Source organism: Corylus avellana, chromosome ca3 (assembly GCF_901000735.1).
Source record: "Corylus avellana chromosome ca3, CavTom2PMs-1.0".
NCBI lineage: Eukaryota > Viridiplantae > Streptophyta > Magnoliopsida > Fagales > Betulaceae > Corylus > Corylus avellana.
The window spans coordinates 34,010,991-34,061,532 of record NC_081543.1 but is presented as its reverse complement, the minus strand read 5'-3'; the positions used below and the strand labels follow the sequence as shown (position 1 = coordinate 34,061,532).

The following is a 50,542-nucleotide window of genomic DNA, read 5'->3' as shown; positions in this document are numbered from 1 at the left end:
CTTCCAGAGTGGTATCTCACTGAAGGCTCGGCCCCCCTCCCCCCGGAAGGAGGCCTTCTTTGCCCTCCACCTAAGCTGCGCAGGAAAGGCCCAAAGCCAATCCCAGGGAACAGTGAAGCTTCATAGGGTTTTTTTGTCCAGGTGCAGGTAGTCCGCATCTTCACAGACATGTCTATTTCACCGAGTCTCTCTCCGAGACAGTGCCCAAATCATTACGCCTTTCGTGCGGGTCGGGTAACTTCGATTTGCTTTATAAAAAGAAGATATCAATGAACTTCTATGAAATGGTTTCGCGAGATTCGGCCAATTGTCTTGATCGTGGGATATCATTGAGAAATAGGAATACGTGTTATCAAAAGATTTCTTGTGATTATTTCTGAATTGTTTCAAAACCGACCCTAATTGAATTGACCCCCATCATAACGAAATGAATTTGATTGATACATGGACTTACCAATTCAACGTAATTTTCCGTCTCCCCATTTGCGTCATCACCTTCATCATCTTAAAATCTCTTCTTCTTCTTCTTCATTTTTTTTTTTTTTAATAAAAAAAATAAAATTGTTGGGGCCATGGCCCCCCACCGGTCTCCGTGTGGCTCTGCCACTCAGGGTGATAATTTTTCTCCCAAGAAAACCCAAGGGATGCCAGAGATGAAGGAGGTCACATATGGCAACAAAGTCCTCCAAAAAATGAAGATAAAATCATATCTTAGAAGCAAGGATAAGATGTGTGTGTGCATATTTATGTAAAGCATAAGATTCTCATATGCATTTAAAAAAAAAAAAAAAAAAAATCTAATTTGAAATAATTTTATCCATCTAAAATTAAGGTGTTGCATTTTAATTAGTACTTAGGCTGAAAAAGATAAGCCTAGTTCTTACACGACCTACCTCTTAACTTTCTCTCACATCACTACCTAATTTCATTACTAATATCTTTATTTGGGCATAACATATGCTAAATAAAATACCTAGAAAAGTTAGAATTGATGAATATGGAAAGAAAAGTCATGAGATAGAATTGTGAGTACTTCAGAAAAGTACAGTTATATAAAAATACATCCATAAAAATATGAATTTTATTCATTAATTTCTCCCAAGTACATCCAACTATTGGGGACTAAAAGAAAATAAGAGAAAATCTTGAGATAGATTTGTCATTTGTAGAGGCCATAGTACAAAAATTGATATTTTCTTAAAGGCTTTCAAAATTCTTGGGGTTGCCTTGGACCCCCCAACACAAGGGGTAGGTCCGCCAACCATTGGAAAATCCAGCCATAGATAACAGTACAGAAGACAGGTAAGGGTATGCACCAAAAAATAATTCTTTAACCCCCCTTAGATCACCTACTATCTCTTATTCTCGTTATTGACTTTAGCATTGGAGGTGGTATTGCCACGCCTCATTACTGATCCCTTCGCTATTTTGCTTAGTCTCAGATTGCCGGCCGCTACGCATGACAACAACATTCACATATGTATCAAATTATATGTCCATATGATTGTTACTACAAGTATAAACTTTGTAAAAAATATCAAATATATAAGAATGCACATTGAAGAGAGAATGTCATCTCTCTCTCTCTCTCTCTCTCTCTCGCTATACCATCAAATGCACAAGGGTTTGCGTTTAAAGAAAGAAATCAGGAATATTCTCTCAATCTTTTGAAAAGTAGGACTAAAATATAAATATATGAAACCCTCTTGATATGTTAATTTTTATCCAAAATATTACTTACACGTAACAACACAACTGATGGACCCATCTTGATCTTAGACATTCTCAATTGTGTAGATATATATATATATATATATATATATATATATATATATATATATATATATAAGTCTTATAATGAGTTATACTGAGAAAGTGATAACTTATGTACAAAAAAATCATTTTCCACCAAAGAAAGCCAGAGGCTAGATATAGACAAAAACATCCGTCAATTTCTTCTTGTTGATGGTCTAGGCGACTGGTTAATGGATTGAAATTTTTTCTATTCTTTTATTTGAATTTCTCTAAGTTATGAGGTGTCTGAACAGATAAACCCTGCACCTCAAGTTGTCCGGATATCTCGGAACTTTAGATTTTATCTTTCATTCTCTGCCGGATAAGAATTTCTAGAGAATCTCATCATTGGTTAGCGGATTTAATTAATTGATTTATTTTTTGGCCAATGGGTTTGGTCTCAAGATATCATTTTCAAAGATAGATTATGGGTATCTCTTCCCTTTTTTTATTTTTTTAAAAGGCTTAAACTTGGGGACAAAAAAAAAAAATCTATTCACCAAAACTTGGTATTCTTCTTCTCTTGATTTTATAGAAAAGTTAATGATAGTCATAAGAATAATTACTTAGTTTTGTTTATCCATACAAGGATATATATATATATAGCAATTTGTTTTGACTTGAATGGGGGATCTTTTTTGTTTCCCTAGCATATAATTGATGTATCTTGGGAAAAGAGAGATCAAGATTAAACACTCACTAGCTAATAAATCAAGCTCATCCAAGCACAATTTTAGCATTAATTCCAAATTAAAAAGAAATCTCTTGAGAACATTTGAAATACACAAAAAGAACCACTTCATATCTTTTTTTTTTTCCTAATCAAATTGGGAAGGGTTATAGTCTATAGAGAATAAAAGACCAAGAAATGGTGGGCTCTTCGTAGATATCCAAACTAAAAATACAATACGATTCGCTCCTCTGTATCTTGGACAAAACTAAAAAGTGAGCCACAAAATGCGGTAACAGAAACAAAAGAAGCACCAAAAGGAGCACGAACCTCGAAAGGCTCCTCAACCCCACTTGAATCCCGCTTGAACATAACAACAATTGAAAGCTGTTGAACAAAAGACTAGACAAAAACATCCCTCACTTTCTTCTTCATGTTCTAAGTGATTGGTTAATGGATTGGAATATATTTTTTCCCCCTTTTTTTTTTTTGGAATCTCTCAAAGTTCTGAAATGTCTGGACAGGTAAGTCTTGCACTTCGAACTTTCCAGATATCTCGAAACCCTTGATTGTCTCTGTGATTATCTGTCTGAATGCTTTAAAACTCAGACAAAAAATATTAGGAAATTTCCATCGTCGGTTAATAGGTTTGCTTCTCTTTTTTGTAAAGCCTTACACTTAACAACTTGACATAGTGTTTCATGGAGGCGATGTAACTTTAAAATTATCATTTAATCTAATGGCATTTTTAAAAGTCACATCATCTTCAGAAGAAGATAGAGACAAAAATCTTCTTTCTAGGGTTCTACCATTACTCTTTCATCTATGCTGTCCTACTTATACTTGTCTCGAACACACATGACATATTAATTTTTTATTTTTATTTTTTTGCAAATAACTTTCATTAATAATCAAAGTACAACAAGAATAGAAACCCTACTATAACATGAAACAAAAACTAATAATACTGGTAAGAAAATACAGTATAAATAGAAATGAACAAAAGCCCAATTCAATAGAAAGATGGGAGGAGAATCCGATAGTATAAAATATCTCTCTTGTTTTGACTCAAGTAATTTACCTCAAAAGTCAAAAGCATTTTCTTCCAATTAAGTTTTCAAGAAAATGAAGCGTGGATGTTAAGAAAGGTTTTACATTATCTATCGGAGAAAAAACAATATTATAATTAACATTTTCAGTAAACTAAGAGAAATATATATATATTTCCAGACGTCACACACAATTGTTTGAAAGCTTTTACTTTTTGAGTCGTAGAATCACTCGTGAGATTCCCCAATTTCAAAGAACATAATTTTTTTACTTTTAGAGCATGTTTGAGATTGCGTTGAGACATAAAATTTTTAAAGTTAAAAAAAATTTTTAGAAAAAAACTTTAATTTTAAGTTTTTTTTCAAAAGTGCGTTTTGGCCAAACATGCCAACTTTTTGTTTGACACGCCCTTTTAAGAATTAAAAATATTTTTTATCATCCCTAACACAATTCCAAATAGACTCTTACCCGTATAATCGGATTCTGGTAGAAAATAAACCGTCATAAGGAAACACAATAATATAATAAAATGGGAAAGGTTCACATACCTCCCTCAAATTATCATCTAATTGACAATGTCTCTCCAAACTTTTAACTGCGATAATGTCTCTCCTAAACTACCAAAAAATTGATAATGTCCCCCAAGGCCAGCAAAAAGAAAAAAATGACCCTAAAACATTTTAATAAGACAAAAAAAAAAAAAATCAATAAATTTGAAAAAAAGAACCAAAAAATATATATATATGAAAAATTTTAAATTCCATAACCTGATTTTTTTTTTAAATAAAATAAAATAATAATTTTAGTCTTTTTTATTATTATGTTAAGGGAATAAGTGGCAGAAGTTAATTATGGGTGCAATCAATTGTCAATGGGGCTCTTATGAAGGGATCCAGAATTTCAAAAGTTTGGTATATGAGGGACAGAATTCTAGAATAGGTTGAATAACTTTTGATTGAAGGGAGAAAAAGGAGCATGGTCCTAATTATGAGAAAATGGGACAGAGCTATCAAATTGATTGCCCCTACAAGCTTTTCTATGCATTTTTCCTCTTCCAATGTTTGTCACCGTCAGCTTTTTCATGTTATATTTGTTTTTTTGCTTTCAAGTCAATAATGTCCATGAATCCTTTGAGCGTGTTTAAAATTACGTTTAAGAAATAAGGTTTTTAAGTTATAAAGTGTTTTTTTAGTAAAACTTTTATTTTTAAGCTTTTGTCAAAAGTGCGTTTTGGCTATTTTTGGACCCTTAAAATAAAAGCGCTTTTAATTTTTTTACCAAACTGGTTTTTTTTTCTTTAAACGCACTTTTAAGCCATTCAAACGCATATTCAACCAAACCTTTTGTAGGCTTACTTATTATGCAAAAATAGTAGAATCTGTGGTAGGCAGTGTTCACTAAAGTCAAATAATGTGACCTAAATTTGAGTATATGAACTTGGATCGCACCGAGTAACCTTCAAGTAAATGATTTTAAACTACGAGTAATGCTATAAGTTTATTTTGTATTCCTTTAAGAATAATGTAATAATTTTAAAACACGCTTTATTTTTGAAGAAGGGACACAAGAGGAACCTTTATAGTTACTCTTAAACAACTTCCCCGGACCTCATATAGAGAGTATAGGATTCCAAGGAAGGACCATTAGCCAATTAATTTGATCAAAATGTGATTTTTTTTTTTTTTTTTTTTTAAATAGTTCAATCTCATTAATTGATAAACGAGCATAAAACTCAAACAATACAGAGTAAAACTCCGAAGCAACCATAACCGAAGTTACGAAGTTACAAGCGTAAAAAATGACGTATTACATCTCAGATTCATACAAAATTTGTTAACCTATGACTAATTTTTAAATTAAACAGCAGATGCACTAGAAAAATTGACCCATATAATATGATATTTTTAGCAATCGATTGGACATTTGCTCCTATCATTTAATTAAGTGATTAGTGATTACATTCTTCTAGGTAATTATTAATTTAGATAAAAATATGGTTGTTGAGCTTTCAACTTCATATATGGAATTCTACCCATGAAACCATCCTGGTACTGCTAATTTTTTATAAAATAATATCCATTATTTCCTCATTCTTTTAAAGATTTGGTTCCTGATTCGTTTTTCCTCTGTTTGAAGAAGTCTTATTTTTGTTTGTTTTACTTGATTTAACAGCATGTCACTTTCCGAATCTCAACTTTGTGACAAGGAGCCACGTGATAATGAAACAAAAGACAACAAAATCAAAGGACAGAAATTTTCCTCCATTACTATTAGGGGTGGGTACTGGTTAAAAGCCGTCTGGTTTTGGCTCTTATCGGTTATCAACCGATAATTTTCGGTTAAACGGTTTCTTAACCGATAAGAATTTTAACCGAAATTATCGGTTATAACGGTACACGGTTAAACGGTTCGGTTAAATCAGTTAACAGATTATAAATCTCACCTTCTTCAGTGTTCTCTACTTCTCTAACCCCCAAACACCAAAAGGCAAAAACTCTTACCTGAATTAAATCTTTGATGCTAAAAGAGAGGTATGTGAGAGCAGATGTGGGCGGATGTTGCAAGAACTAGAAAGAGAAAAAAAAAAATGGGGAAGAAACCCATTCTCCTGCAATAGTGAGAAGGAAAAGAAAGAAAAACAATGAGGAAGAAAGAGTCTGCTGCGTCGGAGGAGAAGAAAAAAAAAAAAAAAAAAAAAAAAAAGAAATATGTGGCGTGGGAATTGGGAAGAGAAAGAAAATAAAGAAAAACAATGAGGAAGAAAGAGTCTGCTGCGTGGGAGGAGGAAAAAAAAGAAAAAAAGAAAGAAAGAAAGAAAAGAAAAGAAATATGTGCCGTGGGAATTGGAAAAAGAAATTGTGAGACGGAAAATAAAGAAAAACAGAAGAAGAAATAGTCTATAGGGACTTGAACCCATAACCACAAGGATCTAAGCCTTATGCTCTAGTTCACTACCAACTGAACTAGACTAGTTTTGTTACTAGTCTTCCTCCATACCAGTTATTATCGGTTAAAACGGTTAACCGATAACAAATGGTTAACCGAACCGATAAGAATATCGATTAAATGGTTACGGTTATTATTGGTTTGGTTGAAGCCGATAGACGGCCGGTTAAACGGTAACTGTTAATTTGCCCAACCCTAATTACTATGTCCTTGGTGTTGATGTCGGTAGGGTTGGGGTCTGCCTCCATCCTTTCTGAGGGAGCACTTGGTTTTTCACCATCTAAATCTCTTTTAAGGGTACTGCTATTGTGGGCCTGCTGCGGCCCCTTAGGAGTTCAGCCCGGCCCACCTTCGTCGAAGAAATCTTTTGAGCCCCAAAACCCATTTAGCGATCGAAGATTCATATTGGGCTTTAAGCCCAACGTAATAGCAAGTTTATGATTGAGGACTGCCACATCGGCAGCTCGGTGGTCCTAGAACTTGACAAGAAACTGATCACTTGTTTCCCTTTTCATGATCATCGTGCACTTATTCCTTTTAGACGGAAGTCAACAGGCGATACCCTATATAATTGATTAATGCGGCTTGAGTCCCTAAACTTCAAACAAATTGAGACGTCATGTCATGTTGAGTTATCCTCGTAATCCGCGTATAACCTTACATATGGAGTACGGAGAATGCTCTCCTAATGACACGTCACCACTCGGTGTTGCATGTAGGTATACCTCATGCTTCAACTCTCGAGATACACAAAAATAAAGGAAGGAACTCTCAAATAAGGGATTTGATCACCAATTTTTCTCTTAGTATTATGTGTTTTTGTTCACGTATAGGATTTGGGTCATGCTGAAGTATTAAGAATAATATTATATGTTAACCTTAACTCGACCCAATTGATCAATCGAATATCAGATTAAAGTTATATCAATATATAAGTATACGATTATATATGATATATCATGTTCACGATTAGCGTAAAAACTTATCGGGCCTACCAAATCGCCAAGACTAAAGAGTGCTTCCATAACTCATATCGGAATAAATCTCCCCCACGTGCAGTATAACCTCAACTCGCACGTGTTAGCAGGCCGTTCGTAGGTACGAAGATATTTTTGTAAACTTCATAAAGACGAGCATTGACCTTGCTTGAGGGAATGGTGCACGCGGTAGTAGTGGCTCTATATTAACTCGCCCATCGCCATTTTTCGATCTCAACCTCTTCTCGTTTCTTCACGACCCAAAATTCCAAAGTAAAGAAATCGAAGTTGACGTTTGAACCTCTCTCTTTCTCTCAAGAGTTGCCTGTTGATCAGCGTTCCATTGAAGGTTTTGATTCAGAAAGCTTTCTCTATACAAGGTATGCTTGGTGCTCTATGTTGGGTTTTTAATATTGTTAGGAAAAGGCCGTGTCTTGGTCTTGTGTTTTCTTTGCTTTTCGGGTTTTGAATTATGATGGTTTTTCTTTGTTTTTGTCGGATTTCTGTTTGTTTGACACGTTGTTATTCTTTGGATCTTGATTGTATGTGTATGTTGGGAAAATTTATCCGTTGAAACAAGCAGAGCCTGAAAGATTTACACCGGATTAGAGTGATATTCTTGTTTTGGACAATATTTTTCTCTCGTTGTCACTAGGCTGACGTGAAATTGAGGGATAGAAAATAAGATAAAATGTTGCCCACGATGACATGTTAGGCTCAATGAAGTGGAAACATTGAGGTATCAGCTTTTCAATTTCTCTCTTTGGTTTTTGAAATTTTCTTAGCAGAAAAACAGGGCATTACGTTTTCTCTAATTTCTTTTGCTGTTTGACTAGATGGTGTGTTGAATATAGGGCCATAATAGTTTGAATCTGTAATTTTCTTAGCTGAAATGTATTTGCTTTCATTTCAATTTCAAATAATCTGTTTGATTCACCTTTCTCTGGCCTTTGATCTGGTATATAAAATCACATAAATTCATATATTGAGGATTTTTGTGATGTTTTAGAAAACCAGCACAACTTTTTAAGGAAAGCAACTTTTGTAATTGTTCACTAGCAGATTTTCCTGGATATTTAACAAAATTACAGATTTTCATAAAACTCAAAGTGATCCTCTGATGTTAGGGGGTTCTGGATAGGAAAGGAATTGAGGATTTCAGGCACACCGGCTGATTCGCTAGGCTAATTAGGCGGCCGCGTAAGGTCCTAGTTACCGGATCCGGTTTACATGTTGTTATTTTAATAACAGCATGTATATTGTAGTTTAATCAACGGTCAAGATTAAATTTTTCAAAATCTCTCTTTATTTTCTCTTTCACATTAAAAGCTTCTAAAAGTAAGTCAACTTTAAGATTCAATCTTGACTAAAATAACAGCATGTAAGCCGAATCCCCAATTACTAATAGTATAACTAAGTGTTGTTTAACAAAGAAAAAACTTTAAAGCCCCAATTATGATAAAATGGTTAGTCAATGCTTTTTAGTTAAGGCTCAATTATGGTAAAAAAAACAAAAAATTACAAAAAAGTTGAATCCCAAGATATTGAGACTTTAGAGGAAAAGAAAGGGAAAAATGGAAAGTTACATTTTCTGGCACCCTAAAGTATAAGTAATTTTGTCTGAATGTAAACTAACATTTTGACTAAGTTCGTACACTAAAATATTGTTTAGAATCATGTAAATTTCGTTTTGCGATACATAAAAGATTATATAGCTCAATACAAAATATGTCTTTCGTTAAAACTAAATGTCTTGCATCGGAGATGAATTCTACATGTTGTTTGAAAAATGAATTTAAAATTATATATATAATTTAATTAATTAATATTTAAATATAAAAATACATTACTTAAATTTATCGCGTTGGACCTTAAAATTTATTGAGCCGGCGCCCTGTTTTCATGGCCCCAACTTTAATTAAGCAGCCGGCCCTGTTCTTTCTCTCTTATTTTGTGATGATGATAGGTAGGACCCATGGCTTATATTCTTAATCAACGGTTGGTGGGTTGTGGAAACTTGCTTTATGTTCATACTTTGATTTGTTTGGAGCCAGTCTGCCTATTTGACATTCTTTTCTCTTGTCCCCTGTGGTTAATGTTCCTAATTTAACTTCCTAGATTAATTTAATCGTTGGCACCTTATGTTTAAAACTCTGTTTTAGGAGGCTTATTGGTTGAGCTTCAGGTTTATTCATTGCAGACATTTTCTTAGATGTCATTACTCATACAACGCCAATTCTGGCTCTGTAGTGAATACTTTGCTTTTTCTTTTTCAATATATTGGTGAAATCTTTCTCTCTCTCTCTCTCTCTCTCTCTCTCTCTCTCTCTCTCTTACACGCACAGAGCATAGTTCAGTTTCTATTGATGTTCTTCTATTTATTATCCTATTAAGACCTTACTTTTGTAACAGAGCAGATAGCTATGGAACATAATTTCTTTGAGCCTGAGTTACACTTTGAATCTGCTGGAGATGTTTCTATCCGGCAGAAATGGAAAGCCATTTCAGCCCCAAGAGACAATGAGGGTGGCTGCTTTGATTGTAACATATGCTTAGAATCAGCACATGAACCTGTGGTCACCATCTGTGGCCACTTGTACTGCTGGCCTTGCATTTACAAGTGGCTGCATATACAAATCTCTGAAGATGAATCGAACCTGGAGGAGCAGACGTGCCCTGTTTGTAAAGCTAACATCTCGCAGGCTTCCTTGGTTCCGCTCTACGGCCGGGGCACATCCCCTTCGGATTCGAATGACAAGAAACCCAATTTGGGTCTTGTCATACCCAATAGACCATCTCCTTGTGGGTTGAACACTCTAATTTCTACTACAACCTCTGCTTCCCATTCCAGTCAGCAGCTTCATCCAAATTATTTTCAGTCACAGGCTGAGTCTCAGTCATTTCATCACCAGCAATACTTTCCTCACCCATATGAAGGTCAGGCTGCAAATGCATCAACTTATCTTGGGGATACCGCAATGGCTAGTTACTTTAGTCCAACAATTGGGATGTTTGGAGAGATGGTCTATGCGAGGATGTTTAGGAGCTCATATACAAGTTTGTATCCTTTTCCAGCTTCCAACCCCCCCACAGGGATTAGCAGTCCTAGATTGAGAAGGCAGGAATTGCAGCTTGACAAGTCTCTTAATAGACTTTCCATTTTTCTTTTTTGTTGCATAATCTTGTGTCTTCTCGTTTTCTGATCATGTTCCTTTCTGTCTTCTCTTTTGTATAGTTGTGAGAAGATATGAGACTGTGTGCAGTCTCATATAGATTTTGCACAATTCCTCTTGAGAACCTTTTTTGTGTATACATAATGTTAAATTTGTTGGTTTGATTTATGATCATTTCTTCATATTGACGTGATCCTTGGTTAAAGAATTACTCCTACACTGTTACAGCTACATTTCACCTTTTTATTTTTTATTTTTTGGGTCATGGAAAGAAAACACATGCTGCTGGGAAGAAAAATCTAGTTCCATGATGCACGCTAGAACTAAATTACCTATCTGATATAGAATACCGTTCCCTGTGGTGGGGCGGCCTTCCATCCAAGGCTGACAATTTTAATTTTTGATATAATCTGTGAACCTCACGACTCTAATATAAAATTAGTGGTTCATAATCTATTATGTTTGTTGACTAGAAGATATTTTTAAGATTATTAAGGACTTATTGGGAGTTCCTTGAGACTTTAGTGCTGGGAATTGGGAATAAAATGTTTATAAATTTTTTTTTTTTTTTAAAAAAAAAAAAAAAAAAATTCGGGGTGGCTAGGCCATTTGACCATTTTTGCATTCTCAAAATTTATTTTTTGGGATAAAAAATAAAAAATTAGGGGCAATATGGGAATTTTGGGATAAAATTAGTCGAATTGAAAAAATTTAGAAGTTTGAGGGGTTGCATTGCAAAAATTGAAACATTGTAGGTCGAATTGAAAATCGCCTCGAACTTTAAAGGGTGGTCGAATTGAAAATCGCCCTAAATTTTAAGGGAGTAAATTGTAATTTTTTCTAATAAAAAATAAAAATAAGGTTGGGGGGACCCGATTCAAAGGAATAGGAACATCTTCAATCCAAAATGGATTAGAAAATATACAGTTCATGGCTAGAATTTATTCTTAGAAATCCTAAAGCCACAAATAGGACACTTGTCCACTAACTAAAAATAAAAATAAAATATTATTTTAAATTTAAATAAAAAATAAAAATAAAATATTATTTTAAATTTAAATAAAAATAAAAAATAAAATAATAAAATATTTAGGGGTGGCTGGCCACCCTAATTTGGGGCTGGGGTGGCCCAAATCTAAAAAAAAAAAAAAATTATGTTTGGCCCTTGGGGGTGGCCGAAGCCACCCTAGGCCCAACGGGATGGTCCAACCACCCCAAGGGCCAAACAAATTTTTTTAAAAAAAAGATTTGAAGCCACCCCAGACCGATGATTTGGGGTGGCTGAAGCTAACCCAGCCCCAAACTGGGATGGGCTGGCCACCCCTTAATATTTTATTTTTATTTAAATCTAAAATAATATATTTTTATTATTTTTAGTTAGTGAATATGTGTCATATTTGTGGCTTTAGAATTTCTTAACCATAAAATGAATATTCTCCGATCCATTTTAGACTGGAGAGGATTCTATTCCCGATTCAAAGAAGCATCTATTTGAAACAATGGCATTGTTTGCCAATGGCCTGGGCTGGTACTGTGCCAAGCCCTCCCTCAATCCAAAAAAAAAAAAAAAAAAATCTTTTCACCTCAAAATTAATCCCAACATCTCTACTTTTTATATCACATCAATAATTTTTTTTTATTATTCAAATAAAAAAATCACTACAAAACAAATTTTTACATTTTTTCATATAAAATATTTTTTTTTTTTCACTTTTCCTAACAAAACATTTTTACTAAAACTAATCAAACACATATTTCTAAAAAAATGCTACAGTACCAGTCCAAGGCCATTGGCAAACAGGGCCAGTGGTTCAATACAATCTGGAGGAAAGAAATGTGGGCCCGAGCCCATCAATCATGCATATATTTTTTTAAAAAAATTTGTTGAGTGATTGTCATGTGTATTTGGTAGTTTGATTCCATTTTGCCGGACTTTGAGGATAAGATCATTTTCAAGGGAAGAGAAATGATCATGATAAGATCATGATTAGAGATATTTAGTTAAACTAAAATTTATTAGGATTAAATAATTTTAAATTAGGATTATGATTATTTAGTAGTCTTGTCAATTTAAGAGTAATTTTTTTTAAAAAAAATCTATTTAAAGAACAGTTATAATTAATGCAAATGAGAGAAAATACTGTGGTATCTTTCCACTCTAAAAGTGGCTATTGAAAGAAGCGTGCAAAAATTATTCATTTACATTTTAATTAGAGATAAACAAACAATTTATAAATTCTCTATGTTCTTCCTAAATTTCTTTAAACTTTTCATTAGTGTAATTGTGTAAAGAACTTGAAGTTATTGAATAAGAATTTATATGTAAAATATTTTTATTAAACAAATTAAAATCAGCTCTTTTTCTGATTTTAATGAAGTAGAAGTAATTCAGTCAACTGAGACCACGCCTAATGAAACGAGAGGTCACTAATTCGAACTTCTTTCCTCCCTCTCGTACCAACATGTTAAAAAAAAAAAAAAAAAAAACTCTTTATCAATTATTCCCATAAAAAAATATTATCATATTGCAGAGAAAATACTCTTAACGTGGTACAGGGCGATTTCGAAAAAAATTGAAAAATGAAAACGCGTTTTGCCACGTCCTATTAAGTACGGAAAGAAGATATAATTAAAACAAAACAAAGTACGGAAAGAAATTGTGTGTTGTTTGAGGAATGAGGATGACAATTTGGCAAACAAGGACAGAGCAAAAGCACGTGATGGCTTGTGCGATCTCTTCAAAGTCACCTGTCGGTGATATCGACGCATTTGCCCCCTTTCTGTCGGTCTCACAGAAGGATATAAAGTACACCCCAACGAACACACTGAACTTCCATGCATTTTCCTTGTTATTATAAGGTTTGGGATATTAAATGTGAATTTTGTTATTCATTTGTAGTTCTAATTGGATCTCTCTCCTCTTTACATTAGATATTCTGTTTTATTTGTTTGTTTACACGAGGTGATATACGTACGTGTAGTATATAGGAGCAAATTTGGGATATTATAAGTACAAGAATCATGACAAAGGAAAAAGAAAAATTCAAGTATACCGATGAAAGTGTCATGATTTGTGGGAATATGAGCATGCCTTTGAGGATCTTAGTTAATGGGTACATGACAACTTTTGATTAAGTTCTCTCATAATTGGGTGGTAAAATAGTTTTAACTTGTAGTTTATTGTGTACGTAGCAGATCATTTGTAATTGTTTGTTTTGGTTCTGGTTTTCATTTGTTTGTTATAAAGAAATGAGCTCTAGTGTGTTTTGTTATTCTGTTTGTGTTGGAATGAAAATCTTATTTATTAAAAAAAAAAAAAAAAAAAATTTAAAAAGGTGGGAGGATGTCTCGTTTGAAAACGCTTTTTGAAATTTTTGTTATTTTTATTTTTTAATAAGAAAACAAATAACTTCAAGCATATTCTTATTTTCACCTTTATGTGAATGTCTAAAAGTATTATAATCAAATGAACCCAGAGAATTGGGAGTGGAGTTTGGTATTATTAGTTTGATACATTAATTAGATTATATATTGTAATAAATTTAAGTAAATTTTAGCTTCAATGGTCTAATATCGACATCTTAAATAAAAATACATCTGAAATCCTAAATGTACAATTCCTCTCATATCTCCCCGTATATCAATGAACTTTTTTCTCCATTTAACCCCACAGATGGAGAAAAAGCATGACTCTCTCGAAGATCAGATATTAACTCCAATCAAAGTAGCTTGCTTTTATTTTATTTTTTTGTTCATAGTAATAAAAAAAAAAAAACACTATTGATATCACAACCGTTGCGAATGAATTTCATAGTTACACTTGGAAGTTCATGAGGCAACATAGCTAGATTCTAACATGTTACACCATTATAAGTCGACATGATATTATGGTTCGTTTGACAACGTGCGCTTTTTAAGGTATCCAAAACTATTTTTATTTTTATAAAAAGCGTTGTCAAACAACACCATGCTTTTTCTTTTTTGTACATACTTTTTATTTTTTGTACACGAATATTATCTTACTGCATGGTAAGAAAAGAAGCAGGCCGGCTACTGAATGTGGTATTAATTCCTTTCAATTGACCTTCAAATCACCGACGGGCGGGATGGCTTCAAAGTTCAAACACATGACAAACCATCACATGCACTTGCTTTCTCGTTGTCGTCTCAGATCAACGCATGCACTTGCTATCAAGAATAACGCGTTCTTTTGAAAAATCTGGTTTTACTTATTTTAAACTAATTTTCTTCTAGATAGGCCCTATTATAATCACCGGCATGCGCCTTCTTTCTCTCTATAAATGGAGGCTCTTTCTTCAAGAATTCTAAGTGTCTGTTTGTTTGTTTATTTGAAGAGCAAATGGGGTCTGTTTCTCTGTGCCATTTTTTCTTATTCCTTGCCTGTGTCGTTTTGGATGGCATCAACGGTCAAGTTAACGGCTGGCTTAACGGCCACGCAACCTTTTATGGAGCCAACCAAAACCCCACCACTCTTGGTAAGAAGTGATCACATGATCATGGTTTTGCTTTGTGTGTTGATATTTGGAATCTTGGATGTCATTATGATCACTTTATATTATATTTGTTTCAAACTTTTAACTTGATATATATTCTTATGAACTTGCATGAATCATGAGTGTTGGTGGGGGCAACTTGATTTGCAATTTTGTGGTGGGTATGTACTTGTTAGGGTAGTTGATTTTTTATACGATTCGCAAACAATACAAAATTAATGGGTTAGATTTAATGGGTTTGACCCATTAATTGAATAGGTCGAATTATGATTGACTTATATAGTTTTAATTATAAGATATTTAGGATTGATAATTTTTTATACAACCCATGAACTTGATATGAACTCAACACAAAATTAGCTAGTTATGATTTAGGAGTCTGATCCGTTTAATTAAATGAGTTTATAATTTAGTGTTAAACTATATATATAATCTTATACTTATATATTGATACAACTCAAATCTGATACATGAACACAAATTACCGCCCCTAGTATTTCCCTCTCATGAAATTAACAAGTTATAACTAATATTGCATTGGTTTTATCAGGTGGAGCTTGTGGTTATGATAGCACTGTCCATGCCGGATTTGGCGTGAACACAGCAGCTGTTAGCAGTGCGCTTTTCAGAGAGGGGGAGGCGTGCGGCGGTTGCTACCAAGTGATGTGCAACTACCGGCTTGACCCAAAGTGGTGCCTCCCCCGCCGTGTTATAACCATTACTGCCACCAATTTCTGCCCTCCTAACAATATTGGAGGGTGGTGCGATCCCCCTCACCAGCACTTTGACATGTCTCAGCCTGCTTTCTTACGCGTTGCACGGCAAGGCAATGAAGGCATTGTTCCTGTCCTCTATAGAAGGTAAAATAAAGAACAACAGCTAATTAAAGCTTCAAATGCCCTCTTTTTAGCCATGCACAGCTAAAGCTCATTGAAAAGGCATAATATATTTTGCTCAAATATTTTATCCATCTATAAATATTTTCAGTATTTTTTTAATTCCTTTTTTAAAGTACTACGAGAGAGAAGAGATTGTAGCAAAAAGAAAGAATACATAAGCTATAGCGATTGCTTAAAAATAGCTAATCAAAAATCAAAATGTATGTTTCAAAAAAGGAAAATACAAGTTGTTGGACATGATTTTTCCCCAATATTAGCTAAATATACGCAATATAATAGTTACTTGTCATGGTGACACTATTTACTTTCGTCTTTTCTTCTAGAACTTCACATGGATCTCTAGCTTCATTATTTTCTTTTGAAACTTCACATGGATGTACACGTTCACTATTTACTTTCTTTTTTTCTCTGAAACTTCGCATGGATCTACAACATAGATCTGCAAGTTTACTATTTACTTTAATCCTTTCTTCTGAAACTTCAAATTGAATTTGCAACTTTACAACTTAGAACTAAAAATTCGGATTTGGCCAAGATCATATAGTTCTTGGAAATCCTGATAAATTAACATAAAATTAACAAAGAGATTGGTCTGACTATGACTCATATATATATATATATATATATATATATATATATATGTGATATTCATTACTATGTTTATGGATTGAAGGGTCTCATGCAAAAGGAGAGGAGGAGTCCGTTTCACATTGAAGGGGCAATCAAATTTCAACATGGTGATGATCTCTAACGTTGGTGGTAGCGGTGACGCGAAGGCCGTATGGATAAGAGGCTCCAGGACAAGAACGTGGATTCCCATGCATAGGAATTGGGGCGCAAACTGGCAGAGCAGCGTCGACGTTCGAGGACAAAGGCTGTCTTTTAAGATCACCTTGGTTGATGGAAAAACCACTGAGTTTTTCAATGTTGTTCCTTCCACGTGGAGCTTTGGCCAGACTTTTTCTTCCCAAAATCAGTTCTCTAATAATTAGCTGCACCCTGCTGATATTACTAATTAACATGTCCAAGAACAAACTGGTTTTTGATAGTTCAAGGACATTTTTATTACATTCTTTTGGTGAAAATTAGGACAAAATATATGAAAATTATATTAAGTTGCTTCAAATATTTCACTTTTAATTTACAGCTCCAAAATTAGGAGCTAGTGATGCCTGTAATTTCATTTGCATTATAAGTTTAAGAATAATACTTTATTAAATATTTCACATGTGTATAGCCATTGCAATTTCGTGCTCTATTTTTTTTTCCCCTATTTAAATGGGGTGGGGGAATGGTACTCCTATATATGTAATAGGCCAAATTTAGAACTCCACTACCACTATCATCAATGATGGTGGTTCAATGGCCCAATAAAATTTTTAAGTGGTTAGGTAAGTATTAGGGTATGGGTTCGAATCTCCATGCCTGATTAGTATAAACCATTTTAGTTCCTATTAATGCCCTGGTGGGGCGGACGGTTAAGCTATAGCTCGGCTAGTCTTGAAAGTGCGTCTGCCGCCTGTGGTTTTCATTGTTTAGGTCCCTCCTGAACAGTCTCCCGTGGGTTGGTGTTACTATGGTTATACCCAATTAGAATAGACACAATTGATCTCTCCTTCCAACCTTTTTAATTAGGAAAAAAAAAAAAAAAAAAGGTTCACAATAGCTGCCAAAAGTTCTTGTCGACCATCATTGGAGTTGCCAAAAATTCATGACAACCGCCATGAAGTTGCTAAAAGTTCATTGCAGTCACCACAAAGATGTTAGAAGTTCATAGCGATTGTCGCGAGATCATAAAAAATTTATAATGGTCATCCTGAGGCTATATTTTCTAATCCAAAATCAAATGCTTCATCTCTTAATAATCTAGAACTCAAAACAACTCTCAAGGACTTTTCTTTATCCGAACAAATTCCTTTTAACACCACTTGATCCTTCAGAGTGGGATTAAAAGCCTAAAGTAAAACCCTCTACATTTGTCTCAATCAATCCTATAAATCGTCCAAAATCCTCAATCAACTAAATTAAAGCTTATAAATAAAATATACCAGTCATAAATCATCACAACCTTCCCATAATATTTCCTTAAAATTAAAATTTCTTAGTCTAGGGCTTAAAATTCGGGGTGTTACTTCGTACTCCATTTAGCAGGCAACACCTGACCAAGGTCTAAGTCTTGCACACAGATTAGACCCCACAGTCTCAACCAAAGCCACGTCCCATCGCCTGATAACACCTAGCCAACCCTGTACGCGGTTCACAGGCCCTCCACACAAGGAGAGACACACAACTCATGCAGGTAAGATTACCATACTTCATCTTTGTTGATAAAACTCTTCTGGCAATCACTCTCTCAAGTTAGATTAAGCATCGAAATCTTTCCTTTATCAATACTAGTCTCTTTGTAGGTGTTCATTGACCAAAATCGACAGTGATCTACTATACTATCAATTTGACTTACATACCCGTATGAGTAATGTTATATAGACTTGCTAAACGTGAGGCAGCTATTAAAATCACTAATAGATCAAAATTTAATAATGATAATCTCAAATTCAATGGTAATTTTAAAAACCACATTATATTTGAATAGACTTTAAAAAGTCTTTAATCTTCTTTATAACATTACTCTACCCAAAGTGGTGGGATGAAAGTCCAAAAGTTTAAATAAGATTGAAGAGGAAACCCGCTATGATGGTCCATGGTTCACCTTTGGGCCTGTCTGGCTCTACAACCCAAGCCCAAGCCCATCTAATCAGAAACCACTATAAATAGCTCTCCACCACTGTTCTTCACATTTCCAATCCCTCGCTCCTCTCAACGCCAAAAACGAAAATGGGCAGAGATCGAAACGTTGCGGTCGCAAGAAAATCAGTAGATGAAGAAGAAGGAGAAGTAGAACAAACCGAAGCTCCGTCTAATAAGAGAAACCATTCCGATTCCGGTTCCGGTTCCGGAGAAGACAGGAGTAAGTCTCGAAGGAAAGCGCGGGAAAGTTCCGAGTCGGAAGAGGAAGAGGATGGGAAAAGGCAGCACCGGAAAAGCGAGAGGAGAAAAAGGAAATCGCGAAGGCGGTACAGTAGCGAAGAGGACTCGGATTCCGAGTCCGAGTACTCTGATTCGGAATCGGAGGAGAGCGGCTCGGATTCGGATTCGGAGTCGGAGAGTGAGAGCGAGGGAGAGAGGAGGAGGAGGAGGAGGAGGAAGAGAAAGGAGAGCAAGCGGAGAGATAGTGGGGAGGAGGAGAGGGATAGGAAGAGGAGGAGGAAGGAGAAGGAGAGGAAGAGGAAGAGGAAAGAGAGACACGAAGAAGAGAGAAAGAGGAAAGAGAAGCTGAAAAAGAAGAAGAAGAAGGAGAAGAAAGAGAAAGGGAAGAAAGGAGCGGTCACGAATTCGTGGGGAAAGTATGGGATTATCAGAGAAACCGATATGTGGCAAGTGCTTTTTTTTTTTCCTTTTCCTTTTTCTTTTGGTTAGGGTTTTTGTTTGGTTCCTGAGAAAATCTAGAAATAGAATGTGCTCTGTTTCCTGTTGAGCAAGATGAGAATCTATTATTATTCACTTCAATTTGTTAATTTCTTGTGAATAAGTGTCTCTCTTTTTTAACCCTTCACTTATACGATACTTTATACTTTGTAGGAATAAACGGCCAGAGTTCACTGCATGGTTGGCAGAAGTAAAACAGGTGATCCATTTCTCACCATTTCACAATCCTATGGCATGTTGAAGACGTTTTTTTTTTCCTTAGCAGTATTGCCATTGTTGTTGTTCTTATTATTTTCTGTTTAGAATGTGGACATGCAGACTAGACTGACTAGTGACAATTTTTTGTAGGCTGTATTCCTTTAGATGGGTACCATTGGTAGGATGCAGAACTTAATTTCCTTGATGCATACATAAATACACAGACATATATGTGTGTGTGTGTGTGTGTGTTGATACAATTTAAAATTTAATGCTATAATCCTGAATTGTAAGAGCTGACTGCTACTTAATAAATTAGATTTTCAGTAATATGTGTGTAATGCGCATTATTATTTTCATATTAATGTAGCTTAAAGGAACAACTTTACTTCTATCGTTTTCAAATTGCACTTATGGCATGGAGAATTTTTCAATGCAATAATTGTTTGATACTTCTTTGCAGGTGAACATGGAAAGTTTGCCTAATTGGGAAGAGAAGCAGATGTTTAAACAGTAATTGCACAAACTTGTTGATTAGATGTAGTTGACCTTCATAGAAACCTTTTCTTCAATATAATGCAAAATTAATTGTCTTTTTTCTATGTTCCCTTTCTTATGAATTGTGTCAAAACTTTTTGAGTCCTATCAAAATGCGTAATTCTCATTTTTACAGATTCATGGAGGACCACAATACAGCTACGTTTCCTTCCAAAAAGTAAGTTTCTTTGCCTTTAGTTATATAGGTTTCTTGTCTTCCATTGTTTTCATTAGATTATGCTTCTTTATTTAAATAGGCACATAAAACTGGCCCAACAGAGTGGTGAATAACTTGATGAAGTCATTTCTTTATCTAAAACAAACAATGCATACAAAGCTGATGAAGAAAGACTAAATTTAATTTTATGGTAAGAATGAGACAATGAAGATTCAAAGATTTAATTTCCTTTATTTAGTTGATGTTATAAGTCCTTAGTATATTTGACACTCATCTTGGTAGCATTATCATACAATGCATAGAAAGTTTGCAGTATAGATTACTTAATTACTTAATTGTTTGTGCTGCAGGTATTATAACCTGGATGCTTATTACAGACGTCAAATGGAAAAAGACCTGAAAAAAGGTTTCAAGAAGATCGTGCAAAAAGAACGTACTGTATTCAATGATGAAGAACAGCGTCGGTATGTTTCAGTGCATTCTGCATTGTTAGTATTTATCATGAAGATGAAAATAACTTGGCAGCTCTAGTAGTGTTATGATTTGCATTGAAAACTGTTTTTTTCATTTGAATTGATGAAGAAAGGAACAGTTTTTTTCACCATTTCTCAGTTTCCTTGTTGATTGATACAGTTCTTTTCATTGATGTACATCTGTTTTTAGAGCGACTTGTTACTCTGTAGGATCCTTTAAGATTGTAGGATCCTTTGATCAGTTTGGCGCATATCATAGAATCCTTAGATTTGGATGATTGTTTTGGGCCTATTGTCTTTGTTTGTGAGTTTTGGTAGCATTTTAGTTTGTTTTATGCCTGTCATTGTTGGTGTGGGTGTTTTTTGGGCCAATGATGGGGCGTGGTGGTGTGTGTTTGAGGAAATTGACAGGTTTAAGATGTTCTAGGTTGTGGTTCGGTGGTGATTGGTGCTGGGGGATTGGGAGAATGGTGTTAAACGACTTTGTTTTGTGGATGTTCAAGGTCTTAACTGAAATAGTTCGAAACTCAGGGTTCAATTTGTTACCAACCTCAAACTCTGGGGGAATATGTAATTTCCCCAAACTATTTTATGCTTTGAGGCTTACATGGTTACATTATACCTGTTTAAGGACAATAACATATGTAATACTATATATATAGTTATATTTAATCCCCAGTTATATATCTCAACTAGTTGATGATGCCGAAGTCCCTCGTATTGGATATATACATACAAGAATTCGTTGTGTGCATATGGAAAATGTTTGTTGTCCCATGTAAGGATAGTTTTGAGTGAATCAAGACTTTACTATTCAAATTCACATTTTTATTTGCTTGTTTCGCCTCCACTTTTACCTATCTTGAATTTGCCAAGATTTGGAACCTTGTATTGATAGTCTTAAGTGGCAACTGTGGCTAATAAGACTAATGCGCAGATTAGTTAGCTTTAAGATAGAAGATCTTTCTAGAATCTTTTTTACTTACCAAAAAAGGATAGAAGATCTGCTATTCCTAATGAATGCCATTAATCTCACTATATCAGGAACCATTGGTGTCGCTAATTATTAGAAACTTTGCATGTTTGACGACCACCAGGGGGGAATTCTCTTGATATTTGTGAAAGGAGCCACACTTGTTAAACCATTTACAAAGTTTACTCGGGTGATTCAAACTAAGAGAAGTTTAAATTATAAGTTATAGACTTCATTCATTATCTGATTGCAGCCATTTGGATATTTCAGTTCCCATAATATAATTTTTGGGATTTGGACATTTAGCTATTTTGCTTGAAGTGTGTGTGTATATATATATATATACATATAGATAACGCCGCTGGTGCTTGGATTGGTTTTTTTAAATTGCAAGTGAAGATTAGTTGGTTGACCAGACTATTGTTACCAGCATGTTCTTGGTTTTACTCCCTAATTTGTTCTGCTTTTCAGGCAAGAACTTCTGCGTGAACGTGAAAAGCAAAAGGAAGAAGAAGTGGAAACTTTAAAACGGTCTATGCAGAGTGGAATGGTTAGTTTCCACTTAATCACCCAAATTTCAATTTATTCATTGAATATTGAACCCATCAATTTATGGCAATGTTTTCCAACTTCCATGTCCATTTGAATTCCCAGGCACAAGCAATGAAAGAGCAAGCACAGCTCAGGGAGGAGATGGCCTACCAGTACAAAATTGGAAACTTTGAGGTGAGTACAGTGAACTTGATTTGTCCCTGCTCTGTAATTTCCAATAATTTTGAATCAATCTATTCACTTACCTCCATTATATTATAGGCTGCAGCTGCTATTCAGAGAAGATTGGACCCGGATGTTGCGATGTAAAGATGGTTGGCTATGTTTCGAGAATTAAGTCGTTCGCATCTCATGCTTTTTGTGTTGCATTATTTAAGTTGCAGAGGGATCCATCCCCCTTAAATCTTTACCAAGTTTCCCTGTATCGAAAACTATCTGCATTCCCATGTTCGTTGTTGTAAAATTTTGTGCGTAGTTCTCCTCCCAAGCTTGCAGATATATTGGAACTTTTATTGCTGTTGTTTTCCTTTCCTTTTTCTTTTATCAGTTTCACTTACTCCTACGTGCTTGTGCGTTAGACTTCATTGATGCCGCGACAATGGGCCCGGCTGCAAAGCTTTGGAAACATGAGCATAAATGGCCAATTATGTAGAACATGATGCATCATCTTTGAGATAAGGCAGAAATTGGAGCAGATCTCGATTCAAAGCCGTTGTCTTCAAGAGAGCATAAACTCAAAGGCAAATCAATTTAACATGCAATCTTTTACGTTGGGAGCTTGAGGCAAAACTGGGGAAGTGGAAACTGAGAAGCATTAGTGCTTATGAGTTGATCTTGATGTTATATTTTGAAAGATCTGAAAATAATTTTTGACCATTTTGTAGCTTTTGGTTTCAGTCCCAAGGTACGAGGTAAGCGCTTTTATAATTTTGTTTAATTTTCCGATGGGATTTTCTAACACGTCAGTGAAGACAATTAGCCAACTTAAAGTTGGTGGGTTATAAAGGGCTAAGTTTCGCATTTGTTTCTTATTAGGTAAAACTAAAATTTGACTAGTCCAAATAGTTCTGATGGAGGAAAACATTACAAAATGGGAAAATATTACAAATTTATTGGTAGTTAGAGCATTCCCGATGAACTCTTTAAAATATATGTAAATCCAAGTTCATATATATATATATATATAACTACCGTTTCTTGCATATACGAAATTACTTTGAATACCCATCAAAATCACAATTGGTCAACACGAGAGAAATCAAAACTTTCAATTGAGGCAGAACAAAAATATGCGAACAAATAGCAGAAATTCCATCCAAGACAGAAATTTTCAATAGTCCCAAGTTCAATTGTGTTGTCTCATAAAACTAACAAAAGAAAAGGATAGGAAAATCAATTTTTTTTCTTGGAATTAGCAAACAAAATAGCCATGCATTTCTCGTAGTGCTCGAGATTTACGTGATATAGCGATGAGAACAAAGCACTATTCACTTCTGTGACTGAAATCAAATGCAAAAGGAAAATGAAAAAGAAAGTCACAAAGGAATTTGCGAGGAGATTTACCTGAGGTTTCTCTGTCTGGCTGTGCGATGAAAAAAAAGGGATATGGGTAAGGAGAAAAGAAAAATAGATATGGGAAAGGAGAACACAGTAAAACGGGAGGGGGAGTGAAACTTCTGGAGGGAACAAAATAAGGAAACGAGAAACAACGAAATATAATAACGTCAATGAGTTAAGAGGATATTATTAAAAAAACTAATAGCTTTTACTTTTAGCGGCTTTATATTTGGAGATGAGGTCCGACAATTGCTTAATTTAACTTTGAATAAAGAAGTTGATAAATGGTTTTTTTTTTTGGTGTGAATTTTATCAAAAATAGAGAGCTTGATTCATATAACGTTCCGAAATGTTTTTAATATTAGAGGACTGTGATTACCGCCCATTCGAACAGGCCCAACATGCTTTCCACACAACGGTTGATAACATTTTCCCGGGAAAACATCAAACGGAAATTCAAACTCAAATTCCAAACCCAAGCCAGAAAGGATCGCTCTCATCATCCCATTTCACTTAAAGCCCTATCTTCTCTTGCCAACATTCTTAATTCTCATAGCCCAAAGAACCCAAACTCTGGAACTTTCACCAAACGATCCCAATTTCATTTCCCAGGAAGAACCGAAACAACTCGATTTCTGCACTCAGTTGCGGATTCTCATGAACCCACCGAGTTTCGACAAGACCCAGATGACCAATCAGCTATTTATGTTCAAAACCTCCTCAAGTTTCGAAGGGACAAGCCGGCGGAAGCGATTGAGCGAGCTCTCGATCTATGCGGGCTCAGGCTGACCGAGGACTTGGTGCTGAGTGTGCTTCAGCGGCATCGTTCGGATTGGAGACCAGCTTATGTATTTTTCAACTGGGTTTGTAGAAAAGGAGAAGGAAGTGGATACTCACCTGGGTCTGGTGTTTACAATGAGATTCTTGATGTTCTTGGGAAATTGCAGCGTTTCGAGGAGATGATCCAAGTGCTCGATAAAATGTCAAAGAGAAAGGGACTTGTCAATAACGAGACATATGAGATTTTACTTAATAGATTTGCGGCTGCTCATAAGGTGGAGGAAGCAATTGATATATTCAATAAGAGGAAACAGTTTGGATTAGAGAGTGATTTGGTTGCGCTTCAGAGGCTTTTGATGTGGTTATGTAGGTATAAGCATGTGGAAGTTGCGGAAACTATATTTCATTCAAAGCGAAATGAGTTTGGTTGCGATGTCAAGACTTGGAATATCATTCTCAACGGTTGGTGCATATTGGGGAATGTATTTGAGGCAAAAAGGTTTTGGAAAGAAATAATTGCGTCTAAATGTAAGACGGACATGTTTACATATGGAACTTTTATAAACGCTCTGACAAAGAAGGGGAAATTGGGAACGGCGGTCAAGTTGTTCCGAGCCATGCAGGAGAATGATTTAAAGCCGGATGTGGTGATCTGCAATTGTATCATTGATGCGCTTTGTTTCAAGAAGAGGATTCCTGAAGCTTTGGAAGTTTTTAAGGAAATGAAGGAGCGAGGTTATCCCCCAAATGCAACAACTTACAACTCGCTAATCAAGCACCTCTGCAAGATCCGGAGAATGGAAAAGGTTTACGAGCTTTTAGATGAAATGGAACAGAAGAAGGGAAGTTGCTTGCCAAATGATATAACTTGTAACTACCTGCTCAAGACCTTGAAGAAACCAGAGGAAGTTCCCGTGCTATTGGAGAGGATGCAGAGAAATGGGTGCAAGATGACTTCTGACACACACAATTTGATCTTGAAGTTGTATATGGATTGGGGTGATCAGGAAAGAGTAAGATATACATGGGAGGAGATGGAGAGAAATGGGTTGGGGCATGACCGGCGATCTTATACCATTATGATTCATGGGTTTTATGACAACGGAAGAATACAAGATGCTTTGCGCTATTTCAGTGAGATGACATCGAAGGGTATGGTGCCAGAGCCAAGAACCAAGATATTAGTGATTGACATGAACATGAAGTTGAAGGAAAGCAGGCGAACAAGGGGAAAAAATGAAGAGAGCAGGTAATGCTTCCTCCAACTTTGAAAGGTCACCTGGTGAACTCTTTCTTTGTGAAACATTCTTGAGTGGCTAATGCTTAAGAAATGACACAGATCATATTATTACTTGAAAAGCTTCATTGTCAATTGATCATGTATTTGCATTTGGAAGCTATGCAGGAATTTTACTCTCTTGGCATTTTATTTAATATATATTTATTGAAGATTCTAAATGATGTTGAAACTATGACTACAATTAAGAGAGAGTGCCAGAATGATATCCATAATCTTTAATCAGGTTGGCCCAAGTGATTAGGTGCCTATTGTATTCCCTTTAAGTAATTATCAATAATGCAACCAGTCCTGCACTTCAGACTGTTTTACCAAACACACCCTTATAATAAATGTGGTTTCCAGGTAGAAGTTCATTTGGCCAGCCTTAGGTAGGCAACTATTATTATCCAACCTGACCACTTTCCGACCATTTTTTACAATGAAACTTGCTCACTATTTCGAAAATAGTACTCCCTCTTTTTATATGAATGATCATAAATTAGAACCCATTGTTACATGAGAGGAGGAAATATTGCTCATACAACCTATACCCATTGTTGGAGGAGAAAATATTATTCATTTGATAGCTTATCATTACTTTGTGGAAACACATTTTGGGGGATTTTACTCTTTTTTTTTTTAAGCTTAAAAGTGTTATGATGTGACATAAAAGTAAAAAAAGTTTTGAATATTTTTGTGTTTTGGGTTATTTGTTAATATTTTTATTTTGATATTAGAAAACAAAAGAGATTAAAAAAAAAAAAAAAACCAAAACCAAAATGATGTCGTTTATATGGTAATATGATAATACCATACTACATACGACATCATTTCTAAATTTTCATATATATATATTTAAACACAAAAGCGATATCGTTTCATGTATTTTTTTATATATAAATAGGGATAAATGCAAAATTGGTCCATGTGGTTAACCTAAATTACAAATCATTCCATGTGGTATAAAAAATAATTTATAGGTTCCTATAGATGGCCTAAATTATAAATCATTCCATGTGGTATAAAAAATAATTGATAAGTCCTCAGGGTGGGCTAAAATAACAGTTTACTCCCTAACATCAATTTCCGTTAAGTAACTTAACAAAATCCGTTGCTTTGTCACGTCATACTACTACAGTAAATTAACTTAATCTCTTCTATCCCTGAAATTTTACTCAGTGCATAACCCTCACTCATTTTCATCTTCCTCGTCACGATTTGAGAGTATTTTGCGAGAATTTGACGGTCGCATTTTGTGAAGTAGCTGAAGAAGATAAAGATGAGAGAGGGTTACGCATGGGGTAAAATTTTGGGGATATAAGAGATTAGGTTAATTTATTGTAGCAATATTATGTTAATTTATTGTAGCAGTATGGCGTGGAGTGAGGACTAATGTGTAATCTTAGCTGGCGTCATAAAATGATGTGAAAAATCCTAATTGTTATTTTTGAAAGTAAAAAATTAATAATAATACGTGTCGTGTTTTTATTGGGTATGACGTGGCAAAGTGACAAACATTATTTCAAGTAAACAATGAGATTTCGCCTTTTTTGTAGATATGGAGGGTAGGGAAATATTTTATCTCCCTTCACCTCTGTGCAAGAAACATTATTTCAAGTATATCAAGCTATGGACTACAGTGACCAAATGGTGATGCTTTGCATGGAAGTGAGTTTTATGCAACTTTGGGTAATGGAAGATTATGACACAAAAATATGGATCAAAAGACAGAATATAAGCATTAAAGCCATTCAAGAAGTAGAACGCTTTCTCTCCTGATTTTTGACGGTTATGATATTGTACTCATGAAGGGCTTTTGCAGCATAATTTTGCATGTACTACGTTAAAAGTTGAAGCTCCAATGTATGCAAGGTGGGGGTCGACCTCAATCGAAGTAACGAAAATTTTTCCCTTCCTATCTGACTCAAAGCCAATTCAAATTTGAAGAGTAATTGGAATAAGGAACAGTTATCCAGAGTTCTTTGATTGTTTGGTTTGTTTGTCTACTATTGTTATATAATATTGTTTGTAATTGTTAGAGATTTTCCTTTTTAATATTGTTCTGTGTAAGTCTATTTTCAAGTTTAATTTGAATTGTAACTTTAATATATATATATATATATATATATATATATATTCTAACAGATTTTATTACTGTCACTTATCCATATTCAACAATGAATTTCATATACTAGTTGACAATACTAATAGCAACCAGCAAGTAAATTGAAAGCATGTAAGCACAGTTAACCATCAAAGCAACAAAATTTTCCAAACAAATCAATGACTCGATCGCTTCATCCTCATTGCCTCAACTCATTGCCTCTAGTTGAAGTTTGTGTTTCAATGCTTCTACAGCATTCAGTCAAACTACTTTTAATTTCCAGCTTATTTTTAGATGGCAATTGCTGCTAGGAAGAATAATTTGTAATTCATAAAAACAATATTATTTAGCATGTCAAGTTGGTATGCCAAAAAAGATATGAAAAAACTATGATTACATGTCTAGCATTGGCTGCTGTTTCCTTTCACTAAGGAGTGTAGGGCTTTGGTAGTCAAACTTCTAATTGAAGAATATAACAAAAATGAACCAAAAGCAAAAGGTTTCTCATACCCCAACAAAAAGAGCATTAAAGTTTACTTTGTTAACGTAAATTTTATTTAGTTTTATATTTAACTTGAATTGTCGTCCAACAATCTTCTTTGCTGCAGTCAAAGTTGTCAACTCTTCCAGACTAGCAGTTTCATCACAGTACCCTCCTTCAACTAGATCCCAGAAGTCTTGAAAGAGCAGTAACTAGTGCTTGTAGCTTTAGCCAAGATTTACCAGAAGAAAGGATTCCAAGAGTTCTTCTAGTTTTTTTTTTTTTTTTTTTTTTGCCTTCCAAGCCTGAGAAATCAATGTACAAATTGTTACAAGAATAGTAGTAGTCAGATTGACCCAGAGAAACTTGATTCAAGCAGGTAGATCTATCATATTAATCAATCTGCAAAAAGTGCATGAAAACAGGAAGATGGAAGTTTCACTCACTTCACTTCACTTTCTTCAAACAGGACATGACGCTTTACACAAGGATCATATTTCATTAGCAGAAGCTTATCGATAATCCTCCTGCTCTTCTTCTTGGCATAGAAAAACCCGGTGCCAGCAGCTGAGACAAGCCTGACAATTCTATAGGAATTCTTCTTCCTCCCCTTCCCCCTCCCCCTACTCTTCCTCTTCGATTTACCACCCTTTTTTCTACTTACTTCCTTCCTGCTTACTTTCTGCTCCTGCAGTTGAAATCATTTGAGATTAAACCATGTTTTATTGTTTTTGCTTTCCGGGAAACCAAATGCACAATGAGAACTTGAAAAACTCATGCAAAACTTCATGATTTCATATTACCCAAATCAGTGAAGATGATGATGATGATGATAATTACTTCCTATACACTATTTCCTTATTTCGTATAGAGTTAAACAAACTACATACTGACAACATGGGACATCCAACTAAAAAATAAACAAATGCGATGAAAACCAAAGGAGTAAACTCAAAAAATATGTGAAAATCAATTTGCCAAAGTGGTACCTTTTTCTTATCAGTGCTTGAAGCACGTTTCTTCGCCATGCAGACAACAGAATGACGATTTGGCCTCTGCAGAGTGCTCATTGACAGACAGCCTAAAATTTGACAAACCAGGTACTCAAGATTCACTAAAGCATTCGGCTATGTTTGATCGCTGGGAAAAGGTAGAAATACAATACTTTTCATTGACCCATAACCCAAATAAAAAATTATAACAGGTCCACACTGCTTACTTTCTGCTTTGGTTCTTGAGAAATACAAGAAAAAAAGGGGGGGGAGGGGAGAGAAGGTATACAAAAAGATTGTAGGTCCTCTTTTCTTTTCAAGTTTCTCAACAGCCAAACACAAATGTTTACCATATATATAATAACATATGGTAAAGGCAAGGGAAGGTGCGATGTTGAGAGAGAGAGAGAAAGAGAGAAATGGGTTAGTGGGTTTACATTACCTTTGGAGAGGTTACTAGAGAAGCTGAGGGTCCTGAAAGTGGCGAAATTTGACTGAGAAGAAAAAGAACAAGGGCCTCTGACAAATGGATTTCTTTGCTCCCAAGGAAGAACCAAGCATGAAGAAAGCACGTCAATCATTGAGATTCCCATCTCTCTCTCTCTCTCTCTCTCTCAAATTGTCTCTTTCTTTAGGATTCTTGATGAAATTCTGTTTAGTTCGAGAGAGGAGAGGAAAAGTTTTCAGAAAATCTCAACCTTGTCTTTTTATGCCCCTCTGTCTCTCTGTCCGCAAGTAATTTAATACAAAACATAATTACAGCACAAGAGAGCATGTAAATGTTTTTAATAAATGCCCAATATTCTTAAAAATCATTATAAGAAGTTCTAGAAAATGGGTCTAAAATAGTTAAAAACTAAGAAGGAAAGAAAAATAAATGCAAAAATTTTACTAAAAGTTTCACATAAAATTTAGTTTAAATTTAAAACTTTCTTGGCTTTAATATGAAAGGATTGGCTTTTATAGGTCATGAGAAATGGACAGACTTTCTATCCAAACTAGTTCCTCCAACCTAATATATAATAATGACATGTGTCTCTTAACATATGAGAAACACAATTTTTTAATAGTAGAAACAAACTTGAAATAAAATAAAAAAACCATGTGTTTCTCACATGTTAATAGACACGTATCATTATTATAGATTAGGTTAGAAAAAATTCTTCTAACCCAATTTAATGGAGGTGAAGGAATTCATGAGTTCCTTCTGCCAATCGTGTTCAGAAATTACATTCACAAGTTAATACAAAGCATTATATAATTTGAACATAGATACTTTATACTTTTATAATACAAATTAAGCTTCAAAAGTTTCAATTTTATGGAAAGTTACAACCAAAGCAAATTCAATGCTGCCTAGAACTTTGCTTGCTTGGCAACTTTGAACTAGAATGCTGCGAAGAGGATGCACTTGCTGATTCATTTGCATGCGAGGTGCGATAAATAAACCCTAATCAGCAAGATTAAGCAATATACCTTTTTAAGCTCAACTAAGCAATGATGTTCTAGATTACAAGAAGATATCAGCTTTAGTAACAAAAGCATTAAGGTAGAACTGTAACTAATCTACATCGAGTTCTCAGAATCCTTAAAATTATGAATGATGGGTTCATAGAACTCTTCATTAAGGAACTTCAACACAAGATTACATAAATTTTCACATGGGTGCAGAGGGTGTTCTACGCTGCATTTACAGCAGGTGCTGGGATTGGAGAATACCAGCCATGGTGAATCTCCACAGTCTTCTTTCTCCGGGCAAGCCGAGACTTCCTGCGTGCTCCGGTGTTCCTGTGCAGTGTTCCCACTTTCACCGCCTTGTCTATAACTGAATATGCCTCTGCAATTAGTTTCTCAATTTGAAGCACTTCTTCAGCTTGTGCATCAGGTTTCTTCTTGAGCACATCCAGAGCTTCCAAAACCTGGAAAAGTTCAAATATATTTCATAACCATCAGGAACATCTAAGAAACAATTTATCACCTTTATCACAAGTTTTTGATAGATCATTATGAGAACATCATCCAAATTTCTGCCTTTCTCTGGTCGATTAGACCTTATTATCATAGTAGAAGATACATTTTATAAAACAGGCAGGCAACAACATTATAGTTTTATTCCAAAAAGATAACATCCAATATATGGAAAACAAAACAAAACTTCCATTTTTTCTTTAATTTTGTTATTGAATAAAATACTGAAACTGACCCTATCAAAAATTAAGAGGGCAAGAAGGAAGAGAGATCCCTTCATGGCCATATTTGAGCGCCGATAACCAACCAATGACAATGATCTCATACACAATTTTTTTATGAATAATTTATTAGAAGAAGAGGCAAAGCCCTCATGCGCTAAAAGTATACAAGAGAAGTAACCACCAATTGATGTCCAAAATCTAAAAAATTAAGAAGATCTACAGGATTAGAGGAAGACAAATTAGGAACATAAGCTACAGCCCTATCTAAAAGAGATATCAGAAAGGAGGATTTTAGTCGTAGCACATTAGACTTGCCATCCTCAAAAAGGCGCCGATTTCTCTCTCTAAATGATCCACATTAGTAATGCGGGGATAACTTTCTTATGGCATCTTTGGAATGTTCCCACCCTTGAGTGTGGTGGAGGCCTTGGTCTTGGGGTTTGTTCCCTTCAAGGTCCAAGGTTCAACACATCATGGGTGTAAACAATTCCTTGAAGCCACACCCTCTGGTGAAAAGCCAGCGATTTAACCAGTTCCGTGTAGGGAAACTTCCAAGGGTGCAGTGCACAGGACCGAGGTTTAATCTGCAAGGGTGGGTCCAAAGGGCCCTGCCTAAGAGAGGTTCCCCAACATAAAAAAAAAAAATTAAAAAAAAAAAAATTAAAAAAAATGAAGCATCTCAAAGATATTCCTAAGCATGACTCATGAAACTCCAAATAAGACGAGAACCAAGTGCCAGATCTCGCTAGTAAACTCACAATGGATGAGAAGGTGATTTAAGGAGACCAATTCACAAGGGTAAGACACCGCCTCCTAAGGTTATCAATCGTGAGGATTTTGCCCAAAGCTGCCCGTCCTAGTGAAGAAAGCAATTTGAGGTGGAGCCTTCACCTTCCATACGCTCTTCCAAGGAAATAAACAAGACTCTCTAGAATGTAATGATTTCTCTTCACTTCAAAGCCATTATTACATTATAGGGTTCCACAACATTTTATCTGTCTCTCCTGAATGGGGTTTTGAAGAGTACAATATATCGAGGAAAGCAACAAGGGACTCTAGCTCCCAATTCAGGACTGCGCTAAAGAAACTCAGATTCCAATGGACATAAGTGTTAGAGGAGTCCATATAATCCAACACTAATGCCTCCTTTTCACGAGCTTATGATTACAGAAACTCTAATACTTTTGGGCAAGTAAGTTTCCCCTAAATAATTTTTTTTTGATAAGTAAGTTTCCCCTAAATAATTATATCACAACTGTAGCAATAAGCCTTTACTGGACACAAAAACCATCCTAAAACCAGACAAACTGAGAAATCCTACAATATAAATAGAACCAAACATTATTTCCTTTAATCCGGATCATTTTTACTTATCAAAAAATAAATAAATAGAACCAAACATAGTTTCTTCACAAAGTTTCACACCCTACAACAGTACAACATCTTGATAGCATTCAATACAACACCATGAAAAAAAAAGTTAGACAAAAGAATAGAAATTAGACCAAAAACCTATGAATTTATACACAACATTTCACCTTCTTCATCCGGGTCTTGATTTCAGATTTCCGGGCTTTGTTGTAGATGCGCCTTTTCTCAGCTTGACGCGTCCTCTTTGCAGCGGAATCCGCTTTTTTCGTAGGAGCCGCCTCACACACAACAAAATGGCGACTTGGCCTTTGCGTCGTGCTCATGGATAAATGCCCTGAAATTCTCAAAACCCAAAATCCAAAATCTTCTTACATTTCATTCCGCCAAGATGGGGCTTTGAGAAAAGGCATGAATAAGGAATTGCAGTTCTTTGAGGAAAAAAAAAACTGTAGTCAACTATGCTTGATTCAACCGGGTTTTTTTTTTTTCGATTATCGAAAGTAACAACATTTAACGTAAAATTCTAATTCTTTTTTCTGGACTTTCGGTATTGTGGATTTCTTTCTTATTTTTCTCAGCAACCAAACGGGGGAGTTCATTAAGGGAAGAAAAAAATCGCACAGTAAAAAAGAAAATGGATAAAATGCAATTTCAGAGAGAGAAAGAAAAAAGTTTGAATACTTCATTTACCTTTGGAGAACACATTGTGTGAGAGGCTAGTGGAGAAGCTGAGTGACCTCGACTGAGTTGAAGAAGAAGAAGAACAAGAAGAACAAGAAACTGAAGAAGAAGAAGAAGAAGAAGAAGAAGGGACACCAAGGGAAAGAGAATTTCTCAGCTTTGAAGGGAGGGCCAAACAAGATAATGATAGGCTTGCCATCTCTCTCTCTCTCTCTCTCTCCAAGATTCAGCTCTTCCTTTCTCTCTTCGGCTCTTTATCCACAGCCACAGGGAAGGAGACTCGGTGAAAGTGGACCGAAATTCCCCTTTCGCCCTTTGGGCTTTTTTTGTTGGGTAAGCACCTCAAGAGTGGGCTCCCTCCTAGGAATTTCCTTTTCTTATGACTACAATAAAAAAAAAATAATGTTACACATATTTTTAAAGTATTTTTTAACTAATTACGGAACATGTACTTTTATTTATTATTTCATCTATTATATAAGGAGCCGTCGAATACATTAGCTACATTGATTTTCACTATCAAGTAAAAAATGAGCATTTTTTTTTTTTTTTTAAATCAAATGCGGGAAAATGTTACGAGGACAGATCATTCTCACTCTTAATTTGAATGGAAGAGAAAATGAAAGATCTTTTGGGAATACTTACAAATACAATGTTAAGAAGCAGCCCTCTTAGCAAACCAATATGCCCTAAAATTGGTGCAACGAGAAACTAGAATATCATTCACAACACTAGAATAGTTCCAATCTTTAAAATACCAAAGGGTCCTTCCAACTTTGAAGAGAAGAAAAAAGAAGAAAGAATATCATTCACAACACTAGAATAGTACCAATCTTTAAATACCAAAGGGTCTCTCACAGGATTATTAATGGCAGTGATCATGGTGAGAGCATCCTCTTCAAGAAACGAGTCTAAACATCTATGTGTAACAGCAAGTTGAGAGGCAAACAAGGCAGCATAAGTTTCCTCTAAAGTAACATCAACCGAAAATAAACGTTTTGAAGCCTTCCAAATAATGAGCACTTGAGAGTATGTGTTGCTCTCCTCAAATGATTAGAGAGCATACTCCATCACATATTGCCAACGATTTATGGGTTATATTTAAAACCGAGTTAATGTTGAGATAAGAAGCTAAGATACCAAATTAAGGTTGAGATGAGATGCTAAAAAAGACACTGAGTTAAGGTCAAGATGAGTCTCATGCTCCATCTAAATGCAACAAAGCGTATTGAGATCCGGATATTGCATCGGGTGCAATGCATTTTAAGCGTATTGTGAACCGGATATTGCATCGGGTGCAATGCATTTTATCTGGACCACCTTCTATGGCCGATTTGAAGTAACTTCAAATCACTCTCTTTAGCCAAAAGGGTGGTTCGGCCATCCCAACAATCCTTTTTATCTTTATTTGTTGCTACATTTTAGGCCGTTCATTGAAATGAACAGCCAGAAGAAACGATGGCTGAGTTTGTACACAGCATATGCGAAAAAACTTCAAGTTTACTTTCAAATTAAGGTAGCTTTGCAATTCGTCTGACAGCAAGATCTATGAAGCTATAGCCCCATGACAACCAAAAGGAACAAGTCTTATTATGTCTGAGGTATATTTACAAGGTCCTATATTTTTATGTCATCCTCAACCCGATGAGATATACATAATATTCTTGTATACCGATTTGCAAGAAAGTGGCTTTACTCCAGCAGCCTACATATCTAAAATCTCTCAGCTGTCTTCACGATGGGTTGAACTTCAAGATGCTTTCTAGCAAGATATGGACCATTTCTTACTGCCTCCTGCAACTGCAAAGGGAGAAAAAGTTTGTCATTGAAAAAAAAAAAAAAAAACAAACGAACAAACAAAAACACCGAAGTTGATGACCTCAATTCAACTGGTTGGTAATTCCAGACCCCTTCCCCCAAGGGAAGAAACCCCAATTTTCACTATCAATGAAGTGGTTTTTCCTTCATTCACGTAGAAAGAAGTAAGATCCAACCAAAACATCATGTATTTGGGTGTGCCTACTCTTAAGAGTGGTTAGGAAATCCAACCAAAACATCCATGTGTTGTAGATCTAACCACGGCCATAACAATTTTAAGAAAAAAAATAGCTCTAACCTTGGCCACTGATCCAGCAAGAGCAGGATCATTGATAAGTTTGCTTGAGGACACAAAGGCCTTGTGGATTGACTGGCAGCATTTATATCTAATTTCCATACCTGAAAAATAGAAATTGAAAAGATGGAAAAGTATTTGGAACGAAGATTCTAAAAGACGAGTGATCATTTTTTCTCACCACGTCGAAAACAAACCAGAAATTAAATAATGAACATAATTAGAGTTTAAGAAATTCCGAAAGTATAGATGAACTTAAAATAAGAAAAATAATTCAAGTATCTACGCAGGCAAGAGCCCAAATACTAGTTTTCATTAATTGGATGGGTTTCAACAATGGAACAATGACAGATTACTGGTCTTGCTTAATTCTTATAATTCCACACTTAAGCAAACCATCATAGAACAGCTCTTATAATTGATTACAGTAGCATACAAGGCAATGTGATCATTTAACAATAATTATACACATAGAGACAAGAAAACAGACCTATCTTTGCGGTTTCCGTATTTGCATCAGTCACTATATTTATTATCTCTTGTTTTGAGCAAATCTCCATCAGAAACCATGGCCGAGCCACCATTCCAGTTACCACTCTATAACCCTGAAAATTTCAAATATAAAAGCTTGCATCATATTTCTTGATAAAGGGTCACTTACAACTGCAAACGCCAAGTAAAGCGCTTCAACTATGAGGGTCAGTTTGTTGCAATAAGCCAATAAAGTTCAACACTTTCTCTTTTTGGGTCTTGCTTCTGTCCTTTGGCAGCAAATGGAGCGTCACAACAATTCATGGCACTTTTTTTGTATTTAGTTCACCTAAGTTGTTTACCCAGCATCCCCACCCATAATAAACATTGCAATGTGTCCTAAAGGGGAAATTCTTAGGCATAATAACACAAGGAGGGAACTAGTAAATTAATGATACATAGTAGTGTATTCAAGAAACACAAATAAGAGAACCTTCAATCCCTAACTACAAACCATGTCAATAGTCAATTAAATGAAAGAGAAATAAACTAAAAAACATTTACTTAAATTGAGATCCAAGAAGTTTTGGTTTCCCTTACTAAAAATATATGAAATGGTGCCTTAATGCCTACTGGAGTCACCACAATTAACTAGTTTGAAAAGAAAACCCTTATCATACATCAGCTCCATTACATTTCAATCTATGGCTACAGCAAGGAAAAAAAAAATCCATAGCTCATGAATATAAAATTCTCACCGCCAAACGAATTTCCGAATCTTGTTGAAGAACTGATAAAATAAGGCCCTGCCAATTGCACCAACAACTTGGTAAGACTTATGAACTTTTTAAAGAGCAGGCAAATGAAAAGTGAAAGGGAACCCAAATGAACGTGTTCCTAAACAAAACAGAAGAGTGTCCAGTCAAAGTGAGTATAAAAGGCCAAAAAAAAATTTACTAAATTCATGCAAAAGGACTGAAACCCACAAACTGTAAACACACAATTAGCACCCTTGACTCAATATGGAGTTTGATAGCCAAATGCTCGTCTGAAGAAAGTGAATTTTCCAATGATTGAAATGGCATGAGCAGAAGCATGATTAAAAAATGAAAAGCATATTAACAAGTAACTACTTACAGATGGTGTCATCTTTGAACTCTTGGATGCTGTTTCATAGATTAAACGTCGCAAGCTTTCTTCTGCATCTCCACTCAGTATAATTTTATTCTCTGGCCTTGATTCTCCTGCTATGTTTCCAAGAGCATGCAGTGCAGACTGTGTTTGCGATTTAAGAATGTTTCAGAAATATACAAAAAATCTAAAATATTGTAAATAAAAGATTTTTGCTCAAAATTCTAAATAGAGGATTTCTTGCAACACAAATTGAAAGCTTTCAGTCATAATACTGTGTTCCACATGGTAGCAGTAAATAATAATACTAATTCTACTTCCACCATGTCTCCTCTTACCTCTTTATTGCTTGTAAGGAAGTTGTAACAACAAAAGCTGGACCCGTTTCAGTATTGGCACAGATGAGGCCATATAGCTCAATAAATACATTGTAGGATAAATAAGATGTTTTTACAAGAGCACAACCTCACGGATTTTAAGGAAAGCCAATGATAATGGGAAGGTCTGTAAACATTTTCATGAACCAAGCAAAAGATCGCAGTCATGAATAATGCTGCGACAGAAGTGGTCATTGTTAGGAAAACATTCCTCAGTTTGATGTGTGTTGAAAGGTCCACCAAATACAAGATGATTGGATGAGCTAGATAGATTATCATATCTGCCTGATCTCCTTACAATCTAGATCTAAATTCAAAAATTTAAAACCATGTAACCGTTTATGCCATGCCATCGTCTTGTAATCTGTATCTACATTTTCAAGTTTGTTATAAAGGCAACCCAAATGCACATTCTGAGTTAACTCTATCTCCCTTTTACAGGCCACACTTTTTTTGTCTCGCCAAGATGCAGGAAACAATCGTTTTTCCATAAATCATGGCATAAATTAACTTCACTTTACTCCTACTTTACAGACTCACATGAATCTCTGTAATAGCCTGCACCCTCTTTATCTTAAAATAATCTATTTCTAGAAACCAAATTAGCATGTGATAACCAACTTTAAAAACAGGCAAAATAAATAAATAAATAAGCACAAATACAAAGATCATGTGAAAGGAACTGCATGTTCACCAGCTGTTTGCCATGCCCTTGCCGATCAAAAGCAGAATGAATAACATGTCTTGCAGCCTGTGGCAAACTTGAGAGTAGTAATGCAGCTCCTTGGATCGCTAAAAGCATTATGAAGGAGCAAATATTAATTTTGCATAGCAAGAGATGACAGATTAGCATTTGAGAAAAAAAGCAAGCAAACTAGAAGTTAGCAAATTGTTAAAAGTGCTCACTTAAGATAACAAGCAAGGAGGACAAGATATCCTTCATCCCAACAATAACAGTATGAAACTTGGGATATTTAACTAGTCAGTAATCTCAAGCATTTTTTATTTCAATGTAGATTTACTTCCAAGGTGTGAACAAATAGTCATCATAAATCTGTGCAGTCATAAGGAAAAACCCAAATTGCTGCAACAATTAATCAAAAAACTGGTGAAAGTGTAAAATCGTAATTAATAAACCAACACAACCTCTACAGTTAAGAATTTCTTGCACAAGTTTCAGACTCCTAAACTTATCAAACACATTACACACACACTCTCACCCTCGTTTATTCTGGGGGAAGTAGGAGGTTTCAGATGCTTTCAAACATTACTTTAATCAAATTTCAGCCATTTATGTCATTAAATGTATTAAAAAAAAAATCAGATGCACACAAGTAAATTTTGTTGAGGGACTAGAACCATGTCAAAAGTATATTCAGATGCTAACATCAAAGGCAGCTGCACCATTTCATGCATGAAATAAATTCAATGGATACAGATTATAGAACCCTTTTCAAAGCTACATTCCTACTAAGCATGTCAATCATAGAAAAAAGAATACTAGCTTGCCATATTGTAGGACCCTTTTAAGCTATACTACTACACTTCTCACCTGCATATTGAATGTTTAGTTGGCCATATTACACTCAAGTAAACATCTTAGCGACCAATTATCCTTAAAGTACTGACAAGAAGTGGGCCAAACTATATATGAAACACATACTAACGCATCACCTAACAGATAGTCCCGGAAATGCACATGGATCCCAAAATAGAAACAGAACTAGAAAGAAATATCAAAAACAGAAAAGAAAAGAAATAAAGGGGAGTTCCCAGGATTGGAACACAAAGCCTTAAAGAAACAAGACTTTGATACCAACCTTGTTAGCATCCATCTGCCGTCAAAGCTTAAACTCTCAGAAAATAGGGCAACATTGTCCATAAAAGACATAACAAACCTTTTTTTAGAAGTAAAACGCAAATTTATTAAACAAGCGCAAAAGCACAACCCAAATACACAAGAAGTATACAAGAAATACACCTAACTAGTTTCAAGTAAAAAGGGCCAGAACTCAGCTTTTACAGTTAATAGTTCTCATCTCCGAAGTGTAAAGCACAAGTGTATTTGTCATCCTTCCTGGACCTAAATAAATAATGGTTAATACCAAGTTGTCCGGAAGCATGCCTGAATATTTACTTGGAGAAATCCAATCAGTTATTAGAAAGTATTAAAACTTTCAATATAAATGTCAAATTGGTGGCAAAAGGCAGTTTTAACCCTAGCATCTTCTACCTGGATGGTGGTGTCATATATTATAATCAGGCAGGATTGTGGAATTTCAACCCCTTTGATCTATAGACATGGGAGCAAATGTTGCACATTAATCACATTCTAACATGGAGACAACAACTTTTCCTTAGAATAAGGACAGAGACATGGGTATGTAACTTCTGTTAGTGAATTTATGTTGCACATTCAAGGTATATACAACTCAAGCACCAATACAAAACCTGTGACCTTATCCTCCACCCCTTATTTATGAGGAGAGGAACAGATGGAAAATATATGATTAATTCAACCCAAAACAAAAAGAAAAACATTGCAAAAAAAACTCCTACATACTTGAGTTTGTGGCCAAGAGAGAAATGGATATATGGATATGGTGATCATATCCATCAAACCATCAAACAATATGACATAACACGCTTCTTCTCCGCAATTTTTACAAAATAAAGGTGGCCATTTTCTTAAATGTCAATTAAAAAAATCAGACATGTATGACACAGCTACCTCTGCCCGCAGCAGTGAGTGACATACTTACATGACCCTATTTGACCCAATGCTTCAAGTGCAGATTCACTTTCATCTGTATCTGGACTTGCTGATGACTCAAGTAATTTATCAATGGCTGATATCGCAGTTTTAACACCTGAATTCAGAAGAAAACTTAGCACAATAAGAAACTACTTTAGAATCTTCCTACACATGGTTATATATTTTTTAAAGGTAATAAATCCCAAACAAACACTTCCACTAATCCTATATACTTTAATGGAACAATGTATTTGTCTAATCAGTAAAAAAAGCCCAAAAGGTGCAATTCTGCTTAATATATCCTACACCAGGTTGACAAAGAGAAGCATCTGTATGCAGTGTAAGTTAATAATGATCCTAAATAGGTGCACTTGGTACCCCAAATTTAAAATATTATGAAACTTATTCATATCTATAAGCTATCTCCAAACTAAGTACCCCAATCTTTTTTTAATGAACAATAATTTATTAAAAGAAAAGGGCAAAGCCCTCCTCGTCATGAAAAGTATACAAGAGAGACAACCACCCTAAAGCCATCTGAAATCAACTTTTAACAAGATCTAAAAGATTCAAAAAGGAGAAATTAGGAGCATAGACTACAACCCAATCTAAAAGAGACCTAAAAGAATAGGATTTTAAACATAACACATTGGACTTGCAATCCTTAAGGAGGCGCCGATTCTTTTTTCACCAAATGCTTCACATTAAGACTACAACCCAATCTAAGTACACCAATCTTCATATCCTACAGGGCCAAAAAAAAAAAAAAAAAAAGCAAACACTGTACAAGCAACTAGACCAAAGAAAAAATATAAATTAACTGTAATAATCTAGAGGTTCTAATACATGTTAAATTACCAATGATCCCAAAAACTTAAGCTGATAGAAAATGGTGAATTTTTAATTAATAGTTTAACATTTCCCCTCACTTGTGGGCTTAAACTTTACCTCAACAAGTGAGTTCAACAAGGGTGATATTCGAATTCAGGACCTTTATTTTGATAACATGCTAAATTACAATTGTCCCAAAAGCTTAAGTTGATAGGAAATGGTAATACTTTAACAACGTGATATTTTTCTAAGAGTCTTTTGTTATTTGGCCATTCCAATATTTGTATTCAGCCAAATTGCAATTAGAGCTTACATTACAGATCCAAGTTGCAAAAGTCTTAGCAATTTATATGTTTGTAGTGAAATGACATTAGTGAATGCACATGATGCCTTATCCCCAGCTTTATCCCCATACTGGCACAGAGACACCAAAAGATCAACGCAACGCCAAATCATAGCAAATGCAAGCAAGAAACAGTTTCACCATTCCAAAAGCCCATGCACCTTGACTACATTATAGTAATTGAATACATGTCAATGTAAGCAACCAATTAGCACATCAAATAGATAGCAAGAGGCAGAACTTTGATCCAGAACTTATAGCCTGTAAAATCATCCAAGTGGTTCATGTCAAAAACAGCGGCCAACAGAGTCTAATGCCCATGTGCAACTGGCACTACAGTTGAGGATGTGGAAGCATCTTTAATGTGTGGAAATAATTGAGCATAGTTTGGTGGGGCATAAGAGCAACCAAAAAAAAGGTAGGACATGTTAGGCTGGTGCTCAAGTAGGTTTGATATTCTTTCCAAATGGCAAATGTCATTAAATGCTCTTCAAGGGGCAGACTTACGTAGAGTTAGAGACTACCATTTCCAGTTATGGTACTACATAAAATTTAGTTGGGAGACAAGAGACAGGTACAGAATGCCTAAAGAAGTGCTCTCAGCTCTTCATTAAAGATGGAATGTTCAAAAACTTTTAGTTTTTCTAGAAGCTGCAATACATAGAGAGTGAATAGATCATACACGACAATGGCAATCTATAACAACCAGGCTGCAGTATATCTAATAATCAGGAGGAAAAAAGAAGTAGCAATTATTCCAGAAAGGTCAGATTCATCAAAAAAGAAAAGCACATTTCAGTGGTGTCAAGTACACTAGAAGTCTTACTGGATTCATCAGCAAACATATAAACATTCTCCTTGGACAGAAGCCTTCCACTTATCATCATTGCTCTTGATCTTAAAATAGATCCCATAGATGTGTTGCTACAATGAAAAGTGAACACGTGCATAAGCATGTAAGGGTAACAAAAAAACTCAGTACCAACAAATAACCATTCAGTCAAGCATGTACCTGATTATAGAACTAAGTAAATGAAGAAGGGTGGTCCTTGACAAGAACTCTGTTCCATGCTGAATTTCTGCCAACTTCATCCATTGGGTACATATAATAAGAATATATTACAATGCATAAGGTAACAAATCAAGGAACAGAGATGTCCATTAAGTGAAGAGTGGAGTGAAAATCAGTTATAAATCAATTTATACCAAGAATATGCTACCTTTATATTTAATCTTATGTAATAAAATAACAAATATAACAGAGAAATGAATTGTACTGTCACTTGAAACAAATAAAACTTAAATCATTAAGATACCAGAATGAGATTCTTCCAGGAAAAGATAAAGTCCAGTTGCTATGTATTCCAAAATGTGGTAACACAAATTTCTCTGACATGTCTTGTATGATACCCATCATTGTAGATCAGGCAGCTTCTGCCATGTGTTCCATAATTCCAAGCCCTAACTTCTTAAGTTATTTTAATGTGCACATTAAAATACTACTCTTTTCAATCTAATTTCTTAAAGACTGCATCTAGGACAATGAAGCTACCTTCCATAATCATCTTAAGATATTTTGTGCTCATATGCAATACTTCCGTGGATGATATTACCATTTGCACAGCATCATAATCATTGAAATTAGGCATTGATACTAGTAACAAAAAAGTTAAGACACAAGATATTCCCAGCCAATATTCCAATGGAAAATGTCCCTGCATAGCAAAAGTCAATAAGTGCAGAGAGAGGGGGAGAGAGAGAGATATCATATGAAATGATAACCAATCAGCCAACCTCGTACAACAGCTCCAAAACACTTAATGTTTCAAGGGTATCATCTGTATTGTTGATTGCCGCCTCAAATGGACTGAGCAGGTTTGAATTGTAAATAACGGATGCCACAGAGTTGGAAATTGAGAATAGCTTCACTATTAAAGCCAAAACCCGAACCCGTCCCTAAAAACTTTTCATAGTCAGAAGGAAGAATACAAATACTAAGCAATAATCATGATTCAGAGACCACGGAGATAACCATGGTCAGCATAGCTCATTGACATTTAAATACTCGGGATATGGCACCTGGTAGAAACTAAATATAAGTAGTGTGAGAATTGTGCATCTAAAATAAATGGGCGAAGACGGCTACAAAATTGTATTTGACTTCAAACCCCACCACGTCCCAAATTCTCACCCAAAAAAAGGGGAAGGGGAAGCAATGCTTCTTTTCAACATAAATAATAGGTTACAAAAACAAAACAATAGATGCCATGTAACAAACTTTTGTGGCATGTTCCTGCCACAAAAGTGTGTGTGTGTGTGTGTGTGTGTGTGTGTGGTGGTGGTGGTGGGGGTGGGGGTTATACCCACAAATGAAGGTAAACTTCTCAAAAAAATTTGCTCAACGACATGGACTTTCTGCTGCTTAGAATCCTATGACTATATCTAAATCCCAAAGCACCAACTAGCATACCAGTGATGAACATTGGGCAGCTATATGTCCAAGATGTGTAGCTTCACTGTTATTAGCTGGGAAGATGACGTCCTGAATAAATTTGGTAACAAAAGGCACTTAACAGTTTGGCTAATTATAACATAATGCAACATGAAAGGAAATTTGAACGCATAGAGCAGACCAATATCCCTACCATGCCTTCAGAAGAGCCCGCTAATTTCTTGATTGCATCCATTGATGCAGTTGCGACTTGTTCGTCACTACATACCACAACAAAAAGAGATGCATGTCAAATTTATCCATATGCAGGATATAACTTTAAAGAGTAAACTGAAAGTTGCAACTAGAGTATGTTTCGTTTACATGCAGACAGCAAATATATAACAAAATATAAAAAGTGAAGGAGTCCTTTGAGAAGAGATGATTTACATTTTGCCCCCACAAAACTACTCTGAGATATGCCCCCAGTCCTCATAAGATATTCAATGCAAGAGAAAAATATTGTTGTCAACTCTTTCACTTATCAGGTGCAATAAATGGCAGTACTAGCTTGTGCTTGGATGAATTCCGATGACAACTTTGAAGAAATCTTTAATGGTCCAATATTGGCAATCTTGGTCAATCAAGGACAGAAATATTTTAACAGTCCAGAATGGCCATATTATTTTACCTATTCTACTAAGGCTCTTGGACATAGTGCAGCAATAGGGCTGAAGTCAGTGGCGTTCTACTTAAGATAGAAGGAGGACTTGAACTGAATTTCTCTAATATACTTTAAAGATGGTAATCGTAGCACAATGAAATGGGCTAGATCAGAAAGGAGAAAAGGGTAGGGGCTCAGATAGCTCAAAGTTGTTGAAAGACTCAACATATCTTTCAAAGTATTTTGATCAAATTCATTCAACTAAAAACCAAGATCGGCCAATTCAGAGACAGACTAAGAGGACTGCAATAACTTTGGAAACCTTGCTATGAATGGCAAGGGTTTTGGTTTTCTTTCATTTTTGCATTTCAAGCATTTTTTGTTGCTTTGTTTCTAGTATTCTTCTCTTTCATCAGAAAAATTATATTCCTTGATTTTGTCCTGTGCATTACCTATCCTATCTTAGTGATATCTCATGTTACTGAAAGCACAAAAGAAGAGAAAAAAAATGAGCGACTGAGGAGTAGAAACAATATAAAATGTAATGACATGACATAATAACTCAGCGACTACCAGCACTAACACAAAGTCAATCAAGAAATAATCGAAGAGACTAAATGCAAACAGGAGAAAACATTCAACCTGTAGTGCGCACCACAATAGCAAAAGGCAGTATCTATATCATAAAGGAGGCAATCAAGCAGGTATTTTCAAGAATATCCAACACTTAATGTGCAACAAAATTGCAAAAAGCAGTATTTCTTACCCATAAAGGAGGCAATCAAGCAAAAGAGGATATAAATCTTGGTCAATTATTAGCCGTGCTGGAGAAACAGTATTTTCATCAGAATGCTCCAAAAAGTAGGCAACCTGCAGATTTATTACAATGTTATAGTAAATGGCATAGCACAAAAGTTTTTCCACTTGCGTTAGTTATAATTTCACAAAGTATATACATTAACCTTAACAAAACGTGGCTAACAAATGGCAACCAAACAGTTTTTGAACAACAGAAGTACGGCACTATGCTAGGATTAAGCAATCTCTGAAATGCTCAATCAGAATTTCAGAAACAAGCATGGAGAGAAACTAGGTGAGTATAGAGGTGAAGTGAACAAGGAAAAGAATATACAAAGGGCAGGACACCTACCTATCCTCTCACTCTCTTATTTACTTCTCAAATCATTTTTTTTTTTTTTGTAAGTAATCCGGATATCATTAAAAAAAGTAAGGTACCCTAAGTACACAGGGAGTACACAAGAGAAGCTACCTACCTAGAGTATAAGCAAAAAGAACAAGAAAATCATGATAATTAATCACTAATGGAGTTACTAAAAGCAGTTGTCCAAAACTACAAGGTCCTCGAATGGTTCTCAAAACTTCTATCATTCCTTTCTCTCCATAAACAGAGATGACCGAAGAGCAGGTTGAGCAGGTCCAGGTAGATTGATCAAATTACTAAAATCCAACCCCCCCCCCCCCCCTCTCTCTCTCTCTCTCTATAATGTCTATGAACCGTCAGTCCATAAAATCCTAAGATAGCTCATACAACTTTGCTTCAATGACTTAAAGTTCCACATTATTGTTAAATCTGTTCTAAAAAGAAAGTGATCAATCTCGGGGGTCAGAAGTTCAAACCACACTCAATATAGATTAGCAATGCTATACCATACATCTAAGGGCCAATACAAACTTGAAAATACAAGAGCAATGTTGAGTGTGTGTGTATTTAAAATAAATTGCACTTTACCAACATGAACTAATATAGTGAACAAGCACATGTTATCTATAAAATAAATTGCCCTTTACCAAGATGATCGAGTATAGCGAACAAGCACTTAAATATATATATAGGAATTCCAGCCGGGTGAATTTTTTAATCGCTCTTAAAGGAGATGACTTATAATTCCATGACACTTATTGCCTTTAGTGAAACTAGAAAGGTTGTCAACTTGGCTCTATTAACAGTGTCAACATCCAGAAACATTATCAAAAGCCAATAGTTCTAATTGTAGCCCCGGTCTTCCTTTCCCACAAATATTTAATGCAGTTGCAAAGTAGTTTACTACAAGTAATACCAGTCTTTGTAGCCAAGTGGTACCTCTTGGCTTGTATAAAGTGGGGTCTGGGTTCAACCCTTTGAAGGGATAATCGAAAGGTAAAAAAGAAAAAGGTTCACTTAGTTATGCTCATGCCATCATTGGAATCCATTATTCCATTGGTCTCTAAGCCATTTGGGCCCCTACTGGAAGATAGCATAAAGAAGTCCGTGTAGCTCTTTCACTTCAATTAGGGGACCCAACATTCAAGCAGCATCACGGCCTTGCTCATGGGCTACTCAAAAGAGTTCATTGAACAGTCAAAATGGCACTAACTATAAAATGCCAGAATGCTGGCTGATACAATAACAGGTGCGAAGGAGGGGAAAAGCTATTTCCTTCTGCAGCAGAAACCTAAAGCAGATATGTGATTTAAAATAGTTGCTTATGCATTCAATGATTAAAAAAAAAAACATTTCTGAACAACAAAAGAAAATTAGATACTCCCATGAACATACATAGCAAATTCAAATACATAAGCTTGTCACATTCTCAAACTTATCAAAAAAATTTAAAAAAACTTATCAAAAACATTCTCAAATATTAACAGAAACTTCAAAGAAAGTCAGTCGCAGAAGCAAGAGCAAAAGAGTTTTACATACATACCGTTTTACATGCTAAATACCTCACTCTTTGGGAATCAGCCTTCAGACCAACTTGCAAAAAGGGCTGAAGAAAGAGCAAAAGAGTAGAAAAATGATAATCAAACTCAAACCAACCATTCTATGCCAAAATCAAGCGCTGGCTAAAGAAGCAAGTTGCATTACAGAGTTAACAGGAAAAAGCATACGTACCATATAATGTGGGATGAGAGAGGCACCATGTTTTGTTTGGAATATCCTTTCCAGACAAGCAACTAAAGTATTCTCAAGACCAGGCACATCTCCTTTGGTCTGTAACGCGCTGCACTAGGTAAAAACATAAACATGAACACACTACTCCAAAACAATGTCAAAGGAAATCCCAGCGTAGAGAACTTTAATCTACATAATTTCCCTTGCAACAACACAACAGTTGGCATCAATGTTAAATCACCGATTATCCAAAAAGCTTGTGAATTTAATCATTTAAATAATATTTTAACACCCTCATTTTCCCCTCACCCTCATACTCAACAAACCAAGCCCGTAAAATATTTAACCTCTAAAATCAATATTATCCCAGGTTAAATCACCGTTATCCAAAAACTTAAGCTAAAAGGAAACGAAAACGATGAAGTTAATCATTTAATCCTAACAGAACCCAGATGGTAAAACCTTAAAACTAAAACTATAGTATTAGAGTTACAATGGGTTATAAACCAACAAAAATCAATGGGGAAAGTGAAGAGACATTGAAGAAGAATGTTACTTTATTATGACTGGAAGAGGGAAGCGGTCGAGGAAGTTCTTCGATGAAGTGTCGTTTTGAGCACCTGAAATTAGCAGAAGTTCTTAGACTGTTTAATGGGAAAAATAAAATAAAACGGAGAAAAAAGAAAACAAATGTTGTGGAGAAAAAAAGTACCAGGATAAAGTGCGAAATCTGAAGCTGCTTCGAGTAGTTGAGTGGGATCGTCCAACGAGAACTCTTCCGCCATAGCTGCTTTCTCAAAATATCACTGTGATTGTGAAACAGTGATCGAGAGAGAGAGAGAGAGACCCGTGAGTCGGCAACGGTTACGGTGACGTGTTGATGCGGGACAATACCACCAAAACATTTTGGGTGGGTGGGTGGGTGGGATCGATTCGAATCCCACTTTCGGTTCTCGGATCCTGGTTTTTGTATATTAATAAAGGTTGTTACTGTTTGTTAGATTTTTTTCTTTTTTTACACGTCGCACAAGAAGAGAAAAAATGAAGGATGGAGATTCGAATTAGTGTCATTCACTTTATAAGGCGTGATTTATAGGTGATTAAGCTATTCCTAGAAACAACTATTTATTAGATTTAAGTCTATGGCTATTAAAATTGAAAAAGAAATCTCCATTTTAGAGAGAGAAACTTTGAATTCTTTGTGGTTTTTGAGGGCTGAAAAGGCGGGCTGTTATTAAGTTTGCTAACCGCTAACTGTCTTTTTTATATAATATATATTTTTATAATAATAATAATAATATTTATATTTAATATGATCAATTGATCACTAAATCACAATTTAAGTATTAATGTATTATTACTATAATTTATATGATTATATCACATAATTAATTGATCATCATATGATTATATAATAACAAATCATACATATATAATATGATATAAGTCATAAGATACAAGTTCATACTAATACAATAACTAAATACCTAGAAACTTAATTGGACTCCTTTTATACTAATTCGGCCTAATTTGAAGTATATAGAAAATTTTGAAGCTAAAACGGTCCTCAAAAGGCAAAAAAAACAAAGGAGAAAAACAATTAGAGTGAGCCGAAAAAAGCTCAACTTTCAAAAGTGGCCAAAAAGATCCAATTTATAAAAAGCGGTTAGTAAAAGCGATTATTTATTTAATAACCGCTAACTAGTGGTTAACGGTGGCAATTTATTAACCGTCTTTTCACGACTAAGTTTTTTTCGGGACTCTTCGTGGTTCTTCTCCTCGAGAACGCCTCTTGAAAAGGACTAGGTATGGCCGCATAGGGTCCACGTATACGTCTTTTCAACACAAAAGTTAATTGGAGGCACGTAACAAATAAACATAATAGGATTTATCCATCAAAATATTTTATGTTCTATATTATTCTATAATAAAAGAAGGAAAAACAACTCAAGAATTGGCTGGACTAGCTAGAAAGCATAAAACAGTGAACTCCAATCTGGCCCAAGACTTTCTTCTGTTGGACCAATCCTGTAGTAAACATAACGAGTCGGGCCTTCTAGCCAATGCATTGTAAGAAAGTTATCTGAACCGGGTTCACTTCTCCACCATAAAGGATTAAAGATTCAAACAAAACAAAATAATATATATATATATTAGCTTGCTAGCTGAGGCATTCCAAAGGAACAAATCAAACAAAAACAAGAAATGAAGAAAATAAAAATTGGCATTGCATCATAATTGAAGCAATTGAGAGGCAAAAACATCCTATGACTCCTGGGAATACCATTCTCTGCACTTTTTATCATCAAAATTTTGTTCGCTGTATCTAACAAAATGTACAGTGCCACGTCATTTAATAGTTGCAATTGATAAAGCAACACATTCACCATATGTAGAGATAACAATTCGTATTTGCATTTTGTGTTCAGGTTATATCAATGCATAAGTATAACTTATAAGATTATATAGGTCAACCATAACTTAACCAATTTAATTAAACAGGTTAAACCCCTTCAATCCTAATCTTTTAATTTTGTAATAAGTTCATGTTGAGTTTGCAGATTATGTCAAAAATTACCAGCCATTATGAGGAGTGTCAATTTCGGGTCGAGTCGAGACATATGTATAAGACTATATGGATAAACTCTAACTCTTTAATTTCGTGTTGGGTTTGTG

The 50,542-nt window shown here is 35.2% G+C and overlaps 6 protein-coding genes across 10 annotated transcripts; 4 read left to right on the top strand and 2 right to left on the bottom strand.

Moving 5' to 3' along the window:
* The first annotated feature begins 7,628 nt into the window (after window positions 1-7,628).
* LOC132174940 (E3 ubiquitin-protein ligase RMA3) lies at window positions 7,629-10,778 on the top strand. 4 transcript variants are annotated; one of them, XM_059586704.1, is made up of 3 exons: window positions 7,629-7,817; window positions 8,021-8,176; window positions 9,855-10,778. In XM_059586704.1, the coding sequence occupies exon 3, from the start codon at window positions 9,861-9,863 to the stop codon at window positions 10,638-10,640; it is 780 nt and encodes a 259-aa protein (XP_059442687.1). In that variant the 5' UTR covers window positions 7,629-7,817; window positions 8,021-8,176; window positions 9,855-9,860; the 3' UTR covers window positions 10,641-10,778. The 4 variants fall into 4 exon arrangements, with proteins under 4 accessions (XP_059442687.1, XP_059442685.1, XP_059442684.1 ...); XM_059586702.1 differs by having other exon boundaries at window positions 9,850-10,778; XM_059586701.1 differs by lacking the exon at window positions 8,021-8,176.
* A 2,552-nt stretch (window positions 10,779-13,330) lies between these two features.
* Window positions 13,331-17,015, top strand: LOC132174475 (expansin-A12-like). The gene is made up of 4 exons (XM_059586125.1): window positions 13,331-13,396; window positions 14,932-15,106; window positions 15,675-15,984; window positions 16,697-17,015. Exons 1-4 carry the CDS (start codon window positions 13,331-13,333, stop codon window positions 17,013-17,015), a joined length of 870 nt encoding a protein of 289 aa, XP_059442108.1.
* Window positions 17,016-18,835: 1,820 nt separating this feature from the next.
* Window positions 18,836-22,951, top strand: LOC132176642 (DEAD-box ATP-dependent RNA helicase 42). Its single transcript, XM_059588906.1, has 8 exons — window positions 18,836-19,457; window positions 19,663-19,708; window positions 20,171-20,220; window positions 20,381-20,422; window positions 20,773-20,886; window positions 22,340-22,418; window positions 22,523-22,594; window positions 22,682-22,951. The coding sequence occupies exons 1-8, from the start codon at window positions 18,859-18,861 to the stop codon at window positions 22,727-22,729; spliced, it is 1,050 nt and encodes a 349-aa protein (XP_059444889.1). The 5' UTR covers window positions 18,836-18,858; the 3' UTR covers window positions 22,730-22,951.
* Window positions 22,952-24,304: 1,353 nt separating this feature from the next.
* Window positions 24,305-27,908, top strand: LOC132175889 (putative pentatricopeptide repeat-containing protein At3g15200). 2 transcript variants are annotated; one of them, XM_059587978.1, is made up of 2 exons: window positions 24,305-26,006; window positions 27,859-27,908. In XM_059587978.1, exons 1-2 carry the CDS (start codon window positions 24,379-24,381, stop codon window positions 27,881-27,883), a joined length of 1,653 nt encoding a protein of 550 aa, XP_059443961.1. In that variant the 5' UTR covers window positions 24,305-24,378; the 3' UTR covers window positions 27,884-27,908. The 2 variants fall into 2 exon arrangements, with proteins under 2 accessions (XP_059443961.1, XP_059443962.1); XM_059587979.1 differs by lacking the exon at window positions 27,859-27,908 and adding an exon at window positions 27,593-27,671.
* Window positions 27,909-31,072: 3,164 nt separating this feature from the next.
* Window positions 31,073-34,131, bottom strand: LOC132175131 (small ribosomal subunit protein bS20c). The gene is made up of 3 exons (XM_059586969.1): window positions 33,867-34,131; window positions 33,344-33,510; window positions 31,073-31,532 (listed from the first exon to the last, which is right to left on the bottom strand). The coding sequence occupies exons 1-3, from the start codon at window positions 34,054-34,056 to the stop codon at window positions 31,293-31,295; spliced, it is 597 nt and encodes a 198-aa protein (XP_059442952.1). The 5' UTR covers window positions 34,057-34,131; the 3' UTR covers window positions 31,073-31,292.
* Window positions 34,132-35,339: 1,208 nt separating this feature from the next.
* On the bottom strand, window positions 35,340-48,728 carry LOC132173765 (uncharacterized). The gene is made up of 17 exons (XM_059585361.1): window positions 48,579-48,728; window positions 48,423-48,486; window positions 47,867-47,975; window positions 47,679-47,741; window positions 45,740-45,843; window positions 44,524-44,590; window positions 44,349-44,420; window positions 43,673-43,834; window positions 42,891-42,964; window positions 42,705-42,802; window positions 40,712-40,819; window positions 38,644-38,741; window positions 37,579-37,716; window positions 37,200-37,247; window positions 36,461-36,575; window positions 35,974-36,074; window positions 35,340-35,657 (listed from the first exon to the last, which is right to left on the bottom strand). The coding sequence occupies exons 1-17, from the start codon at window positions 48,649-48,651 to the stop codon at window positions 35,571-35,573; spliced, it is 1,581 nt and encodes a 526-aa protein (XP_059441344.1). The 5' UTR covers window positions 48,652-48,728; the 3' UTR covers window positions 35,340-35,570.
* Between the last annotated feature and the right edge of the window lie 1,814 nt (window positions 48,729-50,542).

What these genes read in the sequence shown, in the direction of transcription:
- LOC132174940 (XM_059586701.1), top strand. Translation starts at nt 9,861, where the DNA reads ATGGAACATAATTTCTTTGAGCCTGAGTTACACTTTGAATCTGCTGGA.
- LOC132174475 (XM_059586125.1), top strand. Translation starts at nt 13,331, where the DNA reads ATGGCTTGTGCGATCTCTTCAAAGTCACCTGTCGGTGATATCGACGCA. An exon ending in CATTTGCCCCCTTTCTGTCG is followed by an intron (nt 13,397 to 14,931) that starts GTCTCACAGAAG and finishes TCTTTCTTCAAG; the next exon opens with AATTCTAAGTGTCTGTTTGT. An exon ending in GTTCCTGTCCTCTATAGAAG is followed by an intron (nt 15,985 to 16,696) that starts GTAAAATAAAGA and finishes TATGGATTGAAG; the next exon opens with GGTCTCATGCAAAAGGAGAG.
- LOC132176642 (XM_059588906.1), top strand. Translation starts at nt 18,859, where the DNA reads ATGGGCAGAGATCGAAACGTTGCGGTCGCAAGAAAATCAGTAGATGAA. An exon ending in ATCAGAGAAACCGATATGTG is followed by an intron (nt 19,458 to 19,662) that starts GCAAGTGCTTTT and finishes TATACTTTGTAG; the next exon opens with GAATAAACGGCCAGAGTTCA. An exon ending in ACAAAATTGGAAACTTTGAG is followed by an intron (nt 22,595 to 22,681) that starts GTGAGTACAGTG and finishes ATTATATTATAG; the next exon opens with GCTGCAGCTGCTATTCAGAG.
- LOC132175889 (XM_059587978.1), top strand. Translation starts at nt 24,379, where the DNA reads ATGCTTTCCACACAACGGTTGATAACATTTTCCCGGGAAAACATCAAA. An exon ending in GGAAAAAATGAAGAGAGCAG is followed by an intron (nt 26,007 to 27,858) that starts GTAATGCTTCCT and finishes GGGCTTTTGCAG; the next exon opens with CATAATTTTGCATGTACTAC.
- LOC132175131 (XM_059586969.1), bottom strand. Translation starts at nt 34,056, where the DNA reads ATGGCAAGCCTATCATTATCTTGTTTGGCCCTCCCTTCAAAGCTGAGA. An exon ending in ACACAATGTGTTCTCCAAAG is followed by an intron (nt 33,511 to 33,866) that starts GTAAATGAAGTA and finishes TGAGAATTTCAG; the next exon opens with GGCATTTATCCATGAGCACG. An exon ending in TCAAGACCCGGATGAAGAAG is followed by an intron (nt 31,533 to 33,343) that starts GTGAAATGTTGT and finishes GAACTTTTCCAG; the next exon opens with GTTTTGGAAGCTCTGGATGT.
- LOC132173765 (XM_059585361.1), bottom strand. Translation starts at nt 48,651, where the DNA reads ATGGCGGAAGAGTTCTCGTTGGACGATCCCACTCAACTACTCGAAGCA. An exon ending in CTTGATTGCCTCCTTTATGG is followed by an intron (nt 44,591 to 45,739) that starts GTAAGAAATACT and finishes TGTGGTATGTAG; the next exon opens with TGACGAACAAGTCGCAACTG. An exon ending in TATGTTTGCTGATGAATCCA is followed by an intron (nt 40,820 to 42,704) that starts GTAAGACTTCTA and finishes TTCTGAATTCAG; the next exon opens with GTGTTAAAACTGCGATATCA.